This window comes from Panicum virgatum, chromosome 9K (assembly GCF_016808335.1).
Source record: "Panicum virgatum strain AP13 chromosome 9K, P.virgatum_v5, whole genome shotgun sequence".
Classification (NCBI taxonomy): Eukaryota; Viridiplantae; Streptophyta; class Magnoliopsida; order Poales; family Poaceae; genus Panicum; species Panicum virgatum.
Window position 1 is genome coordinate 28,939,397 of NC_053144.1, and position 71,196 is coordinate 29,010,592.

A 71,196-nucleotide genomic window follows, 5' to 3' on the forward strand; every position below is an offset into this window, starting at 1 on the left:
TTAGGGGTGCAAATTGGTGACCCTTAGGTGCACCCCCAACCCTCCTTAGTTTAAATTTTTGTTCTACTTCTCCAAAATGGGATCTCAATTTGAAAAATTAGCACAAATATTTGAACTAAAGAGGGTTGGGGGTGCACCTGAGGGTCACCAATTTACACCCCTGCATTAAGTTAAATAAACCAGCAAAAATGCAAAGTCAAATTTGCCTTAGATGTCAGATCAAAATAGACAGTCTGAGTCAGTCAGTCAGGCAATTTTCATCACTGGCACTGTTTTTTGAATGTCAATATCAAATATGAATTTGAAATTATTTACTTGTAAGGTATACTTAAGTTTATGTTTATGGCATACAATGTTATTTATCAATTTTTTTGAAACACAGACATGCTGAGTTAGCGCATTTTTGGTGGGGACACCATATCCCTTGGTAACCACTGAATTTCCCTTACAACGTTTAATTTGTGTTTCAGCAACTGTAGCTCGCTGGAGGTTCTGAAGCTTCATTGCCCAAGATTGACCAACCTCCAACTTCTGGTACTTATTTTCATGCAACCTTCTGTTTTGAAGTTATAAACTAGAATGGCAGGCTTCTGTGACCGTGAGTGAATGAATTGATTCTGGCTTTGTTTCCTTGTTTTGATACTTGTTAATTCCATCAATTGGTTTAGGCCCTGTTTGTTTACAAGCAAAATTATGTAATGTAGCTTATAGCTGATGTATTATATAATCTGAATTTTATAAACTCGAGAGAAATAATCTATGAGGTGTTTGGCAACATAGATTATTTGAGGTCTAGATTACTATAATCTGAAATAAGCATGTTTTCAGCAGCTTATGGATTATTATAATCTAGGGAGTGTAGATTGTATAATCTGATGAATAAGCTGGAGTGTTTTTTCTCCTTGTGAGATTATTTAGATTTTAAGCTGGATTATCATGGGCAAACAAACAGGGCCTTAGTTTAAGCCTTGGTTTGTGTCTGTTGGTTTCATTGATTTTTCAGTAAAAATGTTGGGCATGTATCAGATCAGGTTTTGCCCAATATACTTGGTTGTTTTCTGTGCAACTGTTGCATCTACTAAACTGATGTAGTGTCACTTTGTCCAGGCATGCACCATGTTGCAAGATGAGGAATTAGAATCTGCAATATCCCTTTGTAGCGCGTTGGAGATACTTAATGTACATTCTTGTCCGAAGGTAAGCTAACATATTTTGTGCAGTAGTCCAATCCTGTGTGTTGTGTTAAACTTGGTCTTTTAAAAAACCCATCTTTGTGCACAGATCAATGCTCTGGATTTTGGCAGGCTCCGTGTGGTCTGTCCCAGTCTCAAGCGCATCCAGAGCAGCCTCATCTCATAATAGAGTCTGCTACCATATAAAAGGAGTGCTCTACATGCAATAAGCCTGTCAGGATTTGGAAAAGCGCAAGTCATGAATAACCCTCTATGTGCTCTTGTACATATTACCCAAGCACTGCCGGTATATTGCATGGCATGGTATATCATGAGCCAGGGGGCGATGCAATCCTATTTCTCCAGATGATTCAAGTACTATAATAAGTAGTTTAGCTGAATCTGTTTTGTTGCCGGAGATGACCAAAAAAAGAAGAAAAAACAGACCGTTCGTGTTTGTTTGTATTACTTGTCATTGTAACGATGAAACAGTCAGATCTGTACCGGTTTATATGGGTCAATAATCATGTTTGGATAGGATTTGTAAATTGCTTTGCCTGCTTGATTTGTGGTTCAACTTTTGTACAGCTTTGTTTTATTGTAACCAATGTAAGAAATACTGGGTTAAGATATTTAGTGGAAGTTCTTCCAAAAAGCTAAAAGAGCTATAGTGAAAGCTAAATCATTTTACGGAATGATAAAATAATCAATAATTACATATAAAATTAGAAGCATCATTGGTTTAACACTCTAAAATAGACTCAACACGTCTTTTGATTGTTTAACTATGCCCGAGCTATGTTGTCTATGATCCACATTAGTTATATTAATTATTTATTTCTTTTAAGTATATCTTTAGCGGATATAGTGGATATTTATTATCACTAAATTCTATAAAAACTCTTTTAGTGGACATAGCAGACAAATGCTGTATAGTCTAGTGGTAGATCTCCTAAAAAACTATTAGCAAGCTATTTTGTACATTGATTTGTAGTGTAGCTAGGGGTAGTTATGGGTCAAGACTCGAGTGGTTCCTTCACAATCTAAGTTGGTCCTATACATTTTTTAGCTCAAAATTATATACCCTTTTAGGGTTTAGCTTTTAGTTAATCTAAATTAAATTTTAAGGTCCTTTACCACCCTTAAGTGCAGCATAAGAGGCTTTATTGTGGCAGCGCAAAAGCTTAGATAATAAATTCTGTGGCTTGTTGCCCACTTGGCGGGTGGATGTGCGTTTGATTTTCTGCTAGAGGTTAACATTCGGCAGCATAAGATATCATGATTCCATGGGGGAATTTGTGCTAATCTTCGATCGGGTCCTATTCTTCTGTGAGTTGTTGCTAGGCTGTGGCTGCCGGCGAACGTGTAGTCAAATGTCTGGTCACTGCTGCTTCCTTAGCCTCTTGTGTAAAAACGCCACGAAGGCAACATGCACTCGTTTTTTTTTAAAAAAAGTATTCACGTTTGAACACTTGGGGAACTATATGCGTTTTCAGACCCTAGGCTCAGCGCCATGACCCATGACGCCGACGTAACACGTCTCATGACTCATGGCGTTAAGAGGTAGGTGAGTAGGCGACAGAACAGGGGTGGTAGCTGACATGGTAGGGTGGTCAACGCCAATCTCGATAGAGCAGGGGTGGTAGCTGACATGGTAGGGTGGTCGGCGCCAGATCTACGACGCCGAGCATTTGTCCAATACATAGCCGGCTTCTCTCCCCGCTCCCACCTCCTGACTCTCGGTTCTCTTCGCTTTCTCTTTCGCGCCGCTCTGGTTGCCGCACGGCGGCCAATCCTTCACCTTCGGTCGGCCTGTAGCCTCGCCGCCGCCACCTCGCGCGCATACTCCCCTCTGTTCACACCACATCCTCTGTTCGACCTGCAACGCCGCTGCCTCCACCTCGCGTGCAGACTTTCCTCCGGTCGCACCACGTCCTCCGCTCGACCTGCAGCGCTGCCGCCTCCACCTCGCGCGCAGACTTTCCTCCGGCCACGCCACGTCCTCCACTGCGCTCTCTCTGCTCCAGCCCGCGGCTTAGCCGTCGCGCCAACCTGTGAACGTGCCGGCTCCAGCCCTCGCCCACTCGCACGCTAGCGGCACCCGCCGGCCCTCGACTGCGACATGATCGACGCCCGCCCACGCCCTGGTCGGTGGCCACGCGCGGCCGGCTGACGCCCGCACACGTCCTACCCGCGGCTTGATGTCGCTTGCCCGTGTCTTGCCCACGGCTGCCTCCTCCGTTGCTTCATCGTCCCTTCTCTTTAGGACCGGGATAACACACGACCTATCACGCGCGCTAGGCCAGCGCGCGACCCCTGCTGTTCCGCCGCAGCTTCTTCACGACAGCCCGTGATCCCCTCGCTCCGCCGCAGCTTCTTCTTCCGACAGCGCCCGAAATAAAAAAGATACAAGATAGTTTTAGGGCTCTTTCCGCCAATGAAACCGCCGTGTGGCTATTACCTCAATCATCAAAAGGAAGCATATAAAAAAGCTCTTAGATATATCACTAAACGGAGTTGCTGCGGCATGAAAGATGTATTGGAAATGCATCTAACATTTTCCTACATTTTGTAATTTATTAAACCACAATTCAGCATCTTGATTTTATTCAACATTTGTGGTGCGGTAAAAAAAAAGCTATATGTGACAAATAATATCTTGCATGATGTGGTATGAATTACATATTTAAAAATATTTTGTGTATAGTGTGTGGTGATGTAAAAAAAAAATCTTTCTAGACTGTTTGTACATTATCATAAAAATAATTATCATAAAAATAAGTTGATTGGCAGCTCACATATTGAAGTTGTGAGTTAGAGAAGTCGCTAGTTTTTTAAAAAGTTTCCACACAAGTTGCTAGTTTGACTACTCCTTGTATTACACAAATTACTAGTATGCACACAAGATTTCCATATATTAACAAAAAGATAAAAACATCTGCAGCAGCCATAATCATTATGTTACACGGGAAGACTTGGTGCTCATAATCATTCATTACATCATAAAAAAAAGAATATATTGCCACCTCCACCCTTCCCCGAAAAGCCCACAAATAAAATCATTCATCACATCATCAAAAAATATGCTGCCACCTCCACCCACTCCTCTTCTTGCCTACTGTGCATCTTTGCCTTTCCCACGGAGATGAAAAATACTCTTATATTTTATCTTGTTAGCTACACTATAAAACTGTTCCGTAATAACTTGCTTCCTTAGCTTTAACTCGTCTAACTCCATCGCATTTGGCAGGTGTATCCATACCAATATTCTATTATAAGCATATATAAGTTGTCAAATAAAGGAGTAAGTTGACACAAAACACAAGATGTCATACACATAAAAAGTAGTAGAAAAAAAGAGTAAGTTGTTGTACATATAAATTTATATACAAAGTGTTGTAAAAATAAAAGTTGTCACACATTTAAATAAAAGTTGCCGAAAAACAGAATCTGTTATACACATGAGTTTGCTGTATCATATAAGATATAAGTTATTACAAATAAAAATTTATCATATACTCAAACATATAAGTTGACAAAAAAAATAAAAAGTTGTTATGCACACAAGTTGTCACTATAGTAAGCCGATATACACATAAGTTGCTATGAAAAGAGAGCATATTATTATAAAAGTTACTACCAGTTCACAAAATATTTTCAAACACATAAGCAAGTTGGGGCATGCCTCTGCTGCTTCAACTATGAAGCCGCGCCTCCGCTGCTCGACCGCTACGCTAGTTGCTTATTCTTTTTTTATTCTTTAGATCACTCTTCCGTTCTATCTTGTTAGGTGGGCTGTCAAACTAGGCAGCCTACTTTCATAAAAAAATATATTACCTTAAGTGTAAACAATCTGTAATCATTGATGTATTCGGAAAATAGAGAGAGAAATACCGGTAAGTAGCATAACGTTAATCCTAAATTCACATTGTATTGCCTTTTGCATAAAGTTGCTACTACCATATGTATAAAGTTGCTACTACATCAATACAAATTGCTACTACTATATCCATAAAGTTTGCTACTGCATATGCATAAAGTTGCTACTGCATTTGCATAAAGGTGCTCCATAGGTTGCTGGTACAAATAAAGAAAAATTAATTAAAATGATCATATAGTCTGCAATGTCTAGTTGCCCTCTCCCCAAAATCAATAGTTTGCAATGCCACTTTTCTAGTTGTCTTTTAAGGGTTAGATTGTTGCTTAGTACAAATGGTGTATAACATTAGTTCCAGAAAAGATACTTGAAGTAGTTCCAGAAAAATATAAAAGAAAATAGTTCCAAAAAATGGTGTAAAGTTGTCATACTGATATAGATAGAGTTGCCACGTATTTCATATGTAAGCTGCTATGTAGATATACTATAAGTTGCAAAAAAAAACAACACATGCTGCTACATCTGTATAAGTTGCTACTACATATGCATAAGTTGCTAATGAGTTAGTCATTAAGTTACTATCCAGTTTGCATGAAGTTGCTACCGTCGCGTCATCGTTTTTCTCCCTCGACGCATCTCCGGCTACCAGCCGAGCTGCTGGTCGCCGTCTTTCTCCCTTGACACATCCTCGTGTGACAATCCAGGTTTTATGGGTTAAAAATATAGCTTTTGTGTTTATGTTTATTTTTAAAAAAATTTAAACCATGATTGATATAGCAAGGGTATTTTTGGTAATTTTGGAAAAGTACAGAGTCCTTTTTACAAAATAGTTTTGCATAAGGCAAAAATTTTAAATTTTGTGAGGGGTTAAAATGCATATTTTGTTTATCACATTTACCATTATAAAAAGATATATTTATGCTTAGGGCTACCCTTGCAATTTTGAAACTTAAGTTGTGTTCTTTTGCATTTTAAAAGATTTGACGGATTTCAAAATAGTTTCAAATCCTTTGGCCTAGTGAGTTTTTGCCCAACAGAAAAGTTGTAGATCTTGAAAAGTTACACAATTTTCATGTTGACCACCTTTTCATCTGAGCCCTAGATCAATGGGAAATTTTACTTTTCAGTTAGGTCCCTGAGATTTTGGAAGATTATGAAACCACCCCCTGTTTTCACCTTCTTCTTCCTCTCTCTGCCCGAAACAGGGGCGCCGCTGTCCTCGCCGTCGGTTTGGCCGCCACCGTTGTTCTCGCCCCCAGGCCGACCCCACCGCCTTGCCGCCTCCACGTGCCCCGCACTAGGCCCCCGCCGCCACTTCGCCATCCCTGCTGGCCATCCGCGCGCGCCACGCCGCCGCACCCCGCCACCTCGCCGGCCACCCACTGGAGAACCAGCACCGCCGCAGGATTGTGCCCCAGTCTCGGCAAAGCCTATCTCCTCTTCTGCTCACTCATCCTCTCCCAGCCCCGCCTATATATAGTCCCGGCCGAGCCCTTTTTCGGCATCCCCCAACTGCGGCCCGCCATTGCCGCCTGAGCTCTGAGCTCGCCGCGGAACACGCCCCTCCACCCCAGCCTTTCCCAAATCGAGCACCCCACTAGCTTACCCTCGCCCCAGTGAAGCTTCCCAGCCCCATCGTCCCCTCCACACCTCGCCGGAGCGCCACCGCCGAGGCTCAGTTCGCCGCCGGCCCGCTGCTCGCCGTGGCACCACCGTTACAGACCACCCCGACCCCTATCCCAGGCACCCATAGGTGCGGCTTGAGCTCCTCTACCTTTCCCTCACCCAATCCCTCGCCGCCAGCGAGCCATCTTGCCGGAACATGGCCGGAGCAGAGCTCCCCACGGTCAGCCATGGCGCAGGGACCTGATTGCATTGATTGATTTCTTTCCAGGGTCTTTTCTGCAAAATAGTCAGAGCCCCTTTTCTTTTAAACTTGTGAACTTTGAAAAATCCTAGAAAAATATAGAGAAATTAGAAAAATGCCAAATAAATTTTGTTGTGTTCCTCTTAACTAGCTCTATGAATTTGGCTACTAAAGTTTGTTTGAAACCTTATATTGTGTGCTCTAATTTAATTGTTAGGAAATGAGTGATTTAATTATATCTTTTTAACCATAGCTTTGCTATGCTTGCTTTTTGGAACCTAGCATCCTTTTGCCATGAATAGTCTTGTGTAAAATTTGTGGTCCAAATGCCTAACTTTTGCTTATGATTTTATGTACTTTATTTAATTCTAGCATATGCACATATTATTTTATTAAAGCATTTTTTAAATTTCTTAAGCTCCGTTTGGATGTAGATATTGGAAGGCTTGGCATTGAACTAAGCAGAGTAGTATTAGTAATGGGCTACAATACCAAATTCATTGTTTGGATGTAGATAAAATTATTAGATGGAATCCAGAGAGGTAACATATTCCAATTCATGTTTGGATGTTCATACATTAGCTTTGGGAACTAGACCATCTTCTTCTCCTCTCTCACCACGCCTCCCCACCTCCTGGGTGGAGCTCACCGCGCTGCCGCCGCTGCCTGGCCGGAGCTCACCGTGCAGCCCGCCTCCACGGGGCGTAGGAAAGAGGAGGAGGCGCGCCAGACGGGAGGAAGGAGAGGAAGGGCGCCGGCCGTGAGGAAGAGTAGGGGTGCCGTCCACGAGGAAGAGGAAGAGGAGCGCCGGCCGCGAGGAAGACGAGTAGGAGGAGGAGGGGACCGCCGTCCAGATCCGCCGCCCATGGAGCTGACGGGTAGCTTGGCCCGCCGGCGGAGGGAGGGAGGGGAACGTGGCGGCGAAGGGACGGGGGGAGCAGAGGCAAGCGGCGCGGCGGTGAAGGGGCGGGTGGAGCACAGGCGAGCGGTGCAGCGGCGAAGGGGCGGGTGGAGCACAGGCGAGCGGCATGGCAGCGAAGGGGTGGGTGGGAGTAGATGGGAGCGCGCGCGGCGGCGAAGGGGCCGGGGGAGCAGAGGCGAGCGGCGCGACGGTGAAGCGGCGGTGGAAGTAGAGGCGAGCGGCGTCGAGGTAGAGGGAGAGGTCGGGAAAATCGAATGCACGTGAATGCAGAGGGTCGGGGGTCCGAATTGGGGGAGGGGGTTCAGCGGTAAGCTGAATACCGCTTGGTATTGGAGGTAAATTCCAATGCCAATTCCTAATGCATCCAAACAGCTGATATTGGGTACAGTCAATGCCAATTCCAAATTCAGGTCTCCAATACCTACATCCAAACGGAGTGTTAGGGTCATCTTTTTACCATGGCCTCTACTGATCACAAGTAGTTTATGGTAATTCTTGAGAGAGTTTTAGCTCTGTTTAGCTTGAGTTTTGGATTTATTCTTGAGTTTTAAGGTTAATTCATAAATGCTAGTTCCTATTCATGCAAAATTATGAAAATATTTTTGAAGAGCTACTACCGAGTAGTATGTCATGTTCATGAAGTTTCAGTCTCTAGTTATGTCTAAAACTTGACCTATAGATAGATCTTGTTGTGCTAGTGTTGTTTTTAGAGTAAGCTCCATGTTTAAGCTTGAATTATATACATGAATCTCTTCTTTTGGACTTTGAGTTTATGTTTGATTTTGAACCTCACCCATCTTGTTTAGTGTAGCCAACCATGTTATTTTATGAAGGTTATTATGTTCATTTTTACTCTATAAACGATTGCCCAGTAAAGTAACATTTTAAGCTTTGTCTTAAATGTTTACTTTATTAGTTTACAACTCTATAGTGAAGGAAAGCTATACTCAAGCACTTCACTAAATCCAACTACTGCATTGCATATAGAAACAACATGACGGAACATACGAACTCATCCAGGAACCAGACGAGAATATTTCTTAAGCTCAGGCTAATATTATGGAATTAACTGAAGTCCTGAACTCCGATTCGGAAGAGTTAAAGCCTACTAACTCTATAAACACCACTGAAGACAAGTCCGGTGCATAATCTTATTATTTTAAATTATGCAACTTATTATTATTATTATTTACTTGTGCATTTAAGTTATTGGAGTTGAATGAAAACCTTAGATGCATAATTCTAAGTTACTATTGATTGAACACTAGAATCTGAGTCCGAATAGCTACTATGCTAATAGGACCGGTAAAAGTCGAGTGATTGCCTGTCACTCGCGATCTTATAGCAGTTGATTGTTTACTTTCTTGCAATCACTGTAAGTACCATGGACGGATTGGGTTACAAGCTTCATGGTGGAAATCCATCTATGTTGATAAAATTTGATAAGGCCGCAGTGTGTGGTAGCGGTAGTTAAGCGTTTGAAAGTACTAGCCAAATGCCGTAAATATGGTACGCGGCAAGTCTAGTAACTGATCGACCTAGCAAGTGGACATACCTTCCACTCTCTCTTAGAGATAGGAAAGAAAATATAATGAAAGTTAAGTTATGTTGCAACAACCACGGGTGCAGAGAAGGTCAGGTTCTCTGTAGTCGGGGAGAGTGGCGCTGATCCATGAACCGGAATGAGAAGCAAACGGTTGCTTAGGAGTGACTCGTCAGTGCTCCAAGCGTGTGTGTTAGGTTTACCCTTGCAAGGTTGGAAATTCGATTCAGAATCGTCCGATTCTCGCGGAAATTGAGACTGCTTGATCCCTTTGCCATATAGAGTAAGAAGTGGAATAATTATGATACTTAATTTTGTTGGATGCAAATAATTTCTCTACCATATTTGTATAGATAGGTGCTTACCTAGACTGGTTAAATTCAATTAGAATCTGAAAGCTAAAACTTGAAATTAAAGATCTACTCTTTGTTGCTTTTCAGCAAAAGAAACTCAGAGCCTTCACAAGCCTTGCATGTCTAGTTAAAGGGATATTATATACCCTTAGTCGGGTCAGCCTTGCTGACTATTAGTATACTCAGTTTTGCTTGTGACTTTATTTTTAGATAATTTTTGGAATGCTTGGTGAGATTGACGTCATGTACGGGCTTCATCATGATATCATATGTCGTCATTAGTTGTCGTTTTCTTTTCTGCTGTTTATAAACTCTGAAGGACTTATCTACTTTCAAATTTCTGAGGTACCCTATTTGAATTCTCAAACCCAGTTTATAATAACATTTACTATTGAAGTTTGTGTTGTAAAATGTATGGTTATTGTAATCTCTGAACTCACCTTTGCGTGAGATATGTTGTTTCGATCGGAGATACAGTGGTTTTATCGGAATTTTACCCGACAGACTATCAAATTTCTCCGTTTAAAGTGCGTGTTTACTCTTTCATCCGTAAAAATAATGATTAACGCACTTGAACTGAATTAATTTAGGCGGTTCTGCCACACCTCGGCTACCAACCGCCCTGCTGGTCACCGCTGTTGGCACCATGGTCCGCAGCTTCCCTCGGGACCTCTTCTCAGGTGCCGCTGGAGGACGCTCCCGATATCCCACGCCGCCGCTCCTCTGCGCATCGACCGTGCCTCCGCTCCCTTTGACGTGCCGGCACGCTTCCCCTCCTCTGTCGCTCCACTACTACATGGCTCCGTCGCTCTGGCCGCACCTCCACTCCCTCCGACGCGTAGCCACGCCATCCCTCATCCAGCCATGCTTCCGCTCCCTCCGACGACTAGAAGTGTCACCCCTCCTCCGCCACCCCGCCACGCCGTAACGGACAGCTTCCTTCGACATGCAGCCGCGCCGGCCGTCCGACACCACTCCATCGTGCCTCCCATCATCCGCCGCTGCGCTGCAACATAGCCCGGAAGGATTTAGAAAATGAAAATCAGATGTGGCCCTTGCTAGCCTAAGGCAATACACTATGCTAAAAGCAAGTGGCGTGCTAAAAGCTTAGAGAACTTGCTTTTCGCTAATACCTTGAAAGATCATCCATCACAAACATATCATATATACTTTTTAGTTGGCCCTTGCTAGCCTTTTTTCTGAGATACAAGAAGTTTTATTCTACGCTGAAATAGGAACCCCCAGCCTTCCAATATGCAGGGGGACGTTGTCATGACTGACAGTTTTGGATGTTGAGGTAGAAGATTACGCTCTCAATGGACATGCATATGGGGAAGAATAGATTACAACCAAACCACGATAACCTTCACTGCATTAAGAAAGTGTCGATTGCTCGAATTACGAGAACTGCCAATATATCCCTTCCAGCTCACAAACAGCAGGTATGTATAGTGATATAAATCTGGTCAAGTCAAATTCATAAACAAATCCATATATCGTCCCACCTCCTCTTTCCCAATATGCTTTCCCTAATAACTTATACAAAATTCGTAATACTTTTATCAACAGAATGTAGAACATACAACTATCAACAAGAAGTGGGTCGCTATCAAGGACGGAACTATTTTTAGATAAAAGATAAATTGGCCTCTATATTTATCTGTTAAATGTATACATATACAACCAAAAGTTATAAGAGTTTTTAGACTCTATAAACCTTAAATAAGAGTCTCAAAAGACAAGAAAGAAAATACTAAAATAAAAAACCTAAAGACTAAGTTTAAACTTTCTTCTCCGATCATGTTTCATCCTTGCAAAATCTTTACGTGACAAACCATCATATCTTTTATCTTCTTAGAAATTTGATGCCCGAATTATCTAATACTGCTGAAGTATAAATGCAAAATCAAAAGACCTCCAAAGCGACGTTTCTCGAAGAAAATGACATTGAATACGCCGATGCCATCTCATCCCGCAAGCCGGATTTGGATTTTTCACTCGGAGATCCACAGTCGTTTGCGGATCCGAGACCATAACATCAAGAGATTAGTAATCATGGGATCTCATAAACCTGGCTTTCCATAACTTGTTGACTTGCTGTGGGCCTTTAGTCGTCAGTCACTAAAAGGAAATGAAGAGATCCAATCAAAGCTCATACATAACGAGGAGGCCGAAGAGGTGTGGTGAGGTGGGGCCGGATGGGGTAGAAAAAGGTCAAAGGGTGCGGGCGCCAGGCTGGCCAAAGGGAGGAGTGGAGGTTGAAGTTAGCCTCCTCCGGCCGCTCCTATGACCCCGCCAAACTCCATCTAAAATAACACCACCTCCCCCCGCCACCACCCCCATCGCCATTGCGTCGCGACGCATCCTACAGCCGCGCGCCCAAGGGCAGGGGAGGGGGTGAATATCGAAAGGAGAGGAGCGGAGCCCCGGGCGGAGTAGAGAATAGGAAACCCACCCGCGACGACCACTTCCCCTGCCTTCTATTCCATTCCCTGCCTTCGATCAAGAGCAACACCTCCCGGGTCTCGCGGCGCCCTGCCTGCTGGTCTCCTCCTTCCTTCCTTCCTTCCCGTGCCCCGGCCTGGTTCCTGATCGAGGCGCGGAGGGGGGGATTAAGATGAGTCTCTTCGGGCTTGGGAGCAAGTATGTCGTGGCCTCTTCCTGCTGCTTCCTTTTGCTCTATTCGGTTGTTGATCCTTTGGTTGATTCGAAGCCAATTGGGATGCATGCATGTTGTTTTCGCTATTTTCCTCCTTTAGATCGTTTGTTCTTTCTCGGACTCCGTGCTTTTCCGGAGAAAAATCTGCCTCTGGTAGGTGTGGAAGGTTGCACTAATGATTGATAATCTGAATCTGTGGGAAACAGAGAAGGAAAAGGGAGCGACGAAATAATGGTTTTGACCTAGGGGACAATAATGCTTGCACGTCCTCTCTTGGCTGCAATTTTTTATGTTTGTGCATCGATTCTATTGTAATTGATTGAAGTACCAATGGAGTTTTCGAGACATGCATGTCTTAGTTTTGCATGTATTCGCTTTTCCTCTCGGTTCTACGTATCTGATCAATTTTTGTGTGATGCGCTTTATTTATGAGCAGGAATCAGAAGACATTCAGGCCTAAGAAGAATGCTCCATCGGGAAATAAGGTCATCGGTGATCCTTCTTAACTTTCTGATGATTCTGGTGATATATATTCCTTGTTTTCTTAGTATTTTTATGGGAGTCTTGTTTTCTTATTTGTGATCATAATTCACAAATCGTTTCAGAAATAGATAATTAAACTATTGGAGTCTTCAACAACTATAAGACAATCGAATTATACGATAGAACAGTTTACTGACAGGCTCTCGTAAATTGCAGACCAATACTTCTATTCTGACAATAGAATGTGGAGGGCTAACAAAGGCAATTTTTTCTTCCCTTTGCGTTGTTGTGTTTGATACAGGGTGTGCAGCTGAAAAAACACATCGATGCAACCTTAGGAAGCGGGAACCTGAGGGATGCGGTTCGGTTGCCGCCTGGGGAGGATCTCAATGAATGGCTAGCTGTTAACAGTAAGTTTTGCATTGTTCTCATATGTTAACAGGAACCATGCAACTGTCTCATGTGCTGATCACAGCTGTTGCTTCTTCACAGCTGTTGATTTCTTCAACCAGGTGAACATCTTGTACGGTACTCTGATGGAATTCTGCACACCAGCTACATGCCCCACAATGTCAGCAGGACCCAAGTAAGATATATGCCCCTCTTTGGGAGAGACATGTGGTCTCAAATACGAAACTCCTGACCAACAACTTGAACTGGTGACAATAAATCCTTTTTCCAGGTTTGAGTACAGATGGGCTGATGGGGTGCAAATCAAGAAACCGATTGAGGTTTCAGCACCGAAATATGTTGAGTACTTGATGGACTGGATCGAGGCCCAGCTTGATGACGAATCTATCTTCCCTCAGAAAATTGGTACTTTAAAAACTCATTTGAATTTGATACTATCCTGTTAATAAGTCATTTGTCAATTCTACTAGACTACCTCATTTATGTGGATTGATTGCCTTAAACTGTTCATGTAGGAACCCCTTTCCCACAAAATTTCAAGGAAGTTGTGAAGACGATATTCAAGCGCCTTTTCCGTGTTTATGCCCATATTTACCACACACATTTTCAGAAGATTATGAGCCTTAAGGAAGAGGCTCACCTTAACACCTGCTTCAAGCATTTTACACTGTTCACCTGGGTATGCTACCTCCTGATTCTCCCCTTCATCCTTGTGCCTATTTTTTTTTAAGCAGATGGAGGAGCTCTGCCTTTCAATTATTACGAGAGAGTTTTAAAAACAGGTTTTAGTTCTAAGATATACTAAAGAGGGGCTGCTTCCACACACTGGCAGCTCCAACACAGAGCACTACAAAGCAAGCAAAGAAAATTCTGATCAGTTAGAAAGTGTACCATATCATGCTGAATATCTTTACTGAATGATGTGTTTTAATCAGTTAAAAAGTTCAGAGTTTTCATTTGTTTGAAGGAAAACGAAAAAGATTTAGAAATGATATGTAAGTATAGAAAAAGTTGCTGATAACTTTCATTCGTTGAATTTTCAAACCTGTCATTTACTCATGCATGTTATTCGGCATATATGCCCTTTTATTATGTCTGTGAGTGTGACATCTTTTCCATCAGAATTAATCATGGTGTAAGCCAAAAATTTCAATTGATTGAATTGATCAATTAATTCTTATTTTTTTGAATCAATACCATTCTTTGTGCAGGAATTCAAGTTGATTGACAAGGCTGAGCTTGCGCCGCTTATTGATCTAATTGAATCAATTGTTTCAGTGTGCTGAGACAGCGTCAATTGTTTGGATCATTCTTGTTCCTTTTACTTTGGTTATAGTCCAGTGTGCAGAAAGATTGAGAGGGAAAGGCCAAAAGAATGGCCAAAAAGTTGAATTGTCTTTGTGTAATGTTTGGCGTCTGCTCTAAGAGTGAGACCAGACCAGGCTTGCCTTGTGAAATCCTGGACACACTATTTGGGTGACTCTTAACCATGCTAATTTGCCCTGTTTACAACTAGCAGGAATTTCTCTATACCTAAAGAAAAAAAAGAAATTTATTCCTCGGTCCATGTAATAGTTCTCAGAACAATGTATCTCAAGTTGTAGTTCGATCTATACAAACTTGAACTGCAATGGAGTACTAGTGGATTGTTCGTATTTGAATTTGCGTTAGACATGAGTCGATCAACAAAATGCAACCTTCCATTGCTCCCCCTGCAAGACTGCAACTTGAAGACTCTGTTAGAACTAATTAACCATAGACATAATCTTAGCTTAGCCTAATCATGATCACTAATTAAAGTTAATGCGGAAATCTTAGATAAACTGACCAGAACCTTTCGATCCCATTATTGCCTCCGTAGACGTAGCAGTAGGGTTGATGTAGAGGTAGATCGAGGGACACCGTGCTTCCAAACCTTCCAGCACCTTAGAGATCGGTTAGGTTAGGGATACGCTAACCTCGACGGCTTAATTCGCGAGTAATCGCGCTTAGGGAAAACCAGGGGTCTTCCCTTGGTTATATAGTGCTGTAGGCTTGGGGCCGGGCCCTTAAATGGGCTGAGTTTGCCTCCCAATCAAAGGCAACTAACATGAATTAATATTGGATTAGGATTGGGCCTTTCGGACCAATTAGATCTTGACCGAGGTCAACAATTCCAACATTCTCCCCCTTGACCGAAGGTCAACAACTTATTCTTTATAATGTTCAAAACATTGATCACGTGAAGGTAGATACACATGGATCAATAATCTCCCACTTAATCGAACAATCTTAATCTTAAACTTAATCTTTTGTTCGTCTTATGTTCACACTTAATACCATAGCAAAACCCAGCAAATGAGTCATTGGCAAACATTACAGAAAAACCAGGACACCATTAACCAAAGTCCACTACAGTACCTCGATAGAAGACTTACTTAACTTATTTTGGGAGTTTAATTATTCAGCCTCATCCAGAATCACATTTCAGGTTTATCATCAAATCCATACTAACTTTCGTGAAAATAGGATAAGAGATAAAACCCTCAATTAGTCATGTTGCTAGCAATTTTACTTAATGTATAAAAATGACTTGATCCTGGGACCCTTTATTCACAACATAATAGTTTAAATATCAATGGGCTTGACACCATCAACCAAAAGTTGTTACTTTAAGAAAATATTGTTATTAAACAGCGACATTGATTCAAAACTAATGTTAATACATTAATATTACCAGAATATATTGCACATGCCTGCCTAAAATATGCTACACAAAATTAGCCTTAATTATGCCAATCTTGTTTTGAGCTTTCTGCAGAATTGCTCATATATGTAAGAGTGAAAGACATAAAACTAATTGTGCACATTTATATCCACACACTCTTACAAAATCTTGTCTGAATAGTACCTTAATTAAATAAGCATGTTATTATGGTGTTTCTATTTTTTAACACCTTTTCCAGTGGACCTCCCCTGGACTGAAACTAATAAAGTTTTGTCAAGCATTCTGGCTTGTCATGCTAAGTCAATTACTTATAGGGCTTAGCATAGAGCTTCAAAACTAAAACCTTAGGAACGTCTTCCTATTTATCTTACTCTTAACTTTATTCTTATAACAAAATTTGCTATATCACGCAAACAAAAACAGGCATGGCTGTGTATGCATTCACATGTTGTCACTTTAGAGTCTTTCTTAACATACGCCCTTTAGTGACAAATCCCAATACTCACTATGGTCCCATCTTAATATTATGCTCCCCCAAAAACTAGGAACACATTCTTACTTTAGTCAGCTTATGGATAAAATATTCACCTTAGAGTATCAGGATAATTATTAATCCACCTTTACTTTATAAAATGAATCATAGTTACCCATGAACTTAGCATCTTAGTTTCCTTTGGAATCACGTTTGAAAACTTATAGACCCATTAGAGCCTATTGCCTTGACTCCATCAGAAAATTGCCATGATATGAATTGTTCAAAATTCACATCTATTAATCTTAAAATAACTGAGGCCATTACCTTTGTGCCCAAAACTTAAATTATCATTAAACATTACGTACCTCCTCAACAGAGTTTAGAAGAAAATTGGAGAAATACTTATGGCACGATATATATATATATCAAAACATATATATATATACATATACATATATATACATATACATATATACATATACATATATATATACATATATATATATATATACATATACATATATATATATACATATATATATATATATCATCTCAAGTCATTGATATAGAGAAAACTTATTCTATATCTCATTAAGATTTTCTTCTCTATTTCCTTCCTTCTTTGTAAGCTTCCATTGAATTCTGAATAATCAGAATATTAGAAGTGTCGGCCCTTAAACTTATCTGAAATAATTCACAACGGTAGCTCTTTTACTATTTATCTTGGCACGGCAAAAACTATACCACTGATCAGCCTTCTTTGCTAACCTAGCCCACCCCAGCGGTGGCTAGTTAATGAACTAGAGTAGCAAAGCTATGATTAAATGTTCACAAAACAGTGGTGGCCAGAATCATGAACACAACCATACTTCAATCATCTCTGATCCAAATTGAACTAATCCACAACAGCGGGGCCAGAAAATGGATAGAACAACAGGACCTGTGAAAATTATCCCGTACCCAGCGGTGGCTAGAATAAAGAATAAAATCACACTTATTTGAGACAATTGGCTTTCCCATCACAATGGTATTTGAATAATCATGTCTTAACATGATAAAGTTGCTCTTAAACTAACTTAGTAATCATATACAATGAAATACAAATAAGCGCATGATAATAACCCTACGTTGGTCTGATTATAATCACGCAATAAGTAACAACTTGCATCACTGGTGGGGAAAACAAGCGAAACTTAGCTGAAACTCATAATTAAAACAACGGTGGTCAGATTTAATTACAAGTTTACTCTAAATAAATTTTTCCATTAGTTCCATTTATTTAGAGGCATCTCATAGTATATTGGTGTATAAGCACCGGCTAGTATTTTATACTTAAAACTTTATACTTAATTTTGCTCATTAGCTTATGAACAATGAAATATTAAGGAGAGATTTATAATAAATGTATCTTACAAGAGCAATTGTTTACTAGCTTTATTAATTGGAGCATCTTATGAATTGATGAGACATTCCACTCTCCCCTTCGAATTTGTGGTCCAAACGTGAGTGTGCCACATATTCGATAAGGTCTCATCACTTAACTTATCTCATCTAATTCTCAGGTGTTAAAATATTCATGATAAAATTATGAAAAAAAATCTCTTGTAGAGAAAAAATAACTTAAAACTCAATGATATAAAAGACAATCACTTAACTTAGAGAAAAATACTCATTAATATTGAAACAAAGGTTTCATCAATAAATACATTGATATCATCAAACTTAATGTTGAATCTACTAACTAATTCTAAATGAAGCTCTCTACTATATAAACTTCAACTTATTTCTATCAACTAATTCTAAGAAAAAACTCCCCCGATCTCATGGATCTCTTATAGATTGATTAATATAATGCTCCACACATGAGTCGGAGAGATTAATTCCAAGAACCTTAATCTCATAAGCTATGTCCAACATATGATGTATGTGCTTTGCCAATCCACCATGCCCATTATAACGTGAAGTGGTTAATCTATTGATGTGGTAACTTATGCAGACTTGCCTATGACTCATCTCAATTAAATAGAGAAAACCACAAGCAGTCTTGTCCTCATCATCATCAAAAACTCCTCTTATGCCATCAGAGATTGAATGCTTAATGATTCTTTTGGCAAGCTTATTATCCTTCTCCCATTGCTCTAATTTGAAGTGATACTCATACATCTTCTCATCATAGTCCTCAATGCCAGAAGTAGGAGGAAATGGCTTGACTGTATAGAGCACATAATCAAGTTTTAGAAACTCGAGAATGCCTTCTATCATCTTCTTCCATAAAGGAAAGTCAATGCCATTAAATTGCTTAATAGCCTTCATGTAGCTTGCATCTGAGATGATAAAGCCAAATAATAATATTTAGTCAATATCATAATCTTATGACTTAGAATCAGCACGAGTGGGAAAAAAATTCCAAATGTCTTAATGTGCTAATAGTGCAAGTACTTATGGGAACAATAATGCAAGTGATGCATTATTTAATCTTAGAGCATAAAAATAATTTATGCATTTCTTATTAATCTAAGACATAGCTTACTGTGATGGAAAAGCACTTAAGCTTGAAACTGGAATTTTAAACTCAAACTTGAACAATGAAAATAACACATAAGAGATCAAATTTCACTGTAAATATAAGCCTCATCAAACCTTAACTTTGTCTTATATAACCAGTGCATAAAACATTATTAAACTTAATTGCACTGAAATTTAAATCTTATTGCACTAAAAGAAATAAGGCTCATTAATCTTTAGATTATTTTCTCATTTAACAAGCACATCAAACTTTATGAAATTAATTGTGCTTGAAAAACAAGACTCATCAATAGCTTAAAATTAAGCTCATTATCAGTGATAATTTCCCATAATTATCCTTAAATTAACCTTATAACATCAAAAATTATGGAAAATATCACTACTCATAATTGAGAAATATCTATCATAGATAAATTAAGCAATAAACTCATTTGCAAAATCATAAATAATAAATATCTCAAATATGAAATAAATACTCATGGGCATTAAATAAACAGAAGGCTTGTAATCATGAGTGCAACAGAAAATATTCAAAGCCTTTAAACATGAACATCAATGTAATTAGGGCTTAAAAGATTAAATTAGTAAGCCTCCTGATGCTCCGCGGGTGGCACGCGTAGGCCCAAGGGCTCGCCTCCTGATGCGCCGCCCTAGGAGCTCGGCCGCCATGGCGCCCTGTGGGCCCTCTCGCCGGTGTGCCGTGCGAGTCAGTCGCGCGACATGCCGTCGAGGGGCTCCATTGGGTGTCTCTTTTGGCGCGCCGGCGACCACGCGCAGTCCGGCTAACCCTGATAAGCCACTGATGCTCTCCTAGGGTTAGGGTTAGAGTTCATCCCGGGATTTGGGGATTTCTTAATGCGATCTGAAAATTTGCATTTCCTCTCCTTCTTAATGCTCACTGATGCATCGATTTCATGGTTTTGGAGTCTAATTTCACGAAATTAAACACAATAGTGACTAACATTGGGAAGAACTTAAACAGCCGAAACCCTAGAATCCTGATGTTGCATTATTTGATTAACTTAATCATGAAATTTATCTAATTTTGGCTCTAATTTACTAACTGATACACTAATGAACCAAAGTTAGATCTAATTCGGGCTTAATTAGATGAACAGATTAATAATTAGTCTTACACCGAATTAGATTAAGGCTAATTTGTACATGAACTTGCACGATCCTTCACTGCAGAGATCTAATGGTGCATGACATGCACACGTTACACATGAACATGAAGGATTTGATCTATATAGACACTAATTGTACCTTATTAATCACACCAGATCCAATCTATGACTAATGACAAGTAAAAAAGCATAGAAAGATCTAATCTGATATTAACAGAGGCTTAAAACTTAATCAGTTCTGGATTAGGACATGACAGATCTAAGAAGGCTTTGATACCAATTGTTAGAACTAATTAACCATAGACAGGATCTTAGCTTAGCCTAATCATGATCACTAATTAAATTTAATGCGGAAATCTTAGATAAACTGACCAGAACCTTTCGATCCCATTATTGCCCCCATAGACGTAGCAGTAGGGTTTATGTAGAGGTAGATCGAGGGACACTGTGCTTCCAAACCTTCCAGCACCTTAGAGATCGGTTAAGTTAGGGATACGCTAACCTTGACGGCTTAATTCGCGAGTAATCGCGCTTAAGGAAAACCAGGGGTCTTCCCTTGGTTATATAGTGCTGTAGGCTTGGGACCGGGCCCTTAAATAGGCTGAGTTTACCTCCCAATCAAAAGCAACTAACATGGATTAATATTGGATTAGGATTGGGCCTTTCGGCGCATTAGATCTTGATCGAGGTCAACAATTCCAACATTCTCCCCCTTGACCGAATGTCAACAACTTATTCTTTATAATGTTCAAAACATTAATCACGTGAAGGTGGATACGCATGGATCAATAGACTCATGCCCTTGCCCTTTCAGCCGCTAGAGGAAAGCTGACGCTGACTTGTGGTACCCACCTCCCCGCGCGGATAAGAATCACGAAGCAACAACCGCAAGCTGCTACTGCTAGTGCTGTGCTCCACCTCCATCCATGGCTCATCCCCTCCTCTCCTCCGCTTCTCCTCGCTTTCTTCTCGCCGCCGCAGCAGGTAGCCATCGAATCTCCCTCTCCCCAACCCCCTCGATGATTAGCGCTGGCCATGGTTTCCTTGCCGTTTTTTATCATACCCGTCGTCGTCTTCTCCCTGCAGGCAATGGCGTTTCCCGGCTGTCCGTGACGTCAGCACGCCCCGCTGCTCGAGGTATCTAATTTAAGCTCCCTCCCCTGCATCTCTTTCCTCTGGAATCACCATCTGTTCCAGCACGTATGCTAACCCGGACGAACGCGCGGCGTACGTGCACAGCGAGCAGGAGGCACGCGAGGCAGAGGGCCCTGAGCGTGAGGTGCGAGCAGGGAGCCAAGGGCGGCGGCGGGGGGTTGGACGTGTGGCTGAGCCGCGGCGCGATGCTGGGCTTCGTCGGGGCGGTGGCCGTGGAGCTGAGCACCGGCAAAGGGGTGCTCGAGAACGTCGGCCTGACCGCGCCGCTGCCGACGGCGGCGCTGGCGCTCACCGGCGTGGTCGGGGTCTTGGCGGCCTTCCTCATCTTCCAATCCGGGTCGCGGGACTGACGGGTGCGTGGCGAGCTGAGACGATTCCCCCAACAGAACTGCCTGCCTGAAGTCCTGAACTGCCGGCGCCGTCCCCCCTTCATTCGATCGAGCTCTTTCTCCCGGGAAACCATAGCTGCATCTGCAATACCGCATATCTCCAGTCTAGTGCTGTGTCACTGTGTGTGCGCGCCTGCACTTTCCGTTTCGTTCAGAGAAAGAGAATATAGAGGAGAGTTGGAGGGGAAAAGATTATTGAATTGTTATATCAAAGTGTTCTTATAGTTTCTTATAAGTTATTGCTAGTATCTACTTCAAAAGAGTACAGTGGCTGTAACATCCTGGCTTCCTGCTTCCCTCTCCTGGGATCTTGACAGCAGTTGAGCACTTCAGTTAAGCCTCTGCACGATAATGGCGTATCCGCGTATGGACGATAACGCTCTTTATAATTTTTTGTTTTTGATAATTATAACGCTCTTTGTATTGTTGCTGGTTGTTACAAATGGTAACACCATCTCGATAACTATGATATGCTTCTTGGTTCATTTGGTTTGACCATCTCGATAATTATGATATGCTTCTTGGTTCATTTGGTTTGCAAAAACGAAACAGAACTAGAATACAAACGACAGAACAAGAAAACATCTGATATTGAACTGATTCTCCAAGCTGATGATTTCAGAAGCAAATATGTACGAGCATGATAAAATTGGTGGAAAGAATTGGGAGAATTAGCTGATGATGATTCCATTTGTAAGCATATCACTGTTACCACATGTAACCAAACTCTAGTATCATTGGAGCAGAGGCATGCAACAACTACACATTCACACTGAAGTCCACTGCAGAGGACCTCATTCCATCCGGAGTTTGTGTGCCGTGTAAAAGGAGGTGATGGGCACGAGTTTGACATCCGGAGTAGATCTAAATTCCGGTCAAAATAACACATCCACATTTCCACATAAATATATCTTAAAAAACATTTCCACATAAATATGAGAAGATTTCCACGTGTTTCGGGTACAATTGCATAAGGGATAGACGACATACGTGCTTATGAATTGTTCTAAATTAAAAAAGGAGATGATGATGGGAAGTACCGCGGTATCGCAAAAAGGGGAATTTTGGTAATAAAGTAGCTCGAAGTATAATTTCAAAAGTCATCCATTCATAAAAATTAGTTAATCATGATGTGACAAAAATGTACAAATCCTTTTCTTTAAGATGCCCAAAGTTTTAAAAAAGTTTGTCACAATCAGGAAGAGCTTAGCTCAATTTGTTAGAACTTGGAGATGGAGAACATTTCAAGTGCTCCGGTACCTTGATGTACTCCCGTGCTCCGCATGGAAAACATTAACATGCATGAAAAATTCAATATACAAAATATATCGATGGATAGATGATACAATAATTTTTGTTCATGCATAAATATTTTAAGAGTGAACAAAATTGTGTGTAAGAAGAAACAAGAAAAAAGACAAGCTCATATAATATTTCCTATATATCTTTATCCGATCTGTATGGAGCATGACGGGTTTACGGGATTCCATGGAACGAAATTTACCCATAATAATAATACCTGTGCAGAATGATAATCCGCTTCATACAAAATTATACGCCATCCATTTTTTTTAGCCTCATTCTTACGGGCATCACTCCAATCTTCTATGTCAGTGACAAGATTTGAAGGCATCGGTTGTCCTGAAGCCGGAGAAAATGAAATGATTGGGCTGATCTCATCACCTCACAAAACCACTACCAGCAAAGAAGGCCATCGCTTCCACCGGAGATGCTGGATCATTGGGGTGATGGGTGCAAAGCCTCCAAGAATTCCACGGAATAATATTGCCTAGTGATGTGGGTATGATACGATCATCCAAGAAAAATATAATATGAGTTTATTTCTAATCTATGTAGTTTTAATAACTTTGAGAATAGTTTGCTAAGTAATAAAATTATTTAAAAAATTATAATGAAGAGCCCCAAAAAGTAATTGAAGAGAGGTATGAAAGAGCAAAAGATTAGCAAGCTCGTCCATATTAAGTTGGAGGCTCACATTATATCAAATTAGAGTCCAACTCAGAATACTGGACTGTCTATTGGATCAGACCGCCTTAAAATCGTCACCAAGATCGCTTTCCAATGCCACTGGTTCCACATCATTATTATCTAGTCTGTGTCAACGCGAATCATCGAAATAAGTGGATATCCATAATTTGCCACGATGTTGCGCCACTATCTTTTGGACCGTTAGGCCACATATCACGTTGGAAGTCCATTAAGAACGCGACCCTAAACTCTTTATATTGAATAACCACCACCCAAGATAGCTTGAGTTTTGCTTAAGATAATTTGTCAAGAACAGTTTCACTACCATTTGTGTGAAATTATAATTCATGAGCTTAATCATTCATCTGCAATCTTTATTGCATTCTTCTTCATTCTTACTTGTATTTCTCAATTCGCAAGCAAGAATTAGCCTTCGTGGCAAGATCAACCGGGCAGTGCAAGGTTGATTGCTTGTGTCAAGTAGCCGACCAGTTGATAGTTATTTCCCTCCTGATGGAAGATCGGACACTTGCGTTCCCATCGAGTTGTTATTAGAGGCTTAGGTATACTTTCAGATTTGCAGTTTTGCCATCCTTATTTTCACTTTCGTCCCATAGTCTATAGAAGCCATACATTGTTCGTCCCATTGTTTTTCACATATCATACCATCATTGTGCCTTTAGCCTATGCATAATTTAGTTTAGAGTCCATAGTGTTTTTATATGTTCTAGGTCAAGTTTGATTGATGGCTTAGTGTGTTCCATCTACCATACATCCGCTGCCCATCTATCCCACAAACCTTAACTGCAACCTCTCTTGAAACCCTGATTTAGAGGCCCTGTATTCAAACGGCCATTATTTTTTGATACAAACTCAAAAGGGGGTAATTTTATTTGAAATAGGTTGAAATTAAATTTTGCATCACGGTGTCCCCGACTTTGCCAAATTTGCCGATTTCCTAAATTCACTCGGGAAGTTGAATTTTCTTTTTAAGCATACCTCCCAATTTTTTTATAGACTAGGGCTTACTTCCAATTGTTGTCATACTTTGTGTGGTTTCTTTTTTGTGCTCCTGGTTGAAAGGAAAATATTGAAAAAGAAAAGAAAAGGAATTGTGGGGGAGACAAGCTCTAATAGTTTGGATCTAGAAATTGATACTGTGTGGCTAACTACCATGGAAGTTTGGATGAATATGTGGGGGCAAGTAGTTCAGGGATAATGGTGTGGCTGAAAATTGTAGTGCTGGTGCTGGTGCTGCTATGTGTTGTATTTTATGAACGTGAACTGAAGATTGAGGAGTAGATTAGATTTATGAGGCTTTTGGAAGAGAAATTACCACATATTTAAATGGCAGATTTGACCACGTGTAGTAGGCTAGTGTGTATGGAGAAGTTCAAGAGTGTGTGTATAGAGAAATTCGCGCACGCGCTGTGTGTGTGTGTTTCGCATATTTCATTTGTATCTAATGACTATTGTATGTATGTGACCGTTGTTGTGAACAAAATAAAGCTAACAATCAAGTTGTGAAATAATGTTATTGTCGTTTGATGATGTTGCCCATCAAGGAACCTATTATCTTTGGTGCTTATATCTTTGGGAAAGTCCGATTTACACCCTTAAACTATCGCAAAAGTCTGATTTTTCTTCAACTAGAAAACTGGATAATAGAGACCATCCAATTATCAAAACCGGACAAATTTGACCTTTAGGTGGGTTCAAAGGTGGTTTTGTATTTTTTAAATACCAAAAAGTTCTAATTATATTTAAAAAATCAAAACTAATTCATTTTAAATTAGAAAAATATGAAACTAGTATCAATTTTTTTTAAAATGTAACCTATATGTTACTGCTCTATTAGAATATTAGTTATTTTAAAATAATATGTATAATTACAAGCAACCAAATATTATGAACATACAAAAATTAGATCTGAATAACTGACAAATATCATGCCTATATATTTGTTACATGTTTAGAAAACTTTTGATACCCATGTCGTATTTTTTTCTGATTTAAAATAATTACTTATGAATTTTTAGTTTAAATTTGAATATTTTTAATTCTCGCAAATGGAAAGCCACCTTCGAAACCACATAAAGAGCTAAATTCGTCTGGTTTCAACCATTGGATGGCCTCTATTATCTGGTTCTGCAGTTAAAGGTTGAAAATTAGACTTTTATAATAATTCAAGGATTTAAACCGAATTTTTCCCTATATCTTTTTTTACATGATGGGGAATTCCGATGGTTGGATACTGTCATTTCTAATCAGAGCATTGGTTTCACACCACACTACTGGTGCTTTTAAGGCAGTCCCAACATTCCATGTAGGATGATTTCTGTAGTATTAATTACACAATTATTAGGATGTTTAGCTTTTGTGGTACAATAATAAATGAGAGAGATAGAAAGAGTAAGAAATGGGATCTTATGTTAGATCCACTTTTGACACTAAAATTTACTCCCTTCGTCATAAAATAAGTATTATTTTATAAAGCATCTGACACATTACTTATCATAAGAAATAATTTTGTTACCCCTAATTACTTCTAGCAATTGTGATTGAAAACCGTGTTATTTATTTGGTTTCTAAATCCTTAATAAATACATATGCAATGGAACTAGAAAAATAACACCGACTAAGTATTTAATTGGCTCTATGTGTTTTCTTATAAAATATTTTTTTGGTACTTGGTATTGCTTTAATTAGGTGGATCTCATTACAAGATAAAACAAAACTCTTTGTGGGATAAAATTTAAATGCTAAAAACAAACTTATTTTGGGACGTAGGAAGTACGCAATAGATACTATTAAGTTTGCTATTGGGAGTAAGGTGATTTTATACATAATGAATGGAAAACAAATATGATATTGGAGAAAATAGAACGAGTTTAATAGAAATTGGCACCCAAAATATTATGAGTTCCAAATGTGGTGTTTTGATGATACATAATATTAACACTAACTAGGGGAGAATTATTCCTCTACTTTTTTTTTTGATAAACTAACCATCTCTCACAGATTGTGTATATTATGAATAAAGTCCATCATCGGTCCTTAAACTTGTATCAATGTGTCATCCCGGTTCCTAAACTTGCAAATTGACCGTTTAGATCCTCAAACATATTCATCTGGGTTATCTCGGTCCTCAAACTTGTTCAGCTGTGTTATCTGGGTCCCTATATATAGAAATCACCTGTTTAGATCCTCAAACTTGTTCAATTATGTCATCGCGACCCCTAAACTTGATTTGAGTCTCATCTAAATCAAAACAATACAATCTAAAAACTCTATATCAAAAAAAATTCATAACTTTTCACATAAACTCGAATGAAGACAAACTTTATATCAAAATTGTAGCCCTCGACGCGATCTATAACTTTGTAGTTGAAAAGCTTCCGAATTAAAACTGTTTAGGGTCCCAAAATATTATTGTAAGTCTATAGATTTTGAAATTTGAAATTTGAAATTAATTTTAGGACACTAAATGACTTCAAATAAAAAAGTTTCAATTGTAGACCGTGTCAAGGGCTATAATTTTGATATAATCTTTATTCGAGTTCATATGAAAAATGATGAATTATTTTTTAATATAGAATTTTAGATCGTCTCGTTTTGATCTAGATGAGACTCAAAATCAAATTTATGGACCGAGATGACGCAACTCAAAAAGTTTGATGTCCTAAATAAGTGATTTCTAAGTTTTGGGTCCGGTGTGACACAAACGAAGAAGTTTGATGATCTAAACGGTCGATTTGTAGGTGATGAATTTTTTAGAAGGTTGTCAATAGAAATGTCGAGATCTTTTCAGGTACAAACAACAATCGTATTTAAGAAACCTTGATCTATAATTTTGCAAAAGAGTTGCATAAGCTCAAATGCCATTCCAGCTAGTTCTGTTACCAGCACACCAAGAACTCACGAGCTTCGTGCGGTTTCCAACGGTCGGTTCCCCAGAGACGCGGGCGCCCGAGCGCAACTCCCGCCATCTCCCTCGCTTCCCGACCACCTCTCCTTCCAAATGGGCAGTTCCACTCCCACCGCCTGCCCCCCCCCCCCCCCCCCCCCCACAAACCGCAGCGCCACCGCTGCGACCCCCACCCCACGTCGCGGCAACGCCTCCTCCTCCTCCTCGGCGCCGCCGCGATGATGTTCCGCCCCGGCACCGCCGTGTGGGTGGAGCACGCGGACCTCACCTGGGCCGAGGCCGAGGTGGTATCCTCCCCCGCCTCCCCGTCCTCGAAGTCCTCGGTCACGGTCGTTCTATCCACCGGCGTCAAGGTGAGGGCGCTACGACCCGGCCCCTTGTGTGGAAGCCCCGCTGCGTGCGTTGGAGCCTACGTGTTTGTTGAATTGCCCAGTGGCGAATCGGATTAGGTTGGTTCGACTTAACTTTGTGGCTGGGTTGTCGCGTGGCAGGCCGTGGTGGACGGTAGGAAGGTCCTGCCGCGGGACACAGAGGCCGATCTCGGGGGCGTCGACGACATGACCAAGCTCGTCTACCTCCATGAACCCGGGGTGCTTTGCAACCTCGCGCGACGATACACACTTAACGAGATATACGTGAGTGTGTGCACCCTTTCCACGCTCTCTCTCTTTGATCTCACAATGTTGAGTTATCCACTGGTTCCACTGCACATTAGTCGATTCCTCTATGAAGTCGTGTCATCGATAATATGGCCGTGTAAGATCACGTATTGTGGCCAATGTATGTGGAATGAGGGAAGCTGTTCCTTTCTCGATCTGTGTTACTAAATGTTATGTTTTGTCAGAACATGATTCTTACATGAGTTTCTGGGTCACCTGCCGATGTGTGGTATGCGTGGTGTTATTTGTGACATCTGTTGTTCTGACTGTTCTGTTGGTTCAATTTATGCAGACATACACAGGGCGCATCTTGATCGCTGTAAATCCTTTCGCAAAGCTGTCTCATATGTACAATATGCATATGATGGAGCAGTACAGAGGCGTGCAGTTTGGTGAATTGAGTCCACATGTTTTTGCCATTGCAGATGCATCATACAAGTATGAAATATGGAAAACTGCTTACAGCATGTTAGAGATTATAATATGGAGTGTTATGTGACACAGTTCTCTCTTTCTTCAAGAGCTATGGTTAGCGAGAACCGCAGCCAGTCCATATTAGTCAGTGGAGAAAGTGGTGCTGGGAAAACGGAAACCACCAAGCTCATTATGCGATATCTTACTTTTGTTGGGGGCCGTGCAACTGGTGATGTCCGCTCTGTGGAGCAACAAGTTCTAGAGGTAACTTTCAGTTTTCTCATCAACGCTTTTGGGCCACGATTCATGTGTAATAAAAGGTTTTATGTTTTCCCAATAATTTTGTCCCTAAATTAGTTTTGCCTGTATGTTTTCTCAACTCTGCATCTATCCTGCCCTCATTTCAATGTAGTCAAATCCACTGTTGGAGGCTTTTGGTAATGCACGGACTGTGAGAAATGACAACTCCAGGTGAGCTTAGTTCATTAATTTTCATTGATCCAGTCAACTTGTTTCACTATTTTTCATAGAAAGAAACCTTGTTTGATTCTTTTGTGCAGTGCAACTAGATACATCTATCATTTGTTATTCTTAGAACAGTGACGGTGCTATTAGTTATTGATTGAGCTAAAGGTTCTAGCTGTTTAGGTGTAACCCTCATGATCCAAAGAAATGAAGCTCGAAACTATTATCAGTATGCTGAAAGGTGTGGGAAAAAAACTGTAGATAAGCATGGCAGTCTACTTGCTTGTATACTGTTTCCTTGCATATACCTATATTTTTACTCACTATTTTTATTTCATTGCAGTCGATTTGGGAAATTTGTTGAAATTCAGTTTGATAAATCTGGTAGAATATCTGGGGCTGCAGTTCGAACTTATCTCCTGGAACGGTCTCGTGTTGTGCAAATTTCTGAATCTGAAAGGAATTACCACTGTTTTTATCAACTTTGTGCATCTGGGCAGGTTTGTCTATAGAACTAATGTTGATTGTATTAGTTATTATCCCTGAGACTAATTGTGATATTAGAACATGAAGCTGTAAAATTTAGATCTGGAAATTGCCTACTTTGTTTTCCAGGGAAGGTCAAAATTTTCATTCCATTAGGATGAAACCTGTTTCAGGTGCTTACCATTTTAAGATAGTGCTTGTTCACTTCTGTAATCTAACAAAAGCTTCAAGTTATAATAAGACTTGTGTAAAGAGAAGAAAAAAGGACAAATATCACTAAGGAGTAAAGTGACTGTTTGGTAAACCTTTGGGGAGTAAAATGGACATTTTCGTTTTATAAAATAGATGCTTTTAATTTATGGAATAATTTCATCCTCAATTTTGTTTCAAAGTTTGGTGTTTCGCTATTTGTGTCAATTACTCAGTCAAATGATTTGCATCATAATGAGAGATTGGGACTCTGTTGGGTTAAACCTCCTTGCAGGTCAACATTTATAAAAGTATGTTGTATTATCAATCATGTAAACTTCAATGACATTGTATATGCCACATTAAGAGTTATTTAGCTATAATTGATACCTTATGCTATGTTAATTTGTATCGCCAGGATGCAGATAAATACAAGCTTTCTCACCCTAGGAACTTTAACTACTTGAATCAAAGCCATATGTATGAATTAGAAGGGGTCAGTGAGGCAGAGCAATATTTACAAACACGGAGAGCAATGGACATTGTTGGTATATGTTTTTCTGACCAGGTTCATCTTGGCCTCATTCCTGCACTGGGAGAGAAAATCACTCCGTTTCTTGTTTCTCTTGATAAATAACTTTGACTCATGATGCTACCTTTCACTCTTAGGAAGCTATATTCCGTACTGTGGCTGCTATCCTTCATCTAGGGAATATTGAATTTTCTCCTGGAAAAGACTTTGATTCATCTGTTATTAAGGATGAAAATTGCAAATTCCATCTACAGATGGCTGCTGATTTGCTTATGTGAGTCTTTTGTTAAGCTTTATTCTTGTCTCCTTACCTGCTCCTGCTCTGTATCACAAAATCCAAAGTGAATATGTTACTTTTTGCTGTTGACATAGTGCTCATGATGCTACTGCTGTAAGACCAATTTGTGTGTTGCATTTTCTCTTTCTTGTTAATTCTGTTTTCTGGCTTTTGATAAACTATTTCATAGATAGCTAACAGGCATTGCCTCATCACAAACTCTTTGCATCAGAGTCTCCTATAGAGTAATCCAAAGTTGAAGGGATATGCTACATCCATGTTGCAAGGTTATTTTATTCACATAAAATTGGCAAATTCTGCAGTCTTCTATTTTGCTTTACTAACTGCCAGATTAACACCATACTATCAAATATTGTGAAAGAATACCTTATGCATCAATGACTCTGTTAAACCTTCTAGATTTATCATGTCCCATGGCCTTCATCATATTTTATCATGCTCATCAAGCAGCTTCTTCATTTGGATCTTGTAACTTATTAAGAAGGCTACCAATACTTGCCCAGAGCTTACTCATTGGTTAAAGCTTTATCAGTATGGACATTGCCTTTGTAGATACTATGTTTTTTTTTGGCAATATATGATATTAGCTGTACTCATGATCAAATGCCTTGTGATTCTTTGTGAGCATAACCAATAGATTTTATTGACAACTTAACTCATAAATCATATTATGTCTTGGCACCATTTTATAGCAGGTCTTGTTTGTTTATCTGTAGGGTTGATGCAAGCCTTTTGCTTTCAATTCTGTGCTATCGCACAATTAAAACTCCCGAAGGAAACATAGTAAAGGCAGTTGACAGTTCTGCAGCTGTCATTGGTCGTGATACACTTGCGAAGACTGTTTATGCTCGACTATTTGATTGGTATGAGTGTGTCCTTCATGAATTGATTTACAATTCTTAATATGGTGCTTATAGTGTGGCTACTGCAGGCTTGTTGACAACATTAATAAGTCCATTGGGCAGGACGTCGAATCAAGGTCACAAATTGGGGTCCTGGACATATATGGCTTCGAGTGTTTCAAATATAACAGGTCAGCCTTTCAGTCTTTCTTTCAAAACTAACAAGCAAAGGCCGACTTCTCCTGGCATTAAGCAGAATGACCAAAATTCTAAGTTTGTGTTGGTGACTATTCTTCAAGAAGCTGCATAATCCAAAAAAATTTTTGGTGTTCTTACCCCTGCTTTGAAGTGTAATTGTGATTTTGCCCTCATTTTTTTAACTTTGATATTTTGCCCTTTATTTTTCACAAGTCATTGCGATTTTGCCCTTAATCTTTGCGTATTTGCCCCTGTTTTGACCGTTGACTTGTGGTAAAATTGCACTGAATTGTGAATAGTAAAGGGTAAAATCACAAAGTTAAAAAATAAAGGCAAAATCACAATTACACTGCAAAGTAGGAGTAAGAACGCAAATGCCCCTATTACATAGTACAAGCATTTATGTGATGCTGATATTGTGTACAAACTTCAAACTTACAACCACAAGCCTAATATTCGCCTACCACGAAGCAGGTTAACTAATTTTGAAGTTTGTGCAGGTGGCTATTCTTCAATGAATTGCATGTCTCAAATAATACTCAGTGTGATTATTTATGCAATACTGATTTTTGTTATATTCTACAAGCAAAAGTAGTGCTAGATTTTGTTGCCAAATAACCAGCTAGCTCGTAACTAAGTAATTATAGGCATGTTTGGTTCCCTAGATTTCTCTTGCATAGCATGCCCTTGGTCAAGGATTTCTGAATAGGGGTAAGGATTTCATTGACAAAACATGCCCTAAGTTGTAAGAGAACTTCAAACGGAACCTCATCAATGATAATGATACTTATTACACCCTTTCATTTATTCTTTTCTAGTGTTATTACCTTGATAAAAATTGTAGGAAGCAACTGTCCCTATATCATCAGCATTTTAGTTGATAATATTGCAATGTTTTACAGTCGTCTAGTCGAACCTAGTCGCCATGGCACCGATAAGGTGATTAGTCGAGATTAGTTGTCGATCAGGCCGATTAGTCGAGCCTAGTCGTCTGTATAGTCGTCCTATCATGCTAGGACCGATATGATATGTATACTATACATTACATATTGTATATCAAGCGTGAACACCGCAATGATGGTAAGTTGGTCACTCACTTGTGAGATTTGGGTGACAGCGGGTCTGAGGCACATGCATTTGTGCATATATACCTAAAACCTAATGGGCCTAATGCCAGCCCAGCAGCCTAACCACAGTTGACGCGGCCCATTACTGCAAATCTGATCGTTTTCCTACCTAGTCGAACGACTAATCGCTACTAATCGACGACTAATCGGACAACTAGAATTCTAGTCGCTCATACCTAGGGGTGGTAATGGGCCATGACCCTAGTGACCTCTTCACAGCCCATCAAGACTCTTAAATTTTTTAGCTCAAAATTGTATAAGATTAGAGCCCGGCCCTTTTAAGGCCCGGCCCTTAGATTTTCTAGTTCAAAATTTTGGGCCCTTCACCACCCCTACTCATACCTAGTCGTTGCTCCTTATCGGTGCCAAGGGAACGATAAGCCTGACTAATCGCGATTAGTTGGACGACTGTAAAACATTGTAATATTGCAATATGCTGGGAAACACTGGCATTCCTTGGATTCATGCACTTTGGTTGAATCTTTTTAATGAGAAACTGTAACATGCCCGTAAAGGTTAGGACACAGAGACACATAAAATGCAAAGACAAAAGAAGAAGAAAAAGAGTATGCTGAAACCTATACTAGTAGCACTCTTCACATGCACTGTTGACAGACTTCTATTTAGTTAATTCTATTTTATCATTCTTGAATTTCTGATGACTCTTCCTTCTGCTAGCTTTGAGCAGTTGTGCATCAATTTTGCTAATGAAAAGCTCCAACAGCATTTTAATAAGGTATTTATGGCCCTGCCCCTCATCCTCCCTTTCAAGCACATAAAAGATCTGATTCCTTTTTTCTTTTAATTTCTTGATCCAGCATGTTTTCAAGATGGAGCAGGAGGAATATAAAACAGAAGAAATCAATTGGAGCTACATTGAATTTGTTGATAACCAAGATATATTGGATCTTATTGAAAAGGTATAAACTTCTAAGACTAATAGAATCTATAGTTGCATACTTGCATTTGAAATATCATCTGTTATGCCATGGTGTTATAAATGCCAATATTGTATTGTTCGCTCACATTTCCTATCAATTCCAATACCAGCGTGCAGTTGTGCACAAATAATAAACCTGATATGTTCTTGACATGCCTGTGGCATGTGTCAGTGAAGTTTTCACTTCTCTATTTATGACTGCTTTCTGCACAGAATATGATATGCTAGTTATATTTATTTACCTTTCCAGCTTCACCAAATGTTTTGAATTTTTGTTTTCTTCCTTCTGACAGTGGCATTGAGCCTATAGCTATGTAGCTTATATTGTTTAATGTATCTTGAATAGAGTGGTGAACTGAATTGTGAATAATCTATATAGCAATGAAAACCTTTAGGTTTTAGCTCTCCCCATTTAATATGGAAATGGTAAAGGTTGATTTGAGGCACACTTTTCCAGATGATAAAAAATATTTGTGCCATTCTATGGAAGTGGCATTACTGTAGTATGTCAAAACATTACTCGTAGGTGCTGTTTGGTTGGTGAAATGGTAACGCAAATGCAAAGGGAATGGGATTACAGCATATTTGATTGCCTGGTAACGTTTACGTACTTTGTTTGGTTGCTCCCGGCGGTAACGTCTTCAGATACTGTACTTTGTTTGGTTGCTCCCGGCGGTAACGTCTTCAGATACTATGCTTCGTCTGATTTTGAAGATACGTAGCAGATTGGAGTGCAAAAACTAGAACTGTTGAAAAGAAAAATATCCAGAACTGAAAGCAAACATTAATCCAACCTTAATGATGGAGAGAATAATGGCTTGTATTCCTCCAAACCCTAGAAGGGTGGGATATATAAATCCTATACATGTGCCTCTAGATGGGCCTCTATACATGGGTTAACATATACACCAACACCCCCCGCAGTCTAAACTACCGGCGTAGCGGTGTTCAAGACTGGACAACAAGAAAGCCAACACCCCCCCACAGTCTGAATTACCGTCGCAGCGGTGTTCAAGACTGGACAAGAAGAGAGTACAAAGGGCAAATACCCTCCCGCAGCCACAACTAGCCACCAGCTATGTTGAAGCTGGAGCGAAACTCCGAGAAGGTCGAGGAGGGTAGTCCCTTGGTGAAGATGTTGGCAAACTGGGAGGTAGTCGGGACATAGAGTACCCGAACATCGCCGATGGCGACCCTGTCACGCACGAAGTGTAGGTCGATCTCCACATGCTTCGTCCGCTGATGCTGGACGGGGTTGGTGGAGAGATACACGGCGCTGACGTTGTCGCGGTAAACGAGCGTGCTCTTGACGAGCGGACTGTAGAGCTCCGCCAAGAGCTGTCGTAGCCAGGACGCCTCCGCCACGCCGTTAGCGACAGCACGGTACTCCGCTTCGGCACTGGAGCGGGAGACAACCGGCTGCCGCTTGGACGACCAGGATACCAGGTTGCCGCCCAGGAAGACGGCGTAGCCGGAAGTGGAGCGGCGAGTGTCCGGACAGTCAGCCCAGTCAGCGTCGGTGTAGACCACCAGCTCAGCAGAGGACGAGCGGTGAAGAACCAGACCGAGGTCCACAGTGCCACAGACGTAGCGGAGGAGACGCTTCAGCGCAGCAAGGTGTGACTTCCGAGGATCATGCATATGGAGACAGACCTGCTGAACAACGTAGGTGAGGTCCGGCCTGATGAAGGTGAGGTACTACAAAGCGCCGGCCAAACTCCGGTAGGCAGTAGGATCAGCCACCGGATCACCTAGATAAGCAGACAGCTTCGCCTGAGTGTCGACAGGAGTGGAGCAGGGCTTGCAATCAGTCATCCCAACCCGCTCCAGAATATCAAGTGCGTACTGCCGCTGGTGAAGGAGAAGACTAGACGGGCGAGGCTCAACAGTGACACCCAAGAAGTGGTGGAGCTGACCAAGATCCTTCATAGCAGACTCCTGCTACAGAGAGGAGATGACACTCTGAAGCAACTGCTGACTGGAGGCTATGAGCACAATGTCATCGACATAGAGCAGCAGAAAGACAGTCTCATCCCCACGGCAGTAGATGAAGAGAGACGTGTCAGACTTGGCCTCGATGAACCCCAATGTCAGCTAGAACCGTGGCGAACCGAGAATACCAAGCCCGCGGAGCCTGCTTCAGACCATAGAGAGACTTGTTGAGCCGGCAGACCATGTCCGGACGACTGGAGTCCCCAAATCCCGCTGATTGAGAGCAGTAGACGGTCTCTGACAGAGTGCCGTGAAGAAAGGCATTCTTCACATCCAGCTAGTGCACAGGCCAAGAGCGAGAAAGTGCAAGCGAGAGGACCGTGCGCATAGTAGCAGGCTTCACCACTGGACTGAAGGTCTCATCATAGTCCATACCAGGCCGCTGGGTGAACCCCGGAAACCCAGCGAGCCTTGTAGCGCTCCAGTGTGCCGTCAGACCGACGCTTATGCGTCCAGATCCACTTGCTAGTCACCACATTGCAACCAGACGGACGCGGCATGAGGTCCCACGTCTGGTTTGCGAGAAGAGCCGCGTACTCCTCTTCCATCGCGCGATGCCAGTGAGGATCCGCCAAGACGTCGCGGATAGAGGAGGGTACCGGAGAGACCCGCGGCTCTCCCTCGGTGGCGGAGAGTCGCGGTCTGAGACGCTATCCACAGAGTCACAATGGGATGGATATGCCGAGGATCCCGATGGATGACTGGCGGGTGGTATACCTCCGGCTCGGCTCGAGAGGGAGCCAGCAGAGGCGGCGGCGGCGGCGGCGGCTCTGGTGTAGGCGTCACAGGAGCCTCCGGAGCCGGAGGCGGCGCGGGTGTCGGCACCGAACGACGCCGGTACACCTGCACCGGCTGAGCGTACCGCGCAGGCGCAGGGGAAGGCACCGGGGCCGCGTGTGGCGCAGCAGGAGACACCGGGTCCGCGCGTGGCGCGACCGCAGGCACCGGGTCCTCGCTCGGTGCAATGGGGATCACCGGAAGCGGTGCCGGTGTACCGGGAAAACCTGCAGGGAAAGGATAGACAAGTAATGGTGGCTGAACCACCGGGTTAGTCGAAAATAGTGAATCCAACTCGGGATCAGGAGAAGGTGTGGAAGAGGTGGAGTAGGGGAAATCCGACTCGTCAAAGTCGACGTGTCAGAAGATCAAGACGCGGTGAGAGGTGAGGTCAAAGCATCGGTACCCCTTGTGGTCAGGGGAGTACCCAAGGAACACACAACGAGTCGAGCGGGGCGCCAGTTTGTGAAAAGCAGTGGCGGAGGTGTTAGGGTAACACGCATACCCAAAGACCCGAAGTTGGTCGTAGCGAGGAGGGGTACCAAAAAGAGTGGTGTGGAGTGGGAGTAGGAGAAGCAGTGGACGGAAGACGGTTAAGCAAGTAGGTGGCGGTGTGGAGGCTCTCAGCCCAGAAGCGCGGGGGAAGAGAGGCCTAGATCAGAAGGGTGCGCACGACGTCGTTCGTCGTGCGAATCATCCGCTCAGCCTAGCCGTTCTGAGGAGAGGTATACGGACAAGACATAAGCAGCTGAACACCCCAAGAGAGGAAGAAGGAACGAGAGGTGGAGTTATCGAACTCACGCCCGTTGTCGCACTGGACGGCCTTAATGGTGAGGCCGAACTGAGTGGACACCCAGGCGAAGAAGTGGAGGAGGGTGGGGAAGGTCACAGACTTGGCGCGCAAAGGATAAGTCCAAGAGTAATGAGAAAAATCATCCACCACGACCATATAATATTTATAGCCAGACATGCTGAGTACAGGAGATGTCCACAGGTCACAGTGAATAAGATCAAAAGCATGCGCAGCATGCGAAGAAGAAGAAGAAAAAGGAAGTCTAACATAACGACCTAACTGGCACGCATGACAGAGGTGCTCAGCAGGGGCCCTAGTACATGGAACATCGGTACTACGACTGAGCCGAGCCAAAACATCGCGGCCGGGGTGTCCAAGCCGGCAGTGCCAGGTGGTCGAAGAGGGCGTCACGGCAAAAGCAGCAGATGAAGAAGAAGAAGAAGCCGAAGGCGGAGCAGCGGAAGCAGGAAGCCGAAGAGTGTAAAGGGGCCCCGGGCTGTCACATCGGAGGAGCGGACGCCGGGAAGCCGAATTCTTCACAGTAAGACCAGAAGAGTCAAACTCAATAGAATAAGAGTTATCAGCAGTAAACTGGCGAATAGAAAGAAGGTTGTGAACCATCTGAGGAGCAACAAAGACTTTAACAAGGCGAAAAGAACCGGGAGCAGAACCCACAGCGGTGACAGGAAGGCAAGACCCATCACCAACCATGATAGAAGAAGAACAAGAGGGGTATGGGGGTCGGACAGAAGAGAGGATACCGGCATCAGGGGTGGTGTGGAAGGAGGCACCCGAGTCGGCGATCCACTCGGTGCTGACCGGCGGCGTCAGCCCCATGGTGCTGAAGGACTGCGCCAGAGCGGCCTGGTCCCACCCCCAGGCCAGGTCGGCTGCTGGTTGGGCTGAGCGGGCGGGGTCCAGGACAGCGCGACGAGAGGAGCAGCACCGGTGAACATGGCCGCCAGTTGGAGCTGGGGACGAGGCCCCCCGCCCGGACTCTGGAACGGCCACATCGAGATGCGCCCTGACCATGGGTTGCTGAAGGATGGCCAAGGCGTACCTCCAGGGGCAGGGGCAGGAGTGGGAGTCGGCGCGCCCCGACGGCCCCCACCGGCACCGAAACCCCCAGAAGCAGGGCCACCACCGGCACCGGAACCTCCAGAAGCAGGGCCACCAGTGCCACCACCACCCCGTCCCCTCCCCCCCCCCGACGACGTCCACGGCCCCCCCCCACCTCCGGTCTGCCCGGCGGGAGCAGCACCAAGGAGCAATGTGGCAGGAGCGGCGGAGGAGGCCGGTGGAGCAGCGACGAGCGTGGTGGGGGTGGACGAGGACGATCTGGGCGCGAGACACCTGGTGATCTCCTCGAGGGCGAGGTCGTCCCGGACCTGCAGGAAGGAGGGGAAGGGCCTCTGGCGGGTGATCCAGGTCTTCAGGTGGTCATAGGTGCTGCTCAGACCCCGCAGGACATTAAGCACCAAGACCCGATCGGGCACCGGACACCCGAGGTCGTGAAGAGCATCGGCCATGCCCTTCATCCTTCGGCAGAACTCACCGACGGAGAGGTCCCCCTGCACGAAGGTGCGGAAGGTGGCGTCGAGCTGGAGGGCGCGGAACTCGGCGTTGCCGAGGAACTGCCCCTCGAGAGCCACCCAGGCCTATCGCGCGGTGCCGCCGTGGGTCCTGACGAGGTCCTGAAGATCGAGGGAGATGGTCCCGAAGATCCAGGACATGGCGACGCTGTCGAGACGCAGCCACACCACGTCCCGCGCCTCGATCAGCTTGTCGAGGAGGACGTGGTCGTCGAGGGCGTAGCGGCGGAGGGCGAGGAGGACCTGGTCCCGCTAGCGTCCGTAGGAGGAGGACGTGGGGTCGAGGAGGATGGTGACCAGGGCCCGGATGTTCTGGACGCCGGCGGCCTAAAAGTCATAATGGAGAGAATAATGAATTGTATTCCTCCATACCCTAGAAGGGTGGGATATATAGATCCTATACATATGCCTCTATACATGGGCTAACATATACACCAACACTTAAGATAAATTCACGTGTACTTGAGAGTTAGGAAGAAGACCAATCTGTACATCCATGACGAAACACAAAAACAAAAAATTCCCCAATCTCTGCAACCTAAAAAAATCCCCCAATCTCTACAACCCATGGAGATCCATTGCAAGATCACGAAAAACAAACGTAGAGTAGCAGATTAGGGGGAGCCACCGCTTCCAAAAAGGGACCTTCTTGTTGCTGTGCATTGTTCTTCCTTCTCAGATCTAGGCAAGTGAGAAAATGGGCTTCTGATTAATGGAGGGGGCAACTAATGGAGGAGACAAGGTATTTGCTGGACGACAAGCAGGGTTGCTCTCTCAAGCCACATGGTGGTGTGGGCAAAGGCTGAGGCGCGTAGCCGTAGCGACAAGCGAACAGCGAGGTAGAGAGGATGATAGGTATCTGATTACGCTGGAATTGACCAGTATCAGTTTTGTATAGGCTGGTAAAAGTTAACAGTGGACTCAATTACGAGGGAGCCGAACCAAACAATGAGTAATGGGATCTGTTACTTCCTGTAATCGAGTCAAGTTACATTGACACGAACCAAACACTACTTTAATAGTATTTTGCCTTTTCATATACATGTAACTGATGGCGTTTCACTGTATGTGTTATTAGTGTAATGTAGTACCAGTGTTTTTTGTTGTTGTAATCTTTCCTCCATTTATGTTTCAAGCTAGCATGTTATCTGAACGAATGAAAAATCTTCCAATACAACCTGTACCTTTAATCACTGTATTTAACATCCGGAACTTCTTGGCATGTGTCTGAGTGGATATTAACTGGATGCGCATATTGTACTCAATATTTTGTAACATCTTACCAGATTTGAGAAAATGATATGTTGCATACTTAGTGGGTTGCATCAGGGAAAGTCATATCTAGTGCTGAAATTTACTTCTATTGTTGAGTTACTTTATCTACCTGTGGATTTTTATAATTATGCATGTTTTGTTTTGCAGAAACCAATAGGCATAGTTTCACTATTGGATGAAGCATGGTAAGGTTTTTCATGTTGTGTTATCAAACACTTTTGAGTTCAACATTCTGACTTCTTTCTAGTCTTGTTAAACAGCATGCTCGGGAAGTCAACACATGAAACTTTTGCAATGAAGTTATTTCAGAATTTAAGAGCACATCCAAGACTAGAAAAACCAAAGCTCTCAAAGACAGATTTTGCCCTATTTCATTTTGCTGGAAAGGCATGTCCTGTGAACAAAATTTCTTTCTTGTAAAATATGTTTGGCATTTTGTCACTCTTGACTAGGTTAAAATATGTGGCAATGACTGGTCTACTTTTTGTAGGTGACCTACCAAACTGATTTATTTTTAGAGAAGAACCGAGATTATGTTATAGCAGAGCACCAGAATCTTTTGTCTTCTTCAAAATGCTCATTTATTTCTGGTCTCTTCGCTTCACACCAAGATGACCCCTCAAAATCATCTTATAAGTTTTCTTCAGTAGCTTCACGATTTAAGGTATAGTATTGAACATTATTGTTTTCTTAAATTTCCTGTGGACATAAAAATTGATTTTAATATTTGCTTTATTTACTGTTTCTTGGTTATTTACTTTGTTTTTTGGCCAGTGTGGTATTACATAATTTTGCAGCTTTTTTGCATGGCACAAATAATATTTCTATTACATGGTCACTGACAATCATGGGAAACAAGAAATGAACAGGATAAAACATATTTCCAATATCTTTTGTTGCAAGAATATATTCCATATTTAGTATCCCATATATATAAATTTTAATTTTTGCAGTCAAGGAAACACATTTGGGTTTGGTCATGAATATGTGTGTGCACACAAGAATTGAACATTAAGATTTTTGAAAGTTCTCAAGAATACTGCATGCTTTTTTTAAATTTCATTTTTATTTGATTATACTTATGATATGGTCAGTTATCTAATCCAAACAGCAACAACTCCAAGCACTAATGGAGACACTTAGCTCAACGGAACCTCACTACATCCGTTGCATAAAACCAAATTCTCTGAATTGTCCGCAGAAGTTTGAAAACGGCAGTGTTCTACAGCAACTGCGTAGTGGGGTTAGTACCATTAATTTTCTCCTCTAGCACTCAATGTATCAGTGCTTTGAAGTTTGATTCATGTCAATGATTTCTTCGTTCTGCTCAACTCATCTTTGTTCTGATATGTTTAATTCTGGGAACCGTAGAAGCTACTAATTTAGTTTATTTATTGGGTTTTACTGCAGGGTGTCCTTGAAGCTATTAGGATAAGTCTTGCTGGTTATCCCACACGGAGAACATACTCTGAATTCATTAATCGCTTTGGACTTCTTGTGCCAGAACATATGGATGAAAGGTAATACTTTAACATTGTTGTTGAGTACTTTGGAACCTCCTTAGAATACGCCAACTTTCGATAGTGTATTTGCATTTGTCAACTTCTGTTATGTGTCATTTTGGGAAGTTTTGTCATCTCATCAATATAAAAGATTATCACATCTCTTTTTCCACTCTTGCAGATTTGATGAGAGATCACTGACACAGAGGATCCTAAAGCAACTAAACCTTGAGAACTTTCAAGTACAGTATCCCAAATGTTTTTTCCCTTCTTTTGGCAAAACATAGTACTGAAACAGATGCTCACATACACGCACACACACTCCTACAAATTCATGTACACACATCCTACCTCTATAAACGCCTCTAATAAACGGGGCTAGCAGATCTTGAGATCTACGAAGTCACCCCAGGTGCCTCATTGTCAACCGGTATGTGGCTCCCACTAAGCTGAAATGTGAACACTCGTGCTGAGTTAGGGACTTGATCCCAGGTGGGAAAGTTCCAACAAGGAACCTAAGCAAACCTAAGCAATTGAGCCATACTCAATTCGCACATTGTCCTAATTCTATCCATCCTTGGACCGTGGAAATCCTTTTGTTCTGAGTCTATTTTGGCACTAAGAACATTCAACTGCATTCAAGCATTCAACTAGCACTTGCTGTTGCCAATTTTTTGTTATTGCTTTACCTATTTTTACATCGCTTAGCTAAAATGTTAAGGATACAAGTCACACTACAGGTCTTGGAATTAATCATGAAATTTAAGAAGGCATATACCCTCTCTGTTTTTTAAGATATGTAGATCACCAGCAGAAGTAGATAAACCACCAAAGATGCAATTGTTACACAGGCATATGAAGAGAGGTGCTTCTATGTTTGACATTTGAAAGTTTTAAATTTTGAATTAAATCTGAAGGGTCAATCCGACCTGCTTGCCCCTTCAAGTGCATTAAAATTTGTGCTACTCTTGTTGCAAGGGTGGAGCACAGAAGCACCCTACAGAACGGATGTTATTATGAATCGAAGTTTCATGGACATAAAATTTGAATGATATTACCTACTGTAACGTGTAAGTCTGATTGTATTCTTCAGCTTGGCAGGACAAAAGTTTTTCTCCGGGCTGGCCAGATTGCTGTTTTGGACTCCAGACGTGGTGAGATTCTGGACAATGCTTCCAGGATCTTGCAGGGTCACTTTCGAACCTTTATTGCTCGCAAGAAATTTCTTTCAACGAGGAAAGCTTCTATCTCCATCCAAATATATTGCCGAGGTATGATGGATCTTTCTGTGGTTTCCATACTTTGTGTGATCATTCTTCATTTATTTCTACAAGATAGCATGCTTATTTACTGTACTTTTACTGTACTTTGTGATAAAGCCATAGCAGTTCCAAAGGGTCTGAAATAAAATAACAAACGAATTCTTTAAAGAAAACCCGCACACACTCCACTAACATAACTTCTTACTGCATTCTGTGCTAAATAAACTAATATTCCAAGGACCCAGCAGGGTTAATGATTGATGCACTACAAATTTCACTTTGCTCCTCAAAGTAACATTGGTTACTCTGCAGGGTGTTTAGCACGGAATGTGCTTGAAGCTAAGAAACAGATAGCAGCAGCTGTTTCAGTTGAAAGATATGCTCGAAGATGGTTGTGTCGTTGTGCATATTTGCATCTTCGTTCTGCTGCTCTTGTGATCCAATCTGGTATTCGCTATATCTTAGCAGTTCAGAGATTGCGGCACTTAGAGAATGCTAAAGCTTCTACTGTTATACAGGTATATCTCATTTTTTATTCTAGTACCCCCACCCCATCTTTGATACTCGAAACCCCATCCCCACCTCACTCTTAAATTCAGTCTGCCAGCTACTAGAGCAGGAGAAATGCTGTTCTAATTGACTGTTAATACCTTTGGCACAATTAATAAATGACCCCCCCCCCCCTACACACACACAAAAAAAACTCTGTGTGTATGGGGGTCAAGCTATTATTATTTCATTAAATTTAAATTTCAATTCATGGAATTGTTTCGTTGGATTGAGGATGTAATTGCCCTTTTTAAAATCTCAGTTATTATTGCATCCTTATGATTCTTTAGTTCGACCTTTATTCATCTAGTCGGTGTATACTGACCAACCTTGTTATTTTAATATATAGGCTTGGTGGAGGATGCAGGAGCTCCATAATTTCCATCAGCAATATCGAAGGGCAACAGTTCTCATCCAGTGCTGTTGGAGACAGAAGCTTGCTAAAAGGGCATTGCGGAACCTTAAACATGTATGAACTATAGGCACTATCTTCATTATGGTGTATCTTGAAATTATCAGGTTGGAACACTGGAAGCAACAATTAAAATAATTGGAACCTTGCTAGATTTCTTCAAAATAAATTATTTCTTTGTAAATTTTACTCGCTGATAGGTTGGATTCTGCTATATGTAAGCATAAGTTTCCTATAAAGGTTAGGTATAACTTGTTCCCAAGACGTGACAATTGATTTCACCATTTAGTTGATTCATTTTTCCTGTTCTTTTGTACCAATTTAGATGATGAATTGATGATACCTATCTTATAATCCATTCAGGAAATCCAAAGCTTACTTATGATGACTGTTAAAAAAAACTCCAGATGACTACACTGTAACTATCTCATTCTTACATGTCCTGGATGTTCACATACCAATGGTAATAAACATTTATTAACATTTAGCCAAGTCCATGTGCAACCTTGTGAAGTATATTCCACACCTTTCATCAGAAGCTCAAGCTTTTGGGTGACTAGGTGATGCATGAAACTCAGTGTGGTATTAGAGCCAAAGTTCTGGTCTTCTTGAGTTCAATAGGATTTAAACAAATAATCATTACAGCTGACTTCAACTTTGATGAAGCAATGAGAAGTGTATTATATTACTCCACATACAGAGAATTTATGAAGTTAATTTTCTGTATGATTAAATTCCAAATGTATTCGACGGGTACACCATTCCGTTGTTCATTTGACTTACCTTTTTCTTATCAAACATATCTTGTATTATTGATGATTCACATGCGATGCAGTATAATTAATTATGTATTATGTTGATATTTTTAGTTCAATGCTTCAAGTACTGAATTTCTTCATTTTCAAGGCTGCATATGAAGCTGGAGCTTTACGTGAAGCAAAAGGAAAACTCGAGAAGAGCTTAGAAGATCTTACTTTACGATTCACCTTAGAGAGGAGGCAAAGGGTATGCTTCAATGTGATATAGATCTTTCAATATAAAACTTTTCAAATCGAAGTGCTTTAATTACCATATAAAGTAGAGGATGCTCTCACAGATATGCTGAAACCTGATGGACTTTTATTTTTTTATTATTGACCCAATGTACAACAATTAGCAGCAAAGCATCAAAAGTAGTGTTACTTAATCTATATGTTTTATTCATATTTCTCAATGTTCAAGTTGAGGACTCTATTTTCTTTGTTGTCAAAGATGTCTAGTGTTTCTCTATATTGATTGAGTTTTAGATAGCCATCAATTATATAATCCTCTTTGTGTGCATACAGCTTGCTGCTGAAGAGTCGAAGGCATTGGAGATATCTAAGCTTGTCAAAATCTTGGATTCTGTGAAGTTAGAATTAGAGGCATCAAATGAAGAAAATAAAAGGAATTGCAAGAAAATTGCTTCGCTCCAACATCAGTTAGAGTTATCATCCAAGGATCAAGAAGCTCTGCATAACAGTCTTTCTCAAATGGAAGAAGTGAAGAGGGAGAATATTTCACTGAAGGTGTTTCCCCACCTATAAAATTTAAATCTAATCTGTATTTCTACTTCAAATTCTATTTGCATCCAGCATTACATGACACTTTCCAATTTTTATATATGTGACACTCATCTTTTTTGCTCTCAACAATGTGATGTTAGTGACTGTTTTGTTTTGCTCTTAATGTTCTGATATAGTTGTATTCTAGTTTGTGATTTCTCTTAATTTGCAAGCATTTACTCAAAGGACTTTGGCAACATAACAAGGTGGTAATCTAAGCACTGAATGCACATACATTTCCATGAATGTTATGTTGCCTTTTGTTAGGAGGGAATAATGGATCTATCCCTCCAACCCTTGAAGGGTGGGTATATATAATTCCTATACATGGGCCTCTATATGGGCCTCTATACACATGGGCTCAATATACACCAACACCCCCCGCAGTCTGAACTACCGACACAGCGGTGTTCAAGACTGGATAACAAGAAAGCCAACACCCCCCGTAGTCTGAACAACCAGCGCAGTGGTGTTCAAGACTGGACAAGAAGAGAGTACAAAGGGCTAATACCCCCGCAGCCACAACTAGCCACCGGCTACGTTGAGGCTGGAGCGAAACTCCGAGAAGGTCGAGGAGGCCAGCCCCTTGGTGAAGATGTCAGCAAACTGGGAGGTAGTTGGGACATGGAGTACCCGAACATCGCCGATGGCGACTCTGTCGCGCACGAAGTGCAGGTCAATCTCCACATGCTTCGTCCGCTGATGCTGGACGGGGTTGGTGGAGAGATACACAGCACTGACGTTGTCGCAGTAGACGAGCGTGCTCTTGGTGAGCGGGCTGTGGAGCTCCGCCAAGAGCTGTCGTAGCCGGGACGCCTCCGCCACGCCGTTAGCGACAGCCCGGTACTCCGCCTCAGCACTGGAGCGGGATACAACCGGCTGCCGCTTGGACGACTAGGAGACCAGGTTGCCGCCCAGGAAGACGGCGTAGCCGGAAGTGGAGCGACGAGTGTCCGGGCAGCCAGCCCAATCAGCGTCGGTGTAGACCACCAGCTCAGCAGAGGACGAGCGGTGAAGCACCAGGCCGAGGTCCACTGTGCCACGGACGTAGCGGAGGAGACGCTTCAGCGCAGCAAGATGTGACTCCCGGGGATCATGCATATGGAGACAGACCTGCTGGACAGCGTAGGTGAGGTCCGGCCTTGTGAAGGTGAGGTACTACAAAGCGCCGGCCAGACTCCGGTAGGTAGTAGGATCAGCCACCGGATCACCCAGATCAGCAGACAGCTTCGCCTGAGTGTCGACAGGAGTGTAGCAGGGTTTGCAATCAGTCATCCCAGTCCGCTCCAGGATATCAAGTGCGTACTGCCGCTGGTGAAGGAGAAGACCAGACGGGCGAGGCTCAACAGTGACGCCCAAGAAGTGGTGGAGCTGACCAAGTTCCTTCATAGCGAACTCCTGCTGCATAGAGGAGATGACACTCTGAAGCAACTGCTGACTGGAGGCTGTGAGCACAATGTCATCGACATAGAGAAGTAGATATGTAGCCTCATCCCCACGGCGGTAGACGAAGAGAGACGTGTCAGACTTGGCCTCGGTGAACCCCAATGTCAGCAAGAACGTGGCGAACCGAGAGTACCAAGCCCGGGGAGCCTTCTTCAGACCATAGAGAGACTTGTTGAGCCGGCAGACCATATCCGGACGACTCGAGTCCATAAATCCCGCTGGCTGAGAGCAGTAGACAGTCTCTGACAGAGTGCCGTGAAGAAACGCATTCTTCACGTCCAGCTGGTGCACAGGCCATGAGCGCGAGAGCGCAAGCGAGAGGACCGTGCGCACCGTAGCGGGCTTCACCACTGGACTGAAGGTCTCATCATAGTCCACACCAGGCTGCTGGGTGAACCCCCGGAGAACCCAGCGAGCCTTGTAGCGCTCCAGTGTGCCGTCAGCCCGACGCTTATGCGTCCAGATCCACTTGCCAGTCACCACATTGCAACCAGACGGACGCGGCACGAGGTCCCACGGTTGGCGAGGAGAGCCGCGTACTCCTCTTCCATCGCACGATGCCAGTGAGGATCCGCTAAGGCGTCGCGGACAGAGGAGGGTACCGGAGAGACCCGCGGCTCTCCCTCGGTGGCGGTGAGAGTCGCGGCCTGAGACGCCATCTGCCGAGTCACCATGGGATGAATGTGCCGAGGATCCCGATGGATGACTGGCGGGTGGTACACCTCCGGCTCGGCTCGAGAGGGAGCCGGAGGAGTCGGCGACAGCGACGGCTCCGGTGTAGCCGTCGCAAGAGCCTCTGGAGCAGGAGGCGGCGTCGGTGTCGACGCCGAACGATGCCGGTACACCTGCACCGGCTGAGCGTACCGCTGCGGCAACGGTGTCGGCGCCGAGCGACGCCGGTACACCTGCACTGGCTGAGCGTACCGCGCAGGTGCAGGGGAAGGCACCAGGGTCGCGCGTGGCGCAGCGGGAGACACCGGGTCCGCGCGCGGCGCGACCGCGGGCACCGGTGCCACGCTCGGCGCAGCAGGGATCACCGGAAGCGGTGCCGGTGCGCCGGGAAAACCTGCAGGAAAAGGACAGACATGTGATGGTGGCTGAATCACCGGGTCAGTCGGAAACAGAGACTCTAGCTCGGGGTCAGGAGAAGGTGTGGAGGAGGTGGAGTAGGGGAAATCCGACTCGTCAAAGACGACGTGTCGGGAGATCAGAACGCGGCCAGAGGTGAGGTCAAAACATCGGTACCCCCTGTGGTCAGGGGAGTACCCGAGGAACACACAACGAGTCGAGCGGGGCGCCAGCTTGTGTGAAGCGGTGGCGGAGGTGTTAGGGTAGCACGCACACCCGAAGACCCGAAGGTGGTCATAGCGAGGAGGTGTACCGAAGAGAGCGTGGTGTGGAGTGGGAGCAGGAGAAACAGTGGACGGAAGGCGGTTGAGCAGGTAGGTGGTGGTGTGGAGGCTCTCAGCCCAGAAGCGCGGGGGCAGAGAGGCCTGGATCAGAAGGGTGCGCACGACGTTGTTCGTCGTGCGAATCATCTGCTCAGCCTTGCCATTCTGAGGAGAGGTATACGGACAAGACATACGCAGCTGAACACCCCGAGACAGGAAGAAGGAACGTGAGGTGGAGTTATCGAACTCACGTCCGTTGTCACACTAGACGGCCTTAACGGTGAGGCCGAACTGAGTGGACACCCAGACAAAAAAGTGGATGAGGGTGGGGAAGGTCTCAGACTTGGCGCGCAAAGAAAAAGTCCAAGAGTAATGAGAAAAATCATCAACAATGACCAGATAATATTTGTAACCAGACATGCTGAGTACAGGAGATGTCCACAGGTCACAGTGAATAAGATCAAAAGTATGTGCAGCATGCGAAGAAGAAGAAGACAACGGAAGTCTAACATGACGACCTAACTGGCACGCATGACAGAGGTGTTTAGCAGGAGCCCTAGTACATGGGACATCGGTACTACGACTAAGCTGAGCCAAAACGTCGCGGCCGGGGTGTCCAAGCCGGCGGTGCCAGGTGGTGGAAGATGGCGTCACGGCAAAATCTGTAGACGAAGACGAAGAAGCCGAAGGCGAGGCAGCGGAAGTAGGAAGCCGAAGAGTGTAAAGGGTCCCCAGGCTGTCACATCGGAGGTGCGGACGCCGGAAAGCCGAATCCTTCACAGTAAGACCAGAAGAGTCAAATTCGATAGAACAGGAGTTGTCAGCAGTAAATTGGTGAATGGAAAGAAGGTTGTGAACCATTTGAGGAGCAACAAGAACATTAGGAAGACGAGGAGCAGAACCCACGGCGGTGACAGGAAGGCAAGACCCATCACCAACCATGATAGAAGAAGGACAAGAGGGGTTGTGGGGGTCGGACGGAAGAGAGGATATCGGCATCTGGAGTAGTGTGGAACGAGGCACCCGAGTCGGCGATCCACTCGGTGCTGACCGGCGGCGTCAGTCCCATGGTGCCCCATGGTGCTGAAGGACTGCACCAGAGCAGCCTGGCCCCGCCCCCCAGGCCAAGTCGGCTGCTGGCTGGGCTGAGCGGGCGGGGTCCAGGACGGCGCGAAGAGTGGAGCAGCGCCAGTGAACATGGCCGCTGGCTGGAGCTGAGGACGAGGCCCCACTCCCGGACCCTGGAACGGCCACATCGAGATGCGCCCTGACCATTGGTTGCTGAAGGATGGCCAGGGCGTACCTCCAGGGGCAGGGGCAGGAGCGGGAGCCGGAGTCGGTGCGCCCCGACGGCGCCCACCGGTACCGGAACCCCCAGAAGCAGGGCCACCACCACCACCACGTCCCACCCGCCGGCAACGTCCACGCCCCCCCTCCTCCGGTCTGCCCGGCGGGAGCAGCACCATGGAGGGAGGTGGCAGGAGCAGCGGAGGAGGCCGGTGGAGCATTAACGAGCGCTGCGGGGGTGGGCGAGGACGATCCGGGCGCGAGACCCCTGGTGATCTCCTCGAGGGTGAGGTCATCCCGGACCTGCAGGAAGGTGGGGAAGGGCCTCTGGCGGGCGATCCAGCTCTTCAGGTGGTCGTAGGTGCTGCTCAGGCCCCGCAGGACATTGAGCACCAAGACCCGATCGGACACCGGATCCCCGAGGTCGTGAAGAGCATCGGCCATGCCCTTCATCCGCCGGCAGTACTCACCGACAGAGAGGTCCCCCTGCACGAAGGTGCGGAAGGTGGCGTCGAGCTGGAGGGCGCGGTACTCGGCGTTGCCGAGGAACTGCCCCTCGAGCGCCACCCAAGCCTGCCGCGCGGTGCCGCCGTGGGTCCTGACGAGGTCCTGAAGAACTAGGGAGATGGTCCCGAAGATCCAGGACATGGCGACGCTGTCGAGGCGCAGCCACGCCACGTCCTGCGCCTCGATCGACGTGTCGATGAGGACGTGGTCGTCGAGGGCGTAGCGGCGGAGGGCGAGCAGGACCTGGTCCCGCCAGCGTCCGTAGGAGGAGGACGTCGGGTCGAGGAGGACGGTGACCAGGGCCCTGATGTTCTGGACGCCGGCGGCCTGAAGGTGGAGCTGGGCGACCATGGGGTCGGTCGGGTCGTACTGTGCTCCAGATCCAGCGGTCGGGGCCTGGCGGGAGGAAGAGGCGCCGGGCTTGGTATCGACGGGCAGCTGGCCCGAGGAGACGCGGAGGAAGTGCTCCGCCTCGGCGACCCGGAGAGCGGAGGCGTCGGCCGCTGCGCGCTCGCGCTCCCAGGCGAGGGCAGCCATGCAGACCCGCTCCTGGGCCGCCCAAGCCTCCGACTTGGCGGCGAGGAGGGCCGCGGCGAGAGCGGCGTCGGCCTGCTGCCCGCGGAGAGCGGCGACGGTGAGCGGCGCATCCTCGGGCGCCATCCCGAGACCGGTCCACGCGGGATCGGCGGCAGCAGCGGGCCGCTTGCCCGCCGCGACAGTAGCGCGGTGGGCCACAGCGGCAGCGGCAGCTGGATAGGCGGCCACGGCCTGCAGCGCGGCCTGCAGGGCAGCCGGATTGGCGCCCACGGCCTGCAGTGCGGCCTGCAAGGCAGCCAAATCGGCGCCCGCGGCAGCAGGATTGGCGGCGGCGGCGGCCTGGGGCCACACGGGCGGCTGCACACGCGTCTGGCCCTGTACGGGCGGCTCCAGGACGGGCGGCAGGGGCGGGTTGGGCTGCAGGGTCCCGGCGGCGGCGCCTGCATCGGCAGGCAGGGGCGGCAACGGGCCGGGAGGGGCTGGATCGGGCTCCGGCGGCGGCGGATCGGACCCCCCCCCCGCGCCCTCCGCGCCTCCTGTGCCCGCGGGCTGGGGCGCCAGCGCGACAAGGGCGGCGGCGGCCGGGACAGCAGCGCCCCCTGCGGCGCTCCCCGCGCCTGCCGCGCCCGCGCGCGCCGGCGGCGGCGGCAGGGCTCTGGCGGCTCCAGGTGGCGACGGCTGCAGGGGCAGAGGACGGGGTGGCGGCCCAGGCGGCGCTCGGAGCGGCGGCCCACGCGGCGCGCGGAGCAGAGGAAGGGAGGGGAGGGAAGGAGGAGAGGGGAAGGGGGGAGGAGGCGGCGGCGGCTGCTGCGGGCGGCTGGGAGGGGAGGGAGGAGAGAGGAAACCTAACCCTAGGCTTTGATACCATGTTTGGAGGGAATAACGGATCTATCCCTCCAACCCTAAAAGGGTGGGTATATATAATTTCTATACATGGGCCTCTAGATAGGCCTCTATACACATGGGCTCAATATACACCAACACCTTTGATAAGGTTGAACCAGTGATCTAATTTCTAGAGATGTTTCTGTAATGCAGGAAAGTAATGCAAAAATGGAACAAGAGCTATTAAAAGCTCAAAAATGTAGCCATGATAATATGGATAAGCTGCACGATGTGGAAAAGAACTATGTGTATCTCCGGGATAACTTGAAAAAGTAAACTTTTTTCACAGTAATGTCATAGAGCTCTCAAGAATTTTTTTTCTCTTATATTTATATGTAAGAAAATTATTCTTTTATGATTATATAGACAAATCACTAAATAATTTGGACCTTTTCTTTACAGCTTAGAGGATAAGATCTCGAATTTAGAAGATGAGAATCATTTATTGAGACAGAAGGCCTTGAACTTATCTCCTAGGCACAGCCGAACTGGGGTATATGGATTTTTTTTCCTATTCTACTAGAAATACATCCATTTCTTTCTCATAGTGTGCATAAATAAACATGTATTCAATTCAACTGAATATTCTGGGTCAAGAACTACTTTGCCCTAATGAATGTTCTTATATTTGTTTGTAGAGCTATCAGATCGGGGCTTCACCATGCAGCCCAAGGTCATTCTATGTAAGACAATGCAGCCTCACTATCATTTTCAATTTAGATCCATCTTGGTTACTGACAAAATGAAATTTTGGCTGCCATCAGGAATCTTCACCTGTAAAATTGGCACCTCTCCCACATAACACTACAGAACTAAGGTCAAGGATGAATTCTGATAGACATGAGGTTGAAGATATTTTTTCTCTCAAAATAAAAAGAATGCCAGGATGTGTGTTTTTTGTACTTAGCATACTCAAGGAAAAAAGTGGCACTTTCAGGATTATCATGATGTGCTCCAACGATGCATCAAAGATGATATGGGATTCAAGAAGGGAAAACCAGTTGCAGCCTGTATCATTTACAAATGCCTTCTCCATTGGGGAGTATTCGAGGCTGAAAGAACAACTATTTTTGACTTCATAATTCACACAATTAATAACATCCTGAAGGTTAGGACCCTGTTCTATATGCTTAACCATGTGTCGGAGATGCTCTGGTTATTGGTTTCAACATTTTGCTTTTCAGACAGAAAACGAGAATGACATTTTGCCCTACTGGCTAGCCAATGCTTCTGCCCTTCTATGCATGTTACAAAGAAATTTAAGGTCAAAAGGATTCATAATGGCACCCTCTCGATCATCTTCAGATACTCACTTAAGTGAAAAGGCAAATGAAGTGAGTTCCATCCCATTCAACTTATTGACTTTTCAGCTTGCATTTTGTGGCTCTCTTTTTGTCCATGCTGTTTAGGTTTAAGGTTGAACTTATCTCTGGGAATCAGCTAGGGTAACATGTTACATTTGGTTTTAGCCAGTATGATGTGTACTGACTGATAGTAGGTTACTTAGTGATCTTTGAAAGAACATATAAACTCAATAAAACTAAGAACATACAAAAGCATGGGCAGGAAGAAAAATACAAAGAATGGTTATTTGTCTGGAATATACAAGAAAACTACCTAGATTCTGGTTTGGCAGCTGGGACTAGCAAGTCTCAAAAAAGGGGGAACCTGAATTCTGTTCCGAACATGTCAACAGGGGCAATAGCGGACCTTTGGGGTTCTTATAGAACTAATATTGTTACATATCTGATAAAACATACTCCCTCCATTTTTAAAATATATGATGTTTATGACAAGTTAATTTCATTTTTATTTTAAAAACTGAGGGTGTATATAATTACTATCAGAAATTGATTGTTGAAACGTTCTTACAGACATTCCGGTATCCTTTGAAAGCCTTTGGTCAGCGGACAAGCATGTCACACATTGATGCTCGGTACCCGGCCATGCTATTTAAACAACAACTTACTGCCTCCTTGGAGAAGATCTTTGGATTAATTCGTGACAATCTAAAGAAAGAGATATCACCTCTTTTAAGCCTTTGCATTCAGGTATATGATCTTGTAGCCCCAGTGGCTAGCTGATTGCATCCAGCACAAATTGTTCTCTATGAAAGTTTTTTGCTGGAGGCTGTACATTTTTGTATCAGTTCATGTTAGAAAGCAACAACTTGAACCTTTCTATTTATGTTAATAAAAGGCACCAAAACTTGCTCGAGGAGGCAGTGGAAGGAGGTCGGGATCTCCTGATGTGGCCGTGCAGCAACCAATAAGTACTCACTGGGATCGGATTGTTAAGTTTTTGGACTCATTGATGGATAGACTACATAAAAATTTTGTGAGTTAATACATATGCTTGCTGTATATACTCCAAATGTGCAACATTCTATTTGCAAATTTCGTCCGAGGCAACTAACAGTTACATGATTTTGCACAGTTATTATCACAGCTTCATAGCCTTGCAAATGTAATTCCTAAACCCTTTGAAGTAGGTAATAGTTAGCCATTAGTTGAGACATCTCATATACCATAACCAACCTGCCATTTCTCTAAGTCTAGACCGAAATGTGAATCCTAAGATTACTAAAATGGAGAAAAGAATAGTAGGAAGATTAAGAATCCAATGTGACTGTAAAGGGTTTCTTGTTGATTAATCATTTTGGAGTTCCTACTGGTATAAGAAAGCTGGTCCATTTGATTAGTGTTTGTTGAATGAACGGAAGAAATGATTTTGACAATACCGTGAAGTGTCTAATCTAATTCAGATTTTGATATAGAGCATTGACTGTACAACCCGATGAAGTAAAAAAAAAAACTGTATCTTTAGCAAGTCCTGATTGCACAGAAAGAAATGCTAGAGAAACTTGTATTCAGTTTTTCATTTGAACTTAACAGCCTCTTTTGCACCTGTCCATCGCTCTTGTTTTTATAGGGAACCCACTGTTCTTATATAGGAGTAGTTGGTTTTCTTCATGATCTAAGCACTCTTACTGATCTTGAAAACAAATCATTCTGCAGGTGCCTTCTTTTTTCATCCGCAAGCTAGTAACTCAAGTTTTTTCCTTCATTAATGTACAGTTGTTCAATAGGTTAGCCTGTCAATATCAACTATATTTCAGAAAGCATTCAGGTCTACAAGATATTGATTTATTTTTCCGTTTTCTCATGTCCAGTATGCTTCTACGACGAGAATGTTGCACATTTTCAAATGGAGAATATGTGAAGTCTGGGCTTTGTGTACTTGAGAAATGGATTGCGGAGGCTGAAGAAGAGGTTCGCAGCAGGTCTTGCTCTCATTTGTATCTTGATCAGCATTCAACAGTACACCTATTCTATTCTACGTTTTAGCATGCAGGTGCATCTTGGGATGAGCTGAAGTTCATTAGGCAAGCGGTTGACTTTCTGGTAAAATTTTGTATCATTTCTTGATAGCTAGATTATGGCATTGTTTTCAAGCTTTTTTTTTTCTTATACCAGTACGTGAAATGCAGATCATTCCACATAAAAGCAAAAAGACCCTTGAGCAGATTAAGAGGAATATTTGCCCGGTATAGACAAATCTCAGTAGTGCTACTTCTGTAGGCTTTTATCTAATTGTCCTCCTATTAAAAAAAAACTATTGTCTTGCTTCACTAATATATGCCAGGCATTAAGTGTGAGACAGATATATCGTATATGTACGATGTACTGGGATGACAAATATGGTACCCATAGTGTATCAGCTGAGGTATGTGCTCTTCTTTTTGTGTCATGCAGTCCAGTTTCTGAATTCAGTTAAATCAGTGGGTTAACTGCAGGTTGTTGCCAAAATGAGGGACATGGTGAGCAACGACACTCAAAATCCTGTGTCCAATTCATTTCTTCTAGATGATGACTTAAGGTTAGTTATCCGTGGTCTGTCATTTCTTCTAGACGCAAAATCATGAGCTTATTGGTCTTTCTAATTTTCATGATTCGTGCACTTGTCTTTCTAATTTTCATGATTCATGCACTTAAACTTACATATACACGATCCTTCCTATTTTCCACAATTTCAGCATTCCATTCACAACCGAAGAAATAGCAGAGGAAGTACCAGACGTTGACATGTCAAACATTGAAATGCCCTCATCGCTTCGTCATGTTCACTCTGCTCAGTTCTTGATGCAGCACCTTCAGTCGTCTTACCTGTCGCGATGAATTGCCTAGGTTTGCTACCTTGGTAGCAAATAGTGATGCCTTGTTAGCTAGCTTAGAGGAATGATAGGTCGTGATAACATAACCATCCCTGTTGATTCAATTGTTGCTAATATTCATCCACCATATGCTTTTTGTTCATATTTTGTTTGGTCATCTCCACTGCGGGACGATCGAGTTCGGTACCGGTTGGGAACTTCACCTTAGCACCGGGCGCCCGACCCATATCGCTAGTTACAAACAGTCGAGAGGGCCCACACACGCTCATCATTCTAAGTCACAAGAAACGCGTAATTTTCCGGTGAGCATTGAGCCCACAATGTCCAACCTCGCTCGTAGCTCGCTTACAATCTCACCTATAAGTCGTATGTGATTGGGTAGAAAATGCTTTTCTTTTGAAATAACCGTGGACTACCATTTAGTACTGGAAAGATATTGACCGGTATTAAATGCCACCATTTAGTACTAGGTGGTGTCATTGACTGGTACTAAATGGCCACACTATTTTAGTATCGGGCCAAAACACCGACTGGTACTAAATGTCGGTCGGTGTTTTGGTCCAATCCTAAAATGGGTCTAGAGGCTTTCAAATTTGAATACGATACTAAAATGACTAAAATAGCTCTGTGCCGACTTTAAAGTTATCAGGTATCGTACGTGATGAGAACTTATTTTTTCCGGTAGCGCTCGCATTCCTTCTATGTCAAGCCATCGGCTGTATTCTATAGTAGGGCTATATATATATTGTTTGTAGGTTGCAAGGACTAATTTTTCGTCTTCTCCCTGACCTGGACACTGCATAAATTTGACAGGTCTGACTGACTAAGGTTCATGATTCTAGATTATAGAGATAGTGACAAAAAAATGTTACCTTGATGTTCCTGAAGCATAATAAATTTTGTAGGAGATGTGTACTCCCAATTATTGTGTTGGCCACAGGTACACAATAATTCTGTTGGCCGCTCTTCCTTGGCCTACTCCGTTGTTGACAAGTGGGCCTGGATCAGGGAGTGGCACTACGTAATCCTCCCGTGTCTGACCTAGAGCACCGTAGGAAATGAGAACTTCTGGGATAATAAAGAAGAGGATAAAGTTTATTTTTAGCCATTCAACTATCGTCTCAATTTGATTTTCTCCATCGAACCATAAAAATTGAAATATTTGGCCACCCAACTCTTAAAATTGTTCATATTTGACTATCAAGTTATTTTAATGTGGTTCCGTTGATATATACGCCACATGGCGTAGGGCCCACATTTCAGCCCTCCTAATTTCTCTTTCCTCTATGCTCTCCTCTCCTCTATTCTCTCCCCCGTGCGTCTCACTAGCTCGCCCAGCCGGCAGCATTGGCCTGCGGCAAATCCATGACACCAAAGCTCCATGCCAGTGCCATAAAGTCCTGACCCCTCCATTCTCCACACTCGCCCCTCCTTTCTTCTACATCTCACCACGAGGACGAGCAGATCCAAGTAGACCATGCCATCGCCGGCTTTGTCGCCACTTGGCGCCATCAAACTCAAATCCCCCTCTCCCAACCCTCCCTGCTACCTCCCCAACCTGCTCCGGACAAGCTTCGAACCATTCGCGGCCGAGAATCGAAGCTCTCCGTTCACCGTTGGCGTCGGCGGCCCCAAGATCTGTCCATAGGCGAACTCCCAATTCCAGTTCCCATTTTTCTTGTCCAATGGCTCAAATCAAACGTAAGACCTCCTAAAGCTCATGCCCTCTGCGTTCCGCCAGTTTCTGTGCTCATCTACGATGCTCGCCGCTGACCAGAACACCCTCCTCGCCGACAAGCATCTTTACTCCACTACTACAAAAACGATTTGTAGCAACACCTATTTTTTTAGGGGCGGACTAAAAAGTCACCCATTCCTATAAATGGTGCGTGGGTACTGTAAAAATGAGCCGCCCCTAAATATGGCATTTATAGGGGTGGCTCACCCCATCAACCGTGTTGGAGCGGCTCACCCCTCTACCCGTCCCTAAAAATCTCACCCATTTTCAGGGGCAGCTGAGGGGGTGAGCCGCCCCTACAAATAATTTTTCAAATTATTCCGGAAATTTATTTATTTCAAATGGGAATGCAAAATACTTCAAAACAATGTGCAATTTTTACCATAAGCATGTACTGTCATGTAGAACTAGAAAAAAATATGAAAAATACAATTCAACACGTTTAATGTTAAAGAGTGTTAAAAACACAAAGTTAGCCTTAAGTTGTATGAGATAGTAGTGTGACATAGGTATACATTATTGTTTCAATGCTTTTATTTATTATATGCTCTGATATATGATTTTGATATTTTTCCTATGTTACACATATCACAATATGCCTATGGTAAAAGTTTCACAATTTTATCATGTGTTTTACTATTTTATTTGCATTAATCCAATTTTCTGAATAATTTAGAAAAATATTTTTAGGGGCGGGCCGGGCCCCACACGGCCCTACAAATAGATTTTCGGGGGTGGGTGGGGGCCCGACCCGCCCCTAAAAATGTATTTGTAGGGGCGGGTTGGGGCCTGGCCCGCCCCTAAAAATGTATTTGTAGGGGCGGGTTGGGGCCCGGCCCGCCCCTATAAATGAGACTCCTATATATATCAAGATTTATAGAATTTTTTCATCCTCCCCCTCTGCGGCCTTCTCATCTGGCCCGCCCGCCGCCGCCGCCTCCGCCTCCGCACGCGGCCCCGACCTCCTCCTCCTCCTCCGGCACCAACGCCGCTCCTCCTCATCCGCGCAGCCGCCGCCTCCTCCTCCTCCGCACCGCCGCCTCCTCTTCCTCCTCTGCCGCCGATGCCACTCCTCCTCCGCCGCCGCCTCCTCATCCTCCGCCGCCAACGCCGCTCCTCCTTGTCCGCCGCCTCCTCCTCCTCCTCCGCCGCCGACGCCGCTCCTCCTCCTCTGCGCCGCCGCCTCCTCCTCCTCCATCGCCGACGCGCCTGATCCGCCGTTGCCCCGACCTCCAGTGCCACTCCTCCTCCTCCGCGCCGTCGCCTCCCCCTCTTCCGTCGCCGACGTGCCGCATCCGCCGTCGCCCCGACCTCTGGCGCCGCTCCTCCACCTCCTCTTCGACGTGGTGAGCTCCCTCCCCTTCCTCCCCCTCCCCTTCCCCTTCCCCTTGCCGTGCCTCCTCCCCGCGCCGAGCCGGCCATGTTAGGGTTAGGTTTAGGGTTAGAACATGTGGGGCCCTGCTATCATCCCCTGTTAGGGTTAGGGATTAGGGTTAGAACTTTTTTATTTCAATGTGAATGGGCGTATGAATTAGTGAATTTTTGTTACACTACAAATTTCATTACTCATATTTACTCAATGTGAATACTGTTAGATGTTTCGTGGTGGTGGTCATGGTGGCGGTCGTGGTAGGGGTCGTGGGCTTATGGACGATCGTGATGCTCAACAGCTAGGCATACACTTCCATGAAGCCATTGCCTTGCCACTGGGTGATCGAACGTGCAGAACAATTCCAAATGTTGTAAGATTCATTTATTATTTTCATATAGTTTTACCTACACTTCAATAAATTTTAAATTTGCTCACATACAATGCAGATTATCAACCTTATTAGATGGCTTAAAGATGTTGTCGAAGGTTTGGGTGGTACTACTCCTGTGATTCGACTCGAGCTTGTTCCGCAACCGAATTTCAAAAGGGTACATATTTCTTTTCAAGTACCTGTTCGATATGTAGATTTCTCCTCGATGGAACTAGGAGAGGATCCAATCTCCTCGATGATACCCATGGTTTCAATTGCCGCAATGGGTCGAGAGGCACAGATTTAGACAACTTATGAGAGGCTAGCGGTGGAAGCCTGCCAGCAGCAGCTTAAGGATCATGGGTACTTTGTGCCCGACTTTTTATATTTTCTAATTAAGCAGCTACAAGTGAGAGAAAGCAATATTATTCTGACTACAGAGATGCTTTGTCGGCTTACTCGACAAGACAGAGTATGAGATTTTCTTTTTAGTCATTGTTAACTTTAGTAATGTTGTATTGTTCTTTCAACTTTCATAACGTTATTATCACCTTTCAGGATCTCATCAATGGTGAATCTACGATCGCGGAATTTAGCTTTCGGGCTATTCTGAATCAAGTCATGGACAACTTAGTTTTGACTCACATGGGTGGAGAGCCATTATTTACAAGAGATTTAAGGTTTCAAGCAAAGCTCTCCTTTTGCAGGAAAAGTCAGGCTAACACTCCATTGTTCGATATTTGTAGTTCTATATGTGGTAGGCATTGGGAAGCGGAGGAGAGTGCACTTGTTCGTGCTCTAGTATATTTTGATGAAGTTCTAGACTAGACGATTGGAGACCTCAACTATCTTAGATATCTACGGTCACGAGCATTTGAGTAGCTTGAAATTTGTAATATGCATGGATGTACTGCTACTCCTTTATCTTATGTTGATTGCATTGTTATTTGAGTGTTGGATCCTAATGGGTCAATGTAGATCTAGCTTGGTAGATATATATAGCGGGAATTAAAATTTTAAAATACATCACGAAACAAATTAAAAATAAATTGCTAATTATTTTGACAGGTTAGAAATTCATTTATAGGGGCGGGCCACCCCCTGCCCGCCCATTTCCAGGGGCGGGGAGGGGGTGGCCCGCCCCTATAAACGGGTTTTTAGGGGCGGTTTCGTTACCTTCTCCAGCAAGAACTAGTAACGAGCGCGCTATCCGCCTCTAAAAATATATTTTTACCCGCCCCTAAAAATGTTTTCGTAGTAGTGCTCGTTTCTTCTCCCGCGCATCACCCACCCACCCACCGTTGAACTCTTCTCACTACGTAGATGCTGCAGATGCAATTCTCTTTTTTTTTTATGATCATGAATCTTATGGTTCAGCGTTCATTAATAAAGAGAAGATAATTGACCCAATTTATAGGCTGCAGATGCAGTTCTCACTGAGTAGATGTTGTAGATGCAACTCCCCGCCGCCGTACAGCTCGCCGCTGGCGGGAACGCGTTGGGAGAGCTCCGCCGCAGGACAGCGCAGCCAGCCAGGCGAGCTCAAGCTCCATCGCGGGCCGCGCAGGACTGCAACAAATAGTAATAGCAACAGTAACAGTAACAGGCCTCTGTGACCACACGAATCCAAGTTTTTACAATGTTGGCCATAATTCGCACAGGACAACAGATGCGGCCGACCACCCTACAATTTTTTTGGCGAGCGTATCTAACCATGTATTCCATTAAGATAAGTAATATGACCATTACAAATATTAATATGCAAAGGTTATTAAGGTGGAAATACTACCAAATAAGTGGCAGGCAACCTGTATAACAAACAAGAATAGAAAGAAAGATGGGGAAATATAGACGAAACTGCAAACCTAGATACGACCACAACTGGACCTGCTAAAAGAAGCTACAACGCCAAGGGTGCAAGGATCAACAACACAACAAGGTGGCAAAGCATCCACCCGACCTATCAAGGGGGCAAAGCATCCGCCTAAAGCAATCGCCAAAATAGTGGTGGTGGCAAATAGCGGTGGTGGCAAAGCATCTGCCAGAGTAGAACAGCAGCAAAGTATCCACCAGCGAATAGAAGGGCAGCAAAGCATCGGACAAATGATGACTAATACAACCCGGACGATGCAGACGAAACGTGCAAAAGCAAGTGCAGAAAGCGGAGATTCACCAAGGAGAGTAGACGACTGTTGACGCTCACTAACGACCATTTCCAGGCGTCAACTTGATCAGAAAATCATAAGAGTTTGCATTTCTTACACGCATCTTTATCCAATAAAGTCCATAAACCACACTTCACCCTCTAAAAAATGCAAGTTGTGTTTTTGAGCTAATATGCAGGTTGCAAGCACACTTTGGCCAGACATAAAATCACAGAAAATATCAGAGCACCGATTTAGGCTCAGACGTACCAAATGTAGCCCAAGAACCACAACAATTCTACTCAAGACATGCTCTACCTCAGCGTTGAGACAAGGGGAGGCCCAGGACAACCCACCAGCCGAAGCTGGGGGCGGTTGGTGGCCATGGGCAGTCGGCCGACCACCCTGGTCGGCCGACCAGTCCATGGGCCCCACCGCCTTCAGGTTGCTACGTGGCGTCGTCTCATTGGTACCCTACGTCGGTTTGCCGAGGATGAGCTGCAGAAACCCCGTGGCTCCCTGCTATAAATAAAGGGGAGGGGGTAGAGAATGAGAACACACACACACACCACTCACCTCTTCTCAAATTCATCTTGTATAGTCTTTAGGCTTAGTGGAGTTTAGGCGAAGTTTAGGAGTCATCGAGTCGCCGGAGTTGCTTGAGAGTTTTGGTATGGGTTCATCTCTAGCTCTCTCTTGTAATATTGGGTCGTATGTAATAGATTTAGACTATGGTTACCGATATCTGCTCAAAGTATATTCTGAGTTATCGGATATATATTTCTTGATCTGGTTGCGTTATCATTTGATGTTTACATTGCATGATCGCCCTGTGATTGCGATGGTTAACATATTGGCCTTAGAACTCTATCAACTGCTCCGGTATTCGTATGTTTGCTCTAGTGTGATGTCTGTCCATCCGGAGGGTGGGGGCTCCGCGCGGGATGCTCGAGTATCGCTTACTAGTGTAAACATGGTGTCTAGATTAGCTAAGAGTTGTTGGATGTCAACTATACCCACGGTTTGTAGAGGTAGCCGGCAGGTGGTGACAACCCTATTCGAGCCCTAGTAATCCTCCACATTCGGTATGGGGGGTAGGAGGTGCATAAAGCCGCCGGGGTGTACGGGCTTATCTCGTTACTTCGATAGCGGTCTCCCTGTTGTGTAGTTTAATCTCTGACAATCTAACCATAAGATAGCATAGATATAGCTAGCCTAGCACAGTTGACTCGAGCTCTAACTTCTACCTTGCTCCCAGCCTTTAGCATCTTCTTTTCTTTTATTTTACCTTGAGGGTAGTTGTGTGTGTGTCATACTACCTCCTACCATGTTATATATCTTACCCCTGTTTATGCAAGAGAATATCCAATCTAGATAAAGTTCATCAACTAGTCTATATCTCTTCATTCAACGCCTTCCCTGTGGAAATATAAATGACACCTCGGTATAGACCTGGGTAAAATGCTACAGCGGTATTCCGTGCGCTTGCGGATTTATTCGTGGTTCATGAAATACCTACCACCCCAAATTGGCATCTGCGGGCATCATTGGTGTTTTCCCTATGGTGACGCTGGTAGGCACCAACAACGACTAACACCAGCAGAGCTACCAAGACGACGACTACAGTGAGGGAGCGACGCTACACGCATCATCATCGTCCGACCAATAAGGCCAAGGCTTCCACCCGGAAAGCACACCAGAGAGGAGGGGAGAGGGGTAAACAATGAAGCCTTCAAGAAGGTAAATGGTGCCCGAGGGCATCACCATCATTGACCCGCACTACTACACAAAACTTTATGGAGGCGAATCGAATGTCACGTTTAATAGTGACCTTAACCCAGGGGCTTTCCTGCCCACCTTGGTTAATCGAATTAAAAAACAAGAAAAAAGAAAAAAATCCAATGGACAGGCGCAACGAGCCCATCCACAGGCCCGCCGAGCCCATCCCTTGCCAGATCTGCACCGCCATCGCATTTGCTCGCCGAATCCACACGCTGCTCGCCAGATCCGGCCACCACGAGCGTGGATCCAGCCACCACGGGCGCGGATCCAGTATACGTTGGCGGCGGATTCGGACACGTGGAAGCTAAGGCGTGTGACGGTGGTGTGGGGCTGCACAATGGATCCAGTCCGTCGCTGGGGCGCTCCTCGACATGCTGGGCCACCGGGAGGGACAACATGTCGACGGAGGGAGGCTAACACTAGATTTGGACGAGGGAGACGCCATCACCACCACAGACCTTGCGCGCCCTGATCCGGAGGACAGCGGCTCCAGCGGGGGAGGAGGGTGGCCGACACGAGCTCGGTAGCCGGCGGGCGGGCGGTGGGGAGGAGAGAGGAGGGAGGGAGGGGCGCGGGATGGAGAGGAGAGAGGAGAGAGGAAGAGCCCTGGGAGGGAGGGGGAGAAAGGGAGGGAGTCTGATGGGTGGCTACGGGGGTGACGGAGGGAGTTGAGTGATTTGGGGTTTGTGCTTGCTTTACATGCTGGAGGTGCTAGTGGGCTGGGCGCTTGGGCCTGATTTACCTAGGTGGTTGTATTATAATGCCCGCCTCAATTAGCAATTTTGGGAGACAGTTGTTTGTAGCCATCTCGGTTAATAAAAAATGACCGCTAAGTTAATACCTACAACCTAGGTGGTTAAAATTCCTGCCCGCCTTAGAGGTGTTGAAAAAAGTTGCGGCAAATCATTTTTTGTAGTAGTGCCTCAAGTAGGCCTAGGCTTTCACCTCCACCCATTCCCTCCGCAAATCTTATGGCCGAAGAATGCAGCACAAAAGACCCCTCCGGCAGCAGCCCACCGCAGATGGCCACCGGAAAGCGGAGGATAGACACCAACTGCCCATACCAGCGGGAGGGCGATAGGAGACGGCCACCGGAAAGTGGAGGACAGACACCAACTGCCCATACCAGCGGGAGGGCGGTAGGAGACTGACAGAGCTGGCAACAGACCCCATGAAGAAGGCACGGGCGAGCGGGAGCAATGCCCCGGCCACCAGGACCGCCGAAGGTGAAGCAAGCCACGCCCCAGGGCCAGCAGCCACTTGGCCCCGCGAGCCACCCAAACAGCGGCCAAGCAGGAACAGCCGGAGGTGGCTGGCAAGGATGAGACCCAAGCGAGCGGCGACGGCGGTGCCCGTGCCCAACCGAGCACCTTGCAGGAAGGGCTGACATCGGATCCGGCCGGGGAGGTGAGCATCGGCACAGCCACGCCCCCTTGGCCTCCTGCACCACAGAAGTAAAAAGGGCCAGCTAGAGGTGGGGGAGGCAAGCAAAATTGGTCGGGGGTGGCCGGATCTTGCTCGGCGGACCTCGGATCCAGCGAGGAGGAGGCCGGATCCGGCCCCAGTGGCCGGTGGTCAAGCCATAGTGCCTAAGCTTGAAAGTTGGGGAAAAGGAAGGCGGATAGAGGGAGAAGGGAGGGAAAAGGAGGCTAGCTAAGCCAACTTCGGCTTAGCCGCAGGCCGCCGCCGCCGCTCGGACGCTAACGGGCAGCAGCGGCCACCACCGGAGGTTGCCTGAGAGAGAGCCCCCCCACCCCCACCCGCCCTCCTCCCGAGTCACCAGGAGAGCGAGGGGGGTCTCTCTCTCCTACCTTGCTATTTTTGAACCGGTGCACCACTGTTGACGGTCCTTAAGTTAGAAATGAAGCCGTCAACTCCTGCATCTTTTCTTATCTTTCAAACCACCAAAAGTAGTTATAGGGCTTAATTCTAATCAATTCCACGAGTTTTGGTGATTCTTGGATTGCAGGCGCCCATATGAGGAATAAAGAGAAAACAGGAACAAAACGCAACATAAACATGCAAAAGACTTCATCCTGCGTCACACTTACAAGAAGGGCCCATTCGTCAAAGCAAACCGACGTACAAGACCTCGGCTCACACATACCAGGGAAGAGGACCCACATGTCAGTCTCCCAGCCAAAGACGGTGGCGAGAGGCGGTGCCAGGGGGCCGGCTGAACCCCTGGTTCGGCCGAACCTGGCCTGGTACCAGTCCAGGTGCACTTTCGCCGGTGATTCTCCCTTATCCTCCCAAAGGCGGTTATCAACATTTTCATATCTGAAGATGGTGGGAACCAACCTTTCAAGATATAAATAGGACCTCCACACACTCTCTCACATATCTCATTCTCTCACATTCTCATACACAAGGAGGAAAAGTAGTAGTAGTGCTCCACTTGTATCATTAGAGTAGGGAGTGTGCGAGGTGGAGGATCGGAGAAAAGCCGGACATGTCGGTCTCTCTTCGTCTTGTACTTCGACGGATACGAGCATTTGAGTAAGTATCCGGAGTTCATCTTCTGTTAAGCTCTTGGTTCAGTATTCTTAAGTTATTCTTTTGTTTACGGGTTCATTGTCCGTTCTCGTAACGGATACTCTAGTAGAGGGCCCCTGATAAAGACGGGTAAACCCTGCGCAATGCTAGAGTAAGTAATTGAAGGCTTAAGCGTGGTGTTTAGGCTCTGGATTACCTTTGTTTTCCTCGTGCTCCATAGTATTGCGGGGTAGACCGCGGGTGGTGACAGCCCCGTTGGTCCGCTACGAAGCTGCTTCGTGATTAGTGCTCTCCCCCCTGTCCGGGTATGGCGTAGAGCAACAAGCCGGAGGGCCCTAACATACATGGGTCAGACCGGTGCCCGAAGTAAACGAATGAAGAACCTAAGTCTACCTTATCTTGATTCTTATCCTTAGATAAACCACACTACCCGAACTCTCCTACTTCTCGTTCTCCTGGGTTATTCTAGCTAGAAGATCAGTGCACCTCCGTTCCCTGTGAAATTACGATACCCTGAATACTCTCCGGGTGAAGTGCTACAATGGTATCTTCCGTGCGCTTGTGGATCCTATCTGTGAACGTTAAGAAATACCAGCAAGCATTTCTGGCGCCGACCAGCAAGCATTTCTGGCGCCGTTGCCGGGGATCGGTTGCTGTAGTTATCTTCGAACCTAGTTTGCCCGTGTATCCTCTCTTTTATCTTTACTTCTTTTACACCCTTTTCTATCACCATGGAACACATGTCTATCCAAAACCTTTCTTCTCCTAAAGGCGAGTTCGTAGAGCCACCACAGTCGTCAAAGCCAATCACAACTTCCAGCTTCTAGCTCCGCCCCGACTTTATAGCCATGGTTCGGGAACAAAACTTCTCGGGATATGAGAATGAAAATCCCTACCACCACCTACGAGAGTTCAAGTAATTGTGCTCATGTCTGTCAATCGCAGGCATGGCACAAGAAACACTTCGGTGGAAGTTGTTTCCCTTCTTTTCTCAATGGGAAGGCGAGACAATGGTACGCCCATAACGTAGGAAAGGTAAATGGAGAATGGGACGAATTACAAGACAAGTTCTGTCTTGCATTCTTTCCTATTTCCCGTATTGCTTCCCTACGAAAACAAATTCTTGACTTTCGTCTGGATGAGAAGGAATCCTTAGGTGCAGCCTGGGCTAGATTCTCGCAGCTTACTCATGCCGGCCCAGACTTGTCTATCCCCAACCATGTGTTGCTTCAACACTTTTGGTTAGGGCTTAGCAAGGAATATGCCCTACAGCTTGACATTTCCGCCGGAGGGTCATTCACACATAAAACCACAGCCGAAGGAGAAGCTCTCCTAGATCGTGTCCTGAGAACACAACCTTCACAGAAACCCTTCCGGCATCGGAATTCTCAAGCTATGAGGAAGTTCTGTTGGTTGATTCTACACTCCCAAGACCAATTCCCATAGAACCAACCACCGATCTTTCCCCCGAACCAGAAACAATGGAGGAAGAAGAAATTCAACCTCCAGAGTTTCCTTTCAACATTGAGGAGGACGTTTTTCAAAATTTTGGAAACACCTCGATATACCCCTGTGAAAAGAGACCTCCAGTTCCCAAGGACCCAATAACTCCTCCAGATAAAACTTCTTTACAGGAGGCAGTTAAAGGGGTAACTGCTGTCATGAACAGCGAATGGATACATGAAGGGGAAATGTCACTCAAAGCAATTCAAATTCAAACCCCCTTGTATACTATTCCCTGTTTCATCCAAGGGACTGCTATCTCAGTTCCCTACAGCCCCACGGTCGGAGCCAACATCATGTCTGTATCTTTTGCGCTTAGCCATCTAAGCGACAGACCATTGCTCCCAACCTCGAGATCCCTATGGATTGGACCACGCTCCACCATTGAAGGAATCGAAATCTTGCATGACATACTGGTTTGGTATGACAACGCCGAGATCACCCTAGATTATCACATCTTCGAATCCAAGATTTTGATGTTTTAATCGGGCATCCTATCGAGAAGATGTTCCAGAACATCTCTTCTCTAGGAATACTCGACGTAACTCTTGGAGATAAGGCTACCGATCCTTCGATCAAAAGATTCCATGGCCGTACCTATGCTCCAAGAAGAATCAGTTGACGATGTAGAAGCCATTCCTCCTGTCGAAACTCCTAAGTCTTCTTTAGAAGAAGATGCTAAACTCTTCACTCAAGAAGAAGATGACCAGGATGAAACTTTTGAGTTGCCCACTCATGAGCTACCTCCTCGTCAACCCATAGAACTAAAGCCTCTTCCTTCTGGCCTCTGCTATGCCTTTCTAAATGGCGACACTGAAACCCCTGTCATCATTAGCAACAAGTTGTCTGATGAGGAAACAACCAAACTAATCACCGTTTTAGAGAAGCATAGGACCGTGTTTGGCTACTCACTCCAAGACCTAAAGGGAATCAGCCCTACCCTCTGCACGCATCACATTCCTATAGAGCCTTCCAAAACACCTTCTAAGGAGCCTCAGCGTAGGCTCAACAATGCGATGAGAGAAGTTGTCAAGAAAGAGGTCCTGAAACTCTTGCATGCTAGGATAATCTATCCCGTGCCTCACAGTGAGTGGGTCAGCCCCATACAAGTTGTGCCCAAGAAGGGGGGCATGACGGTCATTGAAAATAAAAAAAATGAGCTTATCCCTCAACGAACCATCACGGGATGGCGGATGTGTATAGACTACCGGAAACTCAACGCAGCCACAAAGAAGGATCACTTCCCGCTTCCGTTTATTGACTAAATGTTAGAACGGCTAGCCAAACACTCCTTCTATTTCCTCGATGGGTATTCAGGTTATCATCAAATCCCCATCCATCCAGACGACCAAAGTAAGACCACATTCACATGCCCATACGGAACTTATGCCTACCGTAGGATGTCATTTGGGCTATGTAACGCTCCTGCATCGTTTCAATGTTGCATGATGTCTATCTTTTCAGACATGATCGAAGAAATCATGGAAGTTTTTATGGACGATTTCTCCGTCTATGGAAAAACTTTCGACCATTGTCTTGAAAATTTAGACAGAGTCTTACAATGATGTCAAGAAAAGGACCTAGTGCTAAATTGGGAAAAATGCAATTTCATGGTCCGAGAAGGCATCGTCCTTGGACACTTGGTGTCCGAGAGGGGAATTGAGGTGGACAAAGCTAAAATAGAGGTCATAGAACAGCTTCCACCTCCAGTAAACATCAAGGGTATCCGCAGCTTTTTAGGACACACGGGGTTCTATAGACGGTTCATCAAGGACTTCTCTCAAATCGCTAGACCCCTCACAAGCCTGTTAGCTAAGGATGCACCCTTTGAATTCACTGACGAGTGCTTAAACGCGTTCTACATACTTAAAAAAGCACTCGTTTCGGCTCCAATCATCCAACCCCCTAATTGGAGTCTTCCCTTCAAAATAATGTGTGATGCTAGTGATTTTGCTGTTGGGGCGGTCCTAGGCCAAACCAAGGATAAAAAGCATCATGCAATCGCTTATGCTAGCAAGACTTTGACTGGAGCTCAACTTAACTATGCAACCACTGAAATAGAGCTCCTAGCCGTTGTCTTTGCTATAGACAAGTTTAGATCTTACTTGGTTGGAGCAAAGGTTATTATTTATACTGACCATGTAGCTTTGAAATACCTACTCACCAAGAAAGATGCTAAACCTCGATTAATAAAGTGGATTCTCTTACTCCAAGAATTTGACCTTGAGATTAAAGATAGAAAGGGAGTAGAGAATACTATTGCAGATCATCTATCGCGTATGCAGGTCACTAACTTGCAGGAACCTCCAATAAACGACTTTCTACGCGATGACATGCTTCTAAAGGTGACGGACTCCACCCCATGGTATGCAAATATTGTGAACTTCATGGTTTCAGGATACGTGCCACCATGGGAGAACAAGAAAAAGCTCATCTTCGAAAGTTGTCGACACCTTTGGGATGGCCCATACCTGTACAGGGTATGCACGGATGGTCTACTAAGAAGATGCATACCCACAGCTGAAGGCTTGCAAATCATTGAGAAATGCCACACCGCAGCATACGGAGGCCACTATGGAGCCTTTAGAACCCAAACAAAAATTTGGCAAAGTGGTTTCTTCTGGCCAACGATGTATGACGACACCAGAGAGTATATCCGGAGGTGTCGAAGATGCCAGATGCAGGGTGGCATAACAACTCGCGATGCAATGCCCCTCACAAACAACCTCCAAGTCAAATTGTTCGACGTTTGGGGCATTGACTTCATGGGACCATTCTCGAAGTCCCAAGATTGCGAGTACATCTTGGTAGCTATGGAGTATGTATCCAAGTGGGTGGAAGCCCTACCATGCAGAGCTGCTGACACCAAAAATGCCCGGAAGATGTTTCAAGAAGTCATCTTCCCCCGGTTTGGAACTCCACGAATGGTCATAAGTGATGGGAGATCACACTTCATCGACAAGACCTTCCGGAACTACCTCAGAGAGTTAAGCGCCAAGCATAACATTGCCACCCCATAACACCCACAAACATCCAATAAACAAATCAAAAATATGCTGCAGAAGACCGTCAACGAGATGGGGAAGGGATGGAAGAGTAAGCTACCTGATGCACTCTGAGCATACAGGACAACATACAAAACCCCCATCGGGATGTCACCCTTCCAACTTGTTTATGGCAAAACATGCCATCTGCCAGTGGAGTTGGAACACAGGGCCCATTGGGCCATTCGGCAATGGAACATGGATTTGAAGCAAGCCGGAAAGGGCCGACTAATCCAACTGGCAGAGTTGAAAGAATGGAGGGAAAAAGCTTACCACAGTGCCAAGATTTACAAGGACAGAACAAAACGATGGCACAACAAGAGGATCAAGCCGAAAGAATTCAAACCCGGAGACAAGGTATTATTATTTAATTCTAGGGTTAAACTCTTCGGAGGAGGAAAATTACGGAGCAAGTGGAAAGGGCCATACGTCGTCGTCCACGCATCTTCACATGGGGCAGTCACACTCCAAGATGACGACGGTAAGTTATTCAAGTTAAATGGCCATCGTTTAAAAGTTTTTCATACGCCATACAATCCCAGTGAAGAGTTCGATACTATAAACTTAGTAGAATTTGATGCTTTTCAAACTCTTCACCTCAAACCTCAAGCCCAAAACCACTTGCACGTGGGCCAACCTTTGGCCCCTGACCCATGAGAGAAAGGAGAGGACCAGCAAAGCCCAAGTGGGGCCGGCCGAACCCTTGGGTCGGCCGACCCCACCTGGCAGCGCGAGCACTTCAAATTTCGTATTTGAAGTCTCTCAAATGGCCACTTTTGATTTCCATACGTGTCGGGCTGAAAAATGGATGTTTTCTCCCAATTTTGCCTTTAAATTGATCCTCTCCTCTTCCTTTCATCCTCACCTCCATTCTTGATCATCTTGCTCTCCTCTCCACATCTCTGAACATCCCTCATGGCCGGAAAGGCTATCGTTCCATTCGTTGAAGCCTTGTCCACATTCGCCCTCGAGGGACAGCCCTCACCGGCGAATCTCGCGCTAGTGGCCATGGAAGTCGACCAGGAGGCTGAGCACATTGCCAAGACACCC

At 44.6% G+C, this 71,196-nt stretch overlaps 4 protein-coding genes across 10 annotated transcripts in view; all 4 read left to right on the forward strand.

The window, feature by feature from the left end:
• Positions 1-1,827, forward strand: part of LOC120651134 (F-box/LRR-repeat protein 15-like) — a 22,872-nt gene extending 21,045 nt beyond the window's left edge. Inside the window, exons 15-17 of the mRNA XM_039928522.1 lie at positions 471-534; positions 1,108-1,197; positions 1,282-1,827. Coding sequence (XP_039784456.1) covers positions 471-534; positions 1,108-1,197; positions 1,282-1,359 — 232 coding nt within the window. The 3' untranslated portion in view covers positions 1,360-1,827. The remainder of the gene's footprint in view (positions 1-470; positions 535-1,107; positions 1,198-1,281) is intronic.
• Positions 1,828-12,045: 10,218 nt separating this feature from the next.
• LOC120651135 (MOB kinase activator-like 1A) lies at positions 12,046-14,918 on the forward strand. Its single transcript, XM_039928523.1, has 7 exons — positions 12,046-12,377; positions 12,830-12,878; positions 13,178-13,286; positions 13,369-13,462; positions 13,559-13,692; positions 13,803-13,966; positions 14,499-14,918. Exons 1-7 carry the CDS (start codon positions 12,352-12,354, stop codon positions 14,571-14,573), a joined length of 651 nt encoding a protein of 216 aa, XP_039784457.1. The 5' UTR covers positions 12,046-12,351; the 3' UTR covers positions 14,574-14,918.
• A 6,038-nt stretch (positions 14,919-20,956) lies between these two features.
• Positions 20,957-22,129, forward strand: LOC120651136 (stress enhanced protein 1, chloroplastic-like). The gene is made up of 3 exons (XM_039928524.1): positions 20,957-21,106; positions 21,209-21,259; positions 21,362-22,129. Exons 1-3 carry the CDS (start codon positions 21,049-21,051, stop codon positions 21,625-21,627), a joined length of 375 nt encoding a protein of 124 aa, XP_039784458.1. The 5' UTR covers positions 20,957-21,048; the 3' UTR covers positions 21,628-22,129.
• A 5,593-nt stretch (positions 22,130-27,722) lies between these two features.
• On the forward strand, positions 27,723-55,841 carry LOC120651137 (protein OPAQUE1-like). Of its 7 annotated transcripts, XM_039928525.1 has the most exons (38): positions 27,723-27,936; positions 28,075-28,218; positions 28,535-28,680; positions 28,764-28,920; positions 29,069-29,127; positions 29,465-29,621; positions 30,215-30,364; positions 30,466-30,602; positions 31,343-31,489; positions 31,558-31,659; positions 33,472-33,529; positions 33,612-33,713; positions 40,310-40,347; positions 40,423-40,549; positions 40,653-40,826; positions 41,274-41,405; positions 41,573-41,682; positions 41,846-41,906; positions 42,758-42,935; positions 43,239-43,444; positions 43,825-43,944; positions 44,794-44,892; positions 45,213-45,434; positions 51,677-51,795; positions 51,926-52,016; positions 52,162-52,206; positions 52,288-52,368; positions 52,461-52,631; positions 52,708-52,857; positions 53,398-53,574; positions 53,723-53,860; positions 54,541-54,611; positions 54,696-54,795; positions 54,871-54,927; positions 55,014-55,070; positions 55,169-55,249; positions 55,320-55,402; positions 55,560-55,841. In XM_039928525.1, exons 1-38 carry the CDS (start codon positions 27,802-27,804, stop codon positions 55,699-55,701), a joined length of 4,524 nt encoding a protein of 1,507 aa, XP_039784459.1. In that variant the 5' UTR covers positions 27,723-27,801; the 3' UTR covers positions 55,702-55,841. The 7 variants fall into 7 exon arrangements, 2 of the variants coding, with proteins under 2 accessions (XP_039784459.1, XP_039784460.1); XM_039928526.1 differs by lacking the exon at positions 41,274-41,405; XR_005665935.1 differs by lacking the exons at positions 55,320-55,402; positions 55,560-55,841 and having other exon boundaries at positions 54,696-54,806; positions 54,878-54,927.
• Positions 55,842-71,196: the final 15,355 nt, after the last annotated feature.

Excerpts from the sequence above, each read along its gene's own strand:
- LOC120651135 (XM_039928523.1), top strand. The coding sequence starts at position 12,352 with ATGAGTCTCTTCGGGCTTGGGAGCAA. Across the intron at positions 13,463-13,558 it reads ACAATGTCAGCAGGACCCAA|GTTTGAGTACAGATGGGCTG; the intron begins GTAAGATATATG and ends TCCTTTTTCCAG. Across the intron at positions 13,693-13,802 it reads TATCTTCCCTCAGAAAATTG|GAACCCCTTTCCCACAAAAT; the intron begins GTACTTTAAAAA and ends CTGTTCATGTAG.
- LOC120651136 (XM_039928524.1), top strand. The coding sequence starts at position 21,049 with ATGGCTCATCCCCTCCTCTCCTCCGCTTCTCCTCGCTTTCTTCTCGCC. Across the intron at positions 21,107-21,208 it reads TCTTCTCGCCGCCGCAGCAG|GCAATGGCGTTTCCCGGCTG; the intron begins GTAGCCATCGAA and ends TTCTCCCTGCAG. Across the intron at positions 21,260-21,361 it reads AGCACGCCCCGCTGCTCGAG|CGAGCAGGAGGCACGCGAGG; the intron begins GTATCTAATTTA and ends GTACGTGCACAG.
- LOC120651137 (XM_039928525.1), top strand. The coding sequence starts at position 27,802 with ATGATGTTCCGCCCCGGCACCGCCGTGTGGGTGGAGCACGCGGACCTC. Across the intron at positions 30,603-31,342 it reads ATGGCTGCTGATTTGCTTAT|GGTTGATGCAAGCCTTTTGC; the intron begins GTGAGTCTTTTG and ends GTTTATCTGTAG. Across the intron at positions 31,660-33,471 it reads GAGTGTTTCAAATATAACAG|CTTTGAGCAGTTGTGCATCA; the intron begins GTCAGCCTTTCA and ends TCCTTCTGCTAG.